Source organism: Apodemus sylvaticus, chromosome 1, assembly GCF_947179515.1.
Source record: "Apodemus sylvaticus chromosome 1, mApoSyl1.1, whole genome shotgun sequence".
NCBI lineage: Eukaryota > Metazoa > Chordata > Mammalia > Rodentia > Muridae > Apodemus > Apodemus sylvaticus.
Window position 1 is genome coordinate 209,504,582 of NC_067472.1, and position 72,089 is coordinate 209,576,670.

General features: G+C 40.2%; 3 protein-coding genes across 3 annotated transcripts; 2 read left to right on the forward strand and 1 right to left on the reverse strand.

Moving 5' to 3' along the window:
- The first annotated feature begins 6,136 nt into the window (after positions 1 to 6,136).
- LOC127684234 (vomeronasal type-1 receptor 4-like) lies at positions 6,137 to 7,105 on the forward strand. Its single transcript, XM_052181194.1, has one exon. It carries the CDS (start codon positions 6,191 to 6,193, stop codon positions 7,103 to 7,105), a length of 915 nt encoding a protein of 304 aa, XP_052037154.1. The 5' UTR covers positions 6,137 to 6,190.
- Positions 7,106 to 39,561: 32,456 nt separating this feature from the next.
- Positions 39,562 to 44,003, reverse strand: LOC127674179 (zinc finger and SCAN domain containing protein 4F-like). The gene is made up of 3 exons (XM_052170046.1): positions 43,608 to 44,003; positions 40,611 to 40,770; positions 39,562 to 40,529 (listed from the first exon to the last, which is right to left on the reverse strand). Exons 1-3 carry the CDS (start codon positions 44,001 to 44,003, stop codon positions 39,562 to 39,564), a joined length of 1,524 nt encoding a protein of 507 aa, XP_052026006.1.
- Positions 44,004 to 49,083: 5,080 nt separating this feature from the next.
- Positions 49,084 to 53,545, forward strand: LOC127674305 (zinc finger and SCAN domain containing protein 4F-like). The gene is made up of 3 exons (XM_052170097.1): positions 49,084 to 49,479; positions 52,337 to 52,496; positions 52,578 to 53,545. The coding sequence occupies exons 1-3, from the start codon at positions 49,084 to 49,086 to the stop codon at positions 53,543 to 53,545; spliced, it is 1,524 nt and encodes a 507-aa protein (XP_052026057.1).
- The last annotated feature ends 18,544 nt before the right edge of the window (positions 53,546 to 72,089 follow it).

Below are 72,089 nucleotides of genomic sequence, written 5' to 3' on the forward strand. Positions count from 1 at the left end.
AATCGAAGAAGACCTCAGAAGATGGAAAAATATTCCATGTTCTTGGATTGGCAGGATTAATATAGTAAACAATGGCCATCTTGCCAAAAGCAGTATACAGATTCAATGCAATATCCATCAAAATCCCAACTCAATTCTTTATAGAGTTAGAAAGAGCAGTTCTCCATGTCATCTGGAATAACAAAAAACCCAGGATAGCTAAAACTATTCTCCACAGTAAAAGAACTTCTGGGGAAATCAGTATCCCAGACCTCAAGCAATACTATAGAGCAATAGTGTTAAAAACTGCATGGTATTGGTAAAGTGACAGGCAGGCGGATCAATGGACTAGAATTGAAGACCCAGAAATGAAGCCACACAATTATGGTCACTTGATCTTTGACAAAGGAGCTGAAACCATCCAATGGAAAAAAGATAGCCTTTTCAACAAATGGTGCTGATTCATCTGGAGTTCAGCCGCAGGAGAATGCGAATCGATCCATTCTCATCTCCACTTACTAAGCTCAGTCTTTCTTAAAGCCAGTCTGCATCCCATTCAGACTGCTGTATGTCTGTACAGAAACATAATTTTGTTTACATTCTCTAAGTCACCTGAAGAACATGCAATCAACTCCGAGAAAGCCCTTCTTCAAAGAGAGTTTCATGTGGGAGACAGAGGTGCAGTCCTGATCTGATTTAACCCCAATGGTTTGTGACTGGTGTGGTGAAGATTTCAGTAAATAGTCATTGCTCCTTGGCTTTTTCATCAGCTTTGAAATCCTACGTACACTGCTCATGATGTTACTCTTTGAACTTTGGTGTCTATCCTTGAGATTCAGAATTAGAGTCCACATATTTTGAAATTTGTTGTTATATTTTTCTATATGGACATTTACTTTCTTCCTTTCTCCAGTGAACTATTATATAAGTGCTTTCCTGTCTTTTCATCAGCTCTTGCACAGTCTATTAAATCATCCATTACAATAAGAAGTAGAGCTGAAAGATTTGTAGGGGAATCAAAACAGGGCTTAATCCACTTTTTATTGGATATTTTATTTATTTACATTTCAAATGTTATCCTCATTCCTAATTTTCCCTCCAGAAGCCCCATATTCTATCCCCCCTCCTCCTGTTTTTATAAGGGTGTGTCTCCACCAACTCACCCACTCCCACCTCCTTGCCTACCCAGTCCCCTAAACTTGGGCATCGAGCCTTCACACGACCAAGGACCTCTTCTCCCATTGATGCCCCACAAGGCCATCTTCTGCTACATATACAGCTGGAGCCATGGATCCCTCCATGTGTACCCCTTGGTTGGTGGTTTAGACCCTGAGAGCTCTGGCTAGTTGACAATGTTGTTCTTCCTGTGGGGTTGCAAACCCCTTCAGCTACTTCAGTCCTTTTTCTAACTACTCCATTCAGGGCCCTGTGATCAGTTCAATGGTTGGCTGTGAACATCCACTTCTGTATTTGTCAGGCTCTGGCAGAGCCTCTCAGGAGACAACTATATCAGGCTCCTGTCAGCACAGGCTCCTTGGCATCCCCAATAGTGTCTGTGTTTTGTGACTGTATATGGGATGGATCCCTAGGGGAGGCAGTCTCTGGATGGCTTTTCCTTCAGTCTCTGCTCCACATTTTGTCTCCTTATTTGCACACATGAGAATTTTGTTAACCATTCTAAGAAGGATAACAGCATTGACTGGCCTGGGTATCTCTAACATTATCTTGCCTCTTTGGACCTGGGTTATCACTAGCCGCTTGGAGGCAGACAGTGCCTTCTTTGGTTAGGGGGACTTCCTATTTCCACTGTTGGGGCAGGTCCTCTGTGTCCCTGTTTAGAGCAATCCTCCTGTGTGTGTTCCTGGTTAGGGAAGACAGCCTGTGTTCCTGGTAAGGGTGAACTTTCTATGACACAAGCAGGCTTTGAGGTCCTCAGGCAGGACCTTCCCCATTTGCAGATGGAGATGAAGAATGGAATGACTGTGTCCCTCATTACAGAAGATCTCTTGTGTCACTGGTAATGGCATACCTTCTTGGACAGAGGCAGCCTGTGGGGTTGGGTCAGGGAGGAGGCCTGCCACTCTGGCCCATGTAAAGAAACAGATGAGCACAGGGGGGAAGTCCTGTGTCTGCTAGACTCAGTGTTATACTATTGTAATTTCTTCTACTTACCTAGTAATTTGCTTCTGGAAATTGCTACATTATAATTTTATTTTTCAGCAGTTAGGGAATGTTTTGTATTGAATATTGATGTTAGTAATTAAAATTGTATCATAACTGGTAGGATTACAGGTGAATTTCTATGAAGAAAACATGAATTTTAGAGAAAATTGAGATTTGGAATCAAAAGTTCAATGTGTTATAAGAAAATTGCGCATGCATACTGGGAATGTGTTTAATTTCTTTTGAATTCTCTTATTCTGTCTGTGAGATGTTTTTCTGATTCTGTTTCTATGTTTTACTAAAGAACTCTTAGATTGGTTTTACTAAAGAACTCTATAGCATCCTAGCTTCCTTGTTTTTTAGAAATAACATGCACACTCAAAGTTCTTTTTATATGAACAGTTAGGATTGTCTACTTGTTGAAATTCTACACAAGTGTTTGGCTTTCTATATTCCAGTGTTATAGTCACTGTTGAGAATTTCAGGAGCTATCATGTAGCTGCCTGATGCCAGGGATTAATGTTACTAACCTAAAATAACAACAGCAAAACTATGCCATATTATACGCTTATCTAATACAGTTCTAAATCTTCCTTACACACACAAATGAAGACCCATCATTGTGACCCTGTGTTTTATATCAGAAAGCTATGAGCACAAGTCAGTATACTGTTCAGTTGGCTGCCATCACTATAGCCCCAACACCTCAAAACATAGGAAGAACTTGTCACATATTACTCACAATGCTCTCATTTGTGAAAGTAAAAACCAAAGTCAAACTACAAATGTTTATGTTGTAAATAATTCTGAGTACATAGTTCACAAATGAGAAACACAACCCTCTTGTTCTGCAGGTGATCTCAAGAACGTTTCATGACAGATACGAAACATTTTGCCCATAAGCAAAGATACATCACCTTCTCCTCATATTCCTGTCAATCATTATTGTATGCTCCTTTAAATTTTTATTACGGAAGTCATTTATTTTTGAGGAAGGACATGTGCACCTAGGGCAGTATATTAGTGTGGAGCTAAGAAGATATGTTTGGGGAGCTGTTTTTCTCTTTTCACCATGTGGCACCCTTGTTGCTCTCTGGACATTGTACTTTGTAGAAAGCATATATTATATTATATAATATACATTTACAATATTATACTTTAAATTGTACTCTCTAAAGCAAAGAGGAATGTACATTTATGTCATGTCCTTCAAGCAAATATTCTGGAACAAAAAACAAGACAGGTTTAATCAAAATTTTCTATGCACAAATGACAGTATAGCCAACATATCACCAAGATATAAAGATTTCAAATTTTATTCTTCTAAAACATGATATACTGATCTAAAATTTATATAGAAAGAATAGGACTGTAGCACCATGACAGACTGCTCATCTTCTATACACAAAATCTGGGTTTAATCCACAGTCCTTCAAATATAAGAAAATTTCCATAGAAGAGACATAACACAAGAATTACCAGGGAAATTTAATTTTATTTTAAGTATAGGGTGTAAGTTGTAAGACTGCATTGACTACAAGAATTGTTATGTTCATTGGCAAAAATTTACCACAAAACAATAATATTGTCAGGAGAGGTTTTTAAAAATTGATTTACTATACATAATGTTGGATTTCATGACATTTTCAAAAAAATTAGTTTTGTTTATCTTCTAGGTTTCCTCTCAAACCCCTCAACATCATGCACTTTGGTATATCCTTTATAATGCTATTTGGTATATCCTTTTAAATGCTATTTTTGCTATATATACTATGTTTACTACCCCAGTCTTGGTTCCTCAATATCTCTTTTATCTCAATGTTTTGAACTCTTATGCTTTTATAGTCCATAATGACTTTTTGCCCACATACATTCATCTGGACATGTCCATGTTCTACAACCAACTTGAGTTGTTTTTCTTAACTTGTTACCTTGCCGAATTCTTTTCCAATCTTTCTTCTTACTGAATATTTGATGATTTTATTTTCAAATAAAGTTGACCAAAATTCCACTGTAAATTTCCATTGTCTGATGATGAATATCATTATTCATCATGTTGTCCATCAGGATGCACATCATGTCTTTACTATTGTGAAAAAAACCAGCAGCTGACATGGATGCACATGCCTGCTGTGATAGGATATAGAGTCCTTTGGTTATATGCCTCAAAATTTTATAGCTGTGTTATATAGTATTCTATTTTTAGTTTATCAAAGAATGTTTATATTCACTTCTCTAATGAATGTATTACTTTGCCCTTCCACCAATTTAGAATGATGATTACTTATCACTACAACATCTTCAGTACATGTTATTGTTTATTCTCTTGATGCTAATTGTTCTAAGGTCTTCAAAGTAGTTTCAACAAAACTGTAATTTTCATTTCACAGGAATGCTAAATATGTTAATTTCATATAAAAAGCATTTCCTGCACTTCTATGCTTCATCTTTAAAGAATTTCTGTCAGTTTCATTACTCTGCTTGTAAAATGTTTGTGAAGATATAATTTTATCTTTATTTTCCTTTATACACAGTAGCTATTAAGCTCCTGATTCAAGTTCAAAAGTCAAGGCTTTCTACAACCCTGTAGGGTTTCACCTCGCTGGCTTTTACTTTCCTTTAATGTGCAGAATGCTTTTCATTTCAAACAACTCTACTTCTAAATACTTTGTGCAATGTCTCTATTATAGAGTCTTGTTGTGTCTACCTACATCTGTGTATTAGCAATTTCCTCTTATGGTTGTAGCATTTCAGCATTTCAATGAGTTTACAATTTTAGGACAAAGTGAGGTGATATAATCACAATCCAGTTTTTATGCACACTGATATCAATTTTATGAAAAATTATTCAGGGTCAGAAATTTTGACTACAAAACATTAAAGTATAAAATTACTTTTTAAATTCTACCTGAGAACTGTTGAGTCTCAGTTGGGCAATTTGACAAAAACAAAGAGCATTTATTTATACTTTTTACTCAAATCCAGTCATTTCCTGCATGGTTTTGGATCCTTTCAGGACTGCAGATTCTTGTAACATGGCAATTGGAATTTGGTAATGATTTATCAGTTTACTGAAGAAAAACAATACTAGAATTGTTGGTAAAATATTTTATTTTCCAATAGAGTATGAACATGGATTCTTATCACATGGATATTTTTTGCACATTTTGATATCTGAACAGTTTATATGTAACTTATCTAAGTCATGAACCCATCTTTCATTTGTTTAATATTTTATGTTTTTTCAAATGTAGATTCAAATATTTTTATAGGATGGAGGTATAAGCCAGTTCTTTAAAGTGCATATTGCTAATAATTTCTATATTAGTTCTGTTTGAAGTTTCTATTTATCCTTGGCTTATCCCTGTCTGCATATCCAAAGTTGGCAGGTCCAAAAACTCTGGCCCCTGTTAGCACTTACACTCTCATGAAACGACCCCCATAATTAAAATCACATAATGAAAAACTATATAAATACTAAAATTAACTACACTTTATATGTCGTGAATATTTAACCACTTTTAAAATAAGATTTTCCAATATTATCTATTGTTTTTCTTAAGGAATTGTAAATTGTAATTCTTGTGAATTTTAGAATTAATGAGTCTTAAAATTTTTCCTTGAAAATTGACTCCAAATCAATCATATTTTTCAAAAGCAATAAAAACATTAATCATTCTTGGGGATTAACATAGAGTTATGTATTTTGTATACCCTAGAAATAACTCTCTAGTCCAGGTTACTCTCAAATTCATTTGTCTGTGTACTTCTATCTCTTGATGGCTATATTGAAGGTCATGCAGCACCTTGTCCAGTGAAAACATTATTCTTAAGAAAAGATATTCAAACTTTTCATACACACAGTAGAGAGTATTTACTCTAACAATGAACCAACCTTTGAATGTTCTTCAGTGGGAAAGCTATACAAATGGAATAAAGTAATAACTACATTCCTTTAGATAACATCGTGAAATAATACACATTGATATTATATTTCTAGGGACTCACAACCATACTAAATTTGTTTACTATTTTAATAGGAAATAAAATGTCTTCTGAAAACTTTGCAATGGGAATTTTTCTCTTCTCCCAGATTACTGTGGGAATGCTTGGAAATTCTTCAATACTAATTCATTATATCATTTTGATATCTACTGGGAAGTCCTTAATGCCCAAAGACCAGATTATAGGGCACTTGACTTTTGCCAACTGCTTGTCTGTCATCTCAAAAGCCATTCCACAGACACTGTCAAATTATGGGTTTAAAGATTTCCTGAATGATATTGGATGTAAATTAATAAACTATATTTACCGAATAACAAGGGGAATGTCCCTGTATGCCATGTGCCTACTGAGTTGCTTCCAAGCAATCACAATCAGCCCCAGCAACTCCAGGTGGATGATAATTAAACACAGAGCGACCAAGTACATTGGACCCTCCTGCTCAGTAGGCTGGCTTGTGAATCTCTTTCTAAACATCATGACGCCAGTAACAGTGTCAGGTCCCAGGTACAACAAAAATGTGACTAAATGGAAGATTAATGAATACTGCTCATGGTTTGTTTATGGAAATGTGGGAACTGCACTGTCTATGTTCATACTGTGCTTCTCTGATGGCCTGTGCCTGGGTCTCATGGCCTGCTCCAGTGTCTCCATGGTGAGTAGACTCTACAGACACAAGAGGCAAGTCCAGCATATCCATAGTTCTCAGCACCTCCTAAATGCCTCAGCTGAAAACAGAGCCACTCAATCTATCGTCATCCTGGTGTGCACTTTTGTCATCTCCTATCTCCTCTCCTCCATTATGGTTATGCTTATGGCCTACTCCAAATACCCAATGTTATTGCGAGTAACTGTATTTACATTTCTCGAAACCTGCTTTCCCATAGTTTGCCCCTTTGTTCTCATGAGCAATATCAAGCATAGTATTAGCCTGGTTTTTTTCTGCTTTTGTAGGAGATAGCTTCGTCTAAATACAATATGAGCCCTGGTCATCTGTCCTATCTTATACTTTCTCTTATTATGTTGTACAATGCTATGATTTCAGTTTAAAAATATCATCAGAAGTCAGTTATCAGTCATTAGAACTTCATTTTTATATAACTTACTATTCAATAGTGACAAAAATTTCTAATATATAAGATTACCATTTTAATATAAATTGTTATATGATATTAAGGAAAGTATAGTGAACATGGGATAATATAATTTGGAGTCTAGGAATTATCTGATGGCCCAGGAAAATATATCTTTGACTGACAGTGTGTGTGTGTGTGTAATGTCTAATATTCCTTCTATTTTATATGAATTGGTATAATCCTTTGATTTCTATCTGTATACCTCTTGTACATTCTATCCTCATCCTGGAGAGCTCAGAAGATGTTTTGTACCCATTAGAGCTGGAGTTACTGATGGTTTTGAGCAAACATTGGGTGATAAGAATAAAACACTGGAACTCTGGAAGAGCAGTCATTGCTGATACGTGCCAAGCCATCTGTCCAGAACTGAAATCTATCGATAATGTTTTAATATTTTAATGTTGTGCATGTGTATGTGATTAAGTGTGTATATGTCCACACTATACAGATCTGCCCACAGAGGCAAGAACAGTCCTTTGAATCCTGTGGAACTATAGCTATAGGCAGTGACATATCAGTCAATATGGTTGCTTAGAGCAGAACTCAGTTTATTTGCAAGATGACTGCATGCTTTCAAATACAGAGCCAGCTCCCAAGCTCCAAGATCTTGTTTATTGCTTCTAATATGTAGAAATTACAATGTTCCAAGTGTTAGCTCTGCTAGGAATACCTTATAGAAATGGGTATTCAAACAGAGAGAAGCTTAAGAAAATTAGTTGTTCTGGCAAAGGCAAGCAATCTTTTCTTTCATGTGAAATCATAGAACAATGAGAAACCAAAGTCAAATATGAATTACAGCTGAAAAGATCCATAGATCAAGAAAGGGAGATAGAGATGAGATGAAGAAGGGTTGCTAGGACACAAGCTCATATTTTGCATATATTTAAGTGTCACAATGCAATCCCTTAATATGAATAATTATCATATGCTTTAATATAGAAAGAAATCGAAACCTCTCACCACAGACCTGGGGCCCATTTGGTTCATTTTGCTTCCATGACTGTCTCTGTGCCTCTTCCTTCTCTCCTACATGCCACGTGCTGCAACTTGAACTCTTTAGGAAGTTCATCAAAATACTTCAATTGCGTGAAATTATGGTGTTTTCACAGATTCATTTTCTCAAGAACATATACTTCTGGCCTCCTGCTCATTCCTGAGGCGTTACATGAATAATGTGTTTTGTTTATACCAACTTTTCCTAGGAGAAATTTTCTTATTTCCTGCAAAGATTAAATGCGTCAAGTCTGCAGTTTCCTAGTGTGTGCACACCCCAATAACCCAAGTGCTTTTTATCAAGTAGTTAAAAGCTTCAACTTCTCCAAGTGGGAAGAAACATGTTAACAGATTGTGCTTGGTACAAAGACCTTCAAATTGAGACTTCAGTACCCTTCTTAAGACGCGTTGATATATTATTTTCTACATAACCAGGATATCACCAAACCCTAAGTACCATTCTCAGGTCAGTTTAGAGGATCTACATCTACAATTTTAATTTGATTGATTCAGGTACCTCAACTTTATTTTTATTTCCATCTGAAAATTTCACAAAACAGAACAATTTTCCATATTTGTGATAAAACTGAATCTTTTAAGTTTTCTGTGATTCAACTCTTTCTTCTAGTATAATGCATTATCTGTGAGCAATTTGTGCATATTACAGACATTATCACTTGGCTCCTAAACAACTGAAAATAGGATTTCACATTTTCTCGTTTCTCCTAGACAATAGGTTTCCTAATCTTATATCCGTATATGATTTGGATGTAAGCATTCTGTAGAGAAGGAAGGTTAGTAAATGCTATATTTAATCCTGGCTTACATTTTTCAGAGGAACACTTTGTTTTCTTCTTACACAATGCACCATTCTGATTATTGGGAAATGTGAAAGGTACTAGCTAATGAGATAATATTGCTAAATAGATAGGAACACTCTGGATGTTCAATCTCAATGAGGATTTTGCTGTGATGCTGTTTCTGCTAGGAAATGTATACTAAGTTCTGTGCAAAGTATGCTGTAAACAGATATCTATATAAACTTCCTAGGGCAACGCATTTTTCAGGAAAACATTCTGCCACTGTATTGTCCACACCCAGAAAACAGTAAGGCATGGGAATCTGAGTAAAGTTAGATGGGAAAGGGTTTTGTAGCTTTTGCAATTTTTCTATGAGCTTGAATTTTTCTCATAACATAAATTTTCAAAAATTCAACTATTAGCAGAAATGCAAAAACTTCTCACATTTTGTTCCATCAAAATATGGAAGTAATACTACAAATTTAGTGAAATCATTTTCAAAATGTAGAATTAGATAATTACTTATAAAACACATACATACACATATACACACACTAGCACACACACATGCACACACATGTGTATGTACACACACATATGTACACACATACACACACACTTCACATCATAGGAATAAGAAAAGCTTGATCTTAGGACATACTAGAAGCCACCTGTTAGATCTGATATTTATTTTCTTGTATCTTAGACAAAATACCTGACAAAGCCAATTCAAAGAATGTTTCTTTCACTCCAAAGTCTGAAGGTAAAGTCCATCATGGAAAGCTAGAAGCAGTGGGGGTGATGGGTTTGTGGTGATAGTTGCATGAGTTTTGTGTTCACAGTCATAAAGAAAAGACATGAATTGTAGTGTTAGGTTCTTTTGGGGGGACGCTTTTTTATAGATTCTATATCAGTCTACGAGATGGTATTACACATATTGAGAGCTGGTCTTCTGCCCTCAGAGGAACCTCTCTGAAACACCTTCACTGCCATGTAGACAATGAAAGGTGACTATCACAAGTCCATATTGTTAACTTGACATATGATTCTTAAATATAAAAATAATGTTTTAATAAAAGTCTATATTTTTTGAGTTAAAATGCACAGGATTCCCAACTTTAAAATGCATGATTAATCGTGAAGAGGTAAATACACATATGCTGTAATTGATGTAAATATCCCAACACAGAATCAACGAATATGAAGATGCACACACACACACACACACACACACACACACACACACACACACACACTTAAGTACAAATGTGCATATGTAAACCCTCAAATATTTATGCTCATGATATACTTTAATCATTTCAAAAAACTACTCTCCATTATATCACTGGGAAAATGGATGCAGGTGGAGTGTTGGGAGGGGATAACTAACACTATATATAATTGAAGAAAGGCATATGGCTGGTCTGTATATTTTTGTTTGTAGATGTATTTATTTGGGGTTATGTACAGAGTGTTACAATAATATTGCACACAATGCATAGGGCAGTTGTGAGAGGCATGCACTTGAGTGGTCCGAGTGTCTTGAGACCCTTCAAACAATGTAGACTGTTATCACTGAAGTTGGTTCAAAACCAGTAATATATAACAAGACCCTCTTGCCAAAGATACCATACACTTTTGAGATGGAGCATATGAAATTAAGTTCATATTGACCAATGTGTTTTCTCCCAGCTTGGTACACTCCATTGCATCTGAGATGCTTGAGTTTATTTGAGGAAGCCATAGTCTTACCCACCTGTGAACACTGTGAGCCACAACAAACACTGGCCTAGTAAGATACTGCCATTACTTCATTGGTAGCATAAGTTTTATTGGGGTGACTAGTCACTTTATAGTTGCATTTGGGGCTTGCTCTACAGCAATGGTTCTCAACCTGTAGATCCTGACTATTAGAAAACATATTTTGAGTATCTGTAAAAATTATCATTAGAAAAATTTCAGTCATGAAGTATCAACAAAAATAAATTTATGGTTTTGGGGGTCATAATAATAGAGTAAATGTGTCTTTTTCTCTGGTTGTGAGCTACAGATTGAGAATCACTGCATTCCAGGAAGCTTGGCACTGCTAATTGGACCAGGAATACATGGTAGAGGCCTTGCAGGCTCCATGAACACAATGAATTCCCTTATTATACTAAATGGACATAGTATCAAATTATCCTTTAAATTCATATATCCACAGCTTTAGGTTAATGCAACATTCAGAGCCCATCAGAGAAATTTCTGTGTGCTGTGAAGGTAGTTATCACATTGACCAAAATGCAAAGAATGAGTAGGTCTATAATTCCCTGTCACAAATGGAATGTCTATATCATTCTCCAAATTAAAGTTTCAGATAACATCATGGTAAATAGAATGGAAAAATTCAAAGGGCATTATGTGAAGGAGCACCACAAAGAGTAGTAGTAGTAGTAGTAGTACTAGTAGTAGTAGAAGTAGTAGTAGTAGTAGTAGAAGTAGTAGTAGTAGTAGTAGTAGTAGTAGTAGTAGTAGTAGTAGCAATATCACTGGTTCTGTCTGAAACACTGCACTCATAAAGTCACAATAGGTGGGGATTTTGCAGCCTGTTGGATCGCTGTGGTTTTGGGTATAAATGTTGCATCTTGGCCAGTTGACATCTTAACATGAAGGAGGTGTTTATGAAAAGCTCGCCCTAGGTGAGGAAGTTTTGACAATTTGAGGCTTCTGGGCAGGGAGAGGCAGTATTCACTAAGGGTAAAACAGTAGGTTGACCAAGCACCAGTAGATAAACTCACATGTCTATGTATATATGAATAGCAGAAATTGACATGATCAGTTTGTTATTATAAAAAAAAGAGTTTATGACGTTGGGAGAATTTGGTAATGTAAAGGCACATCTACAGGACTTCACAGGACAAGCAAAAAGGTCAACATGGTCAAATGCCTCTTTATGCAAATATTCTCAAATAGTTAATGAAGATACTATATTTTAAAAATAATCCAATAGATTTCCCAGCTCGCACTCCAGATCCTTTACTGGAGACCAGGGCCATTCAAGGCTCTTTCCTCTTCAACAACCTCCACCTGCACAGTCTCCTATGGTCTCCATATTCTGCCCTGCCACTTCACCAAAGCCCCAGCAAAGACATCCTACTAGAACTGAAGACATGTTTGTCAGCAAAACCTCAGGCCGCTCAGGCCAAACGACCAAGAGGATGCCAAACCAGGAGCAGAAACATACAAAAAGCATCCACCTAACAAACACAAACTAGAAAGAAATCAGCGCCTGTACTTATCATAACTTTACAGCCAGATGAGTAGACGCCAGCGTGATAAGAATCAACAAAGCCAGGGCAACATGGCTGATCTACTACTATCATTTATCATTAAGATCTCTCAAAACAGATGGACTCAACACCTCAATAAAAAGGTGCAATCTAAAGGAATTGATGCAAAAACAGGATACATTCTTCTGCTTCATACACAAATAAAAAAGAGACATTGCTTCAGAGTTGGGGGTTAAATAAAAGGTTTTTGAAGCAAATGGGCAAAAGTGTAAAGGGATGGAGCCATTCTATTTTGTAACAAAACGGAGCATGCAAGCCCAGTATAGAGAAAGAGACCAAGAAGACACTTGTTATACATCAAATGAAATCATAATGTCTCAATTATGAACATTTATGCCCCAAACAAATAGGCACTTACATTTGTAAAAGAATAATTATTAAATCTTAAATTGCGCATTGAACTCCACATAGTAACAGTGGGAGACTTCAACATCCCACCTTTACCAGTGCATAGCTCATCCACACAGAAATTAACACAGAAATATTGGTCCTGCTATACAGTATGGCTCAAATGGATAGATACGAGAATATAATTTCTTCTCAGGACCACCCAGAAAACTCTCCAAAAGTGACCTCATAAAGCAAGAGGCAAGGGATAGAAGAAAATTGAGTAGTCCCCTGTATGTTATTAGACCTAAAACAACAGAAAGCCTACAAACTTATGCAAAGTGAATGAACACTGGGTGAAAGGAGAAATAAAGAAATTCAGTCCTACTCAGCTATTAAAACCAATTACTTCATGAATTTCACAGGAAAATGGATGGAACTTGAAAATATCATCTTGAGTGAGGTAACCCAGTCACAAAAGAACACAAATGGTATGTACTCATTGATAGGTAGATATTAGTCAAAAAGAAGTTCGGAACACCCACGATACAACTCACCAATGATATGAAAGCCAAGAAAGATGATCACACCAAAGTGTGGATACTACCATCTTACTCAGAGTGAGGAAGAAAATAATCTCCGTGAAGTAGAGGGAGTGAGGGATCTGGGAGGAAGAGAGGAGGAGGAGAGAAAGGGGCAGGGGCAGTTCAAATATGGGAGGAAATTGGGGAGAAGAACAGAGGCTCAGAATTTGAAAGGAGGTATGTAGCAGTTGGGAACATGGAGTGGCCACTAGAAAGTACCAGGTACTCCAAATGTTCCCAGGACCCAACAGGGAGGAAAATAGCAGAAATACCCAACAAACAGGAGATAGAACCTGTAGAGACCATATACAGTAGATAGGCACAGGCCCTGTTTGCAGGGTGGGGCTACCCATCCACCTCAAAAATATTAATACAGAATTCCTCATGTCAAAAGGAAATGCAGGGACAAAGAGTGGATCAGAGCCTAAAGGAATGGCCATCCAGAGACTGCCCCATCTAGGGATCCATCCCTTCTGCAGACAGGAAACTCAGACATTACTGCTGATGCCCATAAGTGTTTACTGACAGGAACCTAGTATAGCTGTCCCCTAAGAGGCTCTGCCAGAGCCTGACCAGTACAGATGCAGATATACTCAGCCAACAGCAGATGAGCTGAGCAGAGAAGATATTAGGGCAATGGAGAAGTTAGGGCAAGGACTCTAGGAGCTGAGTAGGTTTGCAACCCCATAGGAAGAAGAACAATACCAACCAACCAGAACCTCAAAGCTCCCAGGGATTAAACCATCAACCCAAGTATGTACATGGGGCTGGGACATGGTTCCAGCTGGATATATAGCAGAGGATGGCCTTTTCAGGCATCACTGGGAGGGGAGCCCTTTGATCCTGTGGAGGCTTGATGACCCAGGGTAGGGAAATGCTAGGGTGCTGAGGCAGGAGTGGGTGAGTGGGTGGGGGAGCACCCTCATAGAGAAAGGGGGAGGGGGAAAATAGGGAGTTTGTGGAGGGGAAACTGGGAAGAGGGATAACATTTGAAATGTAAACAAATGACCAATAAAAAATGGAAAGAAAAATACCTTCTCTATTTCAAAGAAATTGATTGCAAAACAAACCCTGTCTTATGTGACACAATGGAAGTGGTGCAAGGAGGAAGGGTCCTAGCAACTACGAACTTTTATAACGAAATTAGAAGGATCTCATATTAGGGACTTAACAGCACACCTAGAAGCTCTACAACTGAAATAATGAAACACACACACACACACAAGAGGAAGAGAAGGCTGGAAATAATCCTTCCAATATGAAGGTATGAAATCAATAAAATAGAAACAAATAGAATAATATAAAGAATCAATGAAACAAAGATTTGGTTCTTTGAGAAAATTAACAAAATTGACAAACCCTTGTCCAAACTAAGTAAATGACAAACAGAATATTCAGAGTAACAAAACTAGAAGTGGAAAGAGAGACATGATAACAGACACTAAGAAAATCCAAAGAATCATTAAGTATTACTTCAAAAACATGTACTCCACGAAATTGGAAAATTTAAATGAGATGGACAATTTTCTAGCCAGATGCCACTTAAGAAAATTACACAAAGATCAGATAAACAATTAAAATAAACCTACCACTTTTAAAGAAATACTGCAGTCATGGTCACTCTGCTATTCAAACCACACAGTTTCAACAAAGAAATATGGTTATAGACTATATTTCCTCATGAACACTGATGCAAAAATACTCAATGAATTGCTCACAAATGAAACCCCAAAACAGGATAAAACAAAACAAAACAAACAAAACACCAAACACCATAATAGGGTTTGGTTCATTAGGGTTCACCTCAGAGATGCAGGAACAATTCAATGTAGGAAAATTTGCCCACATAGTCCACCATAGGAAAAAAACTGAAAAACAAATAAAAACACACACACACACACACACACACACACACACACACACACACACACACACACACACACAATCATCTCATTAGATGCAAAAAACTAAAAGAAAAAGCAAAAAAGCCTTTGACATAATCTAACACCACTTCATGATAAAACTCTTGATGAGATAGAGATACAAGGAACATACTTAAGCATATTAAAGATGATTAAAAGCAAGGTGAGAAGCAACATCAAATTAAATGGAGAGACATATATAAGGAATTTCACTGGAATGAGGAACAGACCAGGCTGTCCACTCCTTTCATACCTATTCAATACAGTTCTTGATATGTTAGTGCACTTAGAAAACTAAAATAGATCAAGGAGATACAAATTGAAAAAGAAAGAAAGAAAACCATCACTACTGGTAGATGACACAATACTACACATAAATGACTCCCAAGTTCTACCATAGAACTCCTACAGCAACTAAATGTCTTCAGTGAAGTGGCTGGACATAAAATTAATTCAACACAAAACAAAATAATACAGGTTTTGGACCTGAGGTTCGCTGTATTCTAAGATCCAGACTCAGGTTATTGAAATTCCAAGTCAAGTATTCTTATTCACTGAAATATCTTTTTTTTTTTTATTTGATATACATTACCAACTTAATGACACACCTGAAAGCCCTAGAACAAAAAGAAGCTATTTCACCCAGGAGGAGTAGAAGGCAGGAAATCATCAAACTCAGGGCCGAAATCAATCAAGTAGAAACAAAGAGAACCATACAAAAAATCAACAAAACTAGGAGCTGGTTCTTTGAGAAAATCAACAAGATAGATAAACCCTTAGCCAGACTGACCAAAGGGCACAGAGAAAGTATCCAAATTAACAAACTTAGAAATGAAAAGGGAGACATAACAACGGAAACTGAGGAAATCCAAAAAATCATCAGATCCTACTACAAGAGCCTGTACTCAACACAACTGGAGAATCTGGAGGAAATGGACAATTTCCTTGACAGATACCAAATACCAAAATTAAATCAGGACCAACTAGACCATCTAAACAGTCCCATAAAGCCTAAAGAAATAGAAGGAGTCATAGAAAGTCTTCCAACCAAAAAAATCACAGGACCAGATGGTTTCAGTGCAGAATTCTACCAGACCTTCAAAGAAGAGTTAACACCAATACTCTTCAAACTATTCCACAAAATAGAAACAGAAGGAACACTACCCAATTCCTTCTACGAAGCCACAATTACGCTGATACCAAAGCCACACAAAGATCCAACAAAGAAAGAGAACTTCAGACCAATTTCCCTTATGAACATCGATGCAAAAATACTCAACAAAATTCTTGCCAACCGAATCCAAGAACACATCAAAACGATCATCCACCATGATCAAGTAGGCTTTATCCCGGGAATGCAGGGTTGGTTCAATATACGGAAATCCATCAATACAATCCACTACATAAACAAACTCAAAGAACAAAACCACATGGTCATTTCATTGGATGCTGAAAAAGCATTTGACAAAATTCAGCATCCTTTCATGCTTAAAGTCTTGGAGAGAACAGGAATTCAAGGCCCATACCTAAACATAGTAAAAGCAATATACAGCAAACCGGTAGTCAGCATCAAACTAAACGGAGAGAAACTTGAAGCAATCCCACTGAAATCAGGGACCAGACAAGGCTGCCCCCTTTCTCCTTATCTTTTCAATATTGTACTTGAGGTACTAGCTCGGGCAATTCGACAACATAAGGAGGTCAAAGGGATACAAATTGGAAAGGAGGAAGTCAAACTATCATTATTTGCAGACGACATGATCGTCTACCTAAGTGACCCAAAGAACTCCACTAGAGAGCTCCTACAGCTGATAAACAACTTCAGCAAAGTGGCAGGTTACAAAATCAACTCAAGCAAATCAGTGGCCTTCCTATACTCAAAGGATAAGCAGGCTGAGAAAGAAATTAGGGAAATGACCCCCTTCACAATAGCCACAAACAGTATAAAGTATCTTGGGGTGACTCTTACCAAACATGCGAAAGATCTGTATGGCAAGAACTTCAAGACTCTGAAGAAGGAAATGGAAGAAGACCTCAAAAAATGGGAAAACCTCCCATGCTCATGGATCGGTAGAATCAATATAGTTAAAATGGCCATTTTGCCTAAAGCACTATACAGATTCAATGCAATACCCATCAAAATCCCAACTCAATTCTTCACAGAGTTAGAAAGAGCAATTATCAAATTCATCTGGAACAACAAAAAACCCAGGATAGCTAAAACTATTCTCAGCAACAAAAGAAAATCTGGGGGAATCAGTATCCCTGACCTCAAGCAATACTACAGAGCAATAGTGTTAAAAACTGCATGGTATTGGTACAGTGACAGGCAGGAGGATCAATGGAACAGGATTGAAGATCCAGAAATGAACCCACACACCTATGGCCACTTGATCCTCGACAAAGAGGCTGAAAACATCCAATGGAAAAAAGATAGCCTTTTCAACAAATGGTGCTGGTTCAACTGGAGGTCAGCATGCAGAAGAATGCGAATTGATCCATCCTTGTCTCCTTGTACTAAGCTCAAATCCAAATGGATCAAGGACCTCCACATAAAGCCAGACACTCTGAAGCTAATAGAAAAGAAACTGGGGAAGACCCTTGAGGACATCGGTACAGGGAGAAAGTTTCTGAAATATCTTTTTATCTCATATATGATTAAAATTCAAGAATGTAGCTCATGTGAGAGGACAGTGAGTTCCAACTTGGAAGAAACCAACACCAGAAGCTTACAGTCTTCCACAGAGGAGTCCCTGACACACTCCACCGTGTGGTTATTGGTTTTCTTCTTTCAACTTATTGGAATCCCCAGAGAGAATTCAGATCTTCATATTGGGAAGTAAGGCATGTTATGCTCTGAGTCAATCTACTGGCCACTTTGGATGTTTGAAATGTACTCCAAGTACTAGTAAGTAGGCATTAGTTGAAAAAGCCTGGTGATGCTGTGCAATGGAATGTTATTCATGGAGAGAGACCAAAAGGGCAATTGCCTTCCAAAAACTGATTCTACAATGACTGTAAAGAGGAAATGAAGTTAAATTGTGTATCCAGGCACACAGGAATAGAACCGGTATTCTGTTCAGATGAGGTAATAGACTTAGGCTTCTTGATGGATTCACTATCAGTTCACACTGACAGGTAAATGTCTACTAAACAGGCAGGGAAGGTTGTCCATGTAGAAATGCTTAATAAGAGAAGAGGGGTAAACCTGATGTCTGCTGGATGAATCCTTGAAACCTTCAAACCTTTCTTTTCTTTTTTTATTTATTCTGGGTTACCTCACTTAGGATGATATTTTCCAGTTCCAACCATTTGCCGAAGAACTTCATGAATTCATTGTTTTTAATTGCTGAGTAGTATTCCATTGTGTATATAAATCACATTCCTCCTTTGAGGGACATCTGGGTTCTTTCCAGCTTCTGGCTATTATAAATAGGGCTGCTATGAACATAGTGGAGCATGTGTCCTTATTGCATGCCGAAGAATCCTCTGGGTATGGTATGCACTCACTGATAAATGAATACTAGCCTAGAAGCTTGGGATACCCAAGACACAATGCAATATCAAATGATGCCCAAGAAGAAGGAAGGAGTGGCCCCTGGTCCTGGAAAAGCTCAGCGCAGCAGTCTCAAGATTACAAGAACAGGGAGGTGGGAAGGGGTTGATTGGGGAACAGGGAGAGGGAAGAGAGCTTATGGGACTTTCGGGGAGGGGGGTCCAGGAAAGGGGAAATCACTTGAAATATAAATAAAGAATATATAGCTATGCAGTATGCTGCCCTAGCTACCAGAAGAAGCTTGCTTCTGGACAAGTGCTTTTCAACCTGTATGCCATGGTTCCATGAGGGCCATACAGTAGATATTCTGCATATCAGTTATTTACACTTGATAACTAACAGGTGATGATTACAGTTATGAAGGAGCAATTAATATAATTTCATGGTTTGGTCAGCACAATATGAGGAACCATAGTAAATGGTCTAGCCTTAGGAATGTTGAAAAGCACTGATCCAGATTATCCTCATGTGTTTTAGGTTTTCACAGTTTTATGCAAGTACCTTGTCAAACTAGATGGATAATTGTTTCTTTTGTAAATTTTTTGTTGTGTTTTGTTTTTTTGTAGGGTATGAATGAATGTTTTGCCTGCACATATGTATATAATGTTTAATAGGTTGGTTATGTAGAATTACTACAACACAAGTCAACTGAATAAAACAAAGAATTGAATTTCCACGTCTTCTCCAATACTGGATAGAATATGGTTTAGCACTGAACCTTTGTCTCCTCAATGCTTCTTTCTGAAGTACATAGAATAATCCAGGAATTATGGAAAAAGTTCCTCACAAATATTCTTAATAGTTTTCTTTTTAAATTTATTTTCTATATTCTTTGTTTACATTCAAAATGATTTCCCTTTTCCCGGTTCCCCCTCCCCATAATTCCCTTAAGCCCTCTTCCCTCTGCCCATTCCCCAATCAACCCCCTCCCATTTCTCTGTCCTGGTACTCCCCTACAATGCTGCATCAAGCCTTTCCAGGACCAGGGCCCTCTCCTTCCTTCTTCTTGGGAATCATTTGATATGTTAATTGTGTCTTGAGTATTCAGAGCTTCGAAGCTAATTAATATCCACTTATCAGTGACTGCATTCCATGTATATTCTTTTGTGATTGGGTTACCGCACTTAGGATGATATTTTTTTCACTTCCATCCATATGCCTAAAAATTTCATGAATTCATTGTTTTTAATTGCTGAGTAGTATTCCATTGTGTAAATATACCACATTTTTTGTATCCATTCCTCCCTTGGGGACATCTGGATTTTTTCCAGCTTCTGGCTATTATAAATAAGGCTGCTATGAACATAGTGGAGCATGTGTCCTTATTACATGCTGGGGAATCCTCTAGGTATATGTCCAGGAGTGGTATAACAGGGTCCTCCGAAAGTGTCATGCCCAGTATTCTGAGGAACCACTAAACTGATTTCCAGAATGGTTGTACCATCTTACAATCCGACCAGCATTGGAGGAGTGTTCCTCTTTCCCCACATCCTTGCCAACACCTGCTGTCTCCTGAGTTTTTGATCTTAGCCATTCTGACTGGTGTGAGGTGAAATCTCAGGGTTATTTTGATTTGCATTTCCCTAATGACTAATGATGTTGAACATTTCTTAAGGTGCTTCTCACTCATTAGAAATTCTTCAGGTAAAAATTCTTTGTTTAGCTCTGTACCCCATTTTTAAATAGGGTTATTTGGTTCTCTGGAGTTTACCTTCTTGAGTTCTTTGTATATCTTGGATATAAGCCCTCTGTTGGATATAGGGTTGATGAAGATCTGTTCCCAATTTGTTGGTTGCTGTTTTGTCTTTTTGACAGTGTCCTTTGCCTTACAGAAACTTTATAATTTTATGAGATCCCATTTGTTAATTCTTGATCTTAGAGCGTAAGCTATTGGTGTTCTGTTCAGGAACTTTCCTTGGTGCCCATGTCCTCAAGGCTTTTCCCCAGTTTCTTTTCTATTTGTTTTAGTGTGTCTGGTTTTACATGGAGGTCCTTGATCCACTTGGGCTTGAGCTTAGTACAAGGAAATAAGAATGGATCAATTTGCATTCTTCTGCATGCTGACCTCCAGTTGAACCAGCACTATGTGTTGAAAAGGCTATCTTTTTTTCCACTGGATGTTTTCCGCTCCTTTGTCAAAGGTCAAGTGATCATAGGTGTGTGAGTTCATTTCTGGGTCTTCAATTCTATTCCATTGGTCCACTTGTCTGTTACTGTGCCAATACCATGCAGTTTTTAACACTGTTGTTCTGTAGTACTGGTTGAAGTCCAGGATACTGATTCCCCCAGAAATTCCTTTACTATTGAGAATAGTTTTAGCTCTCCTGGATTTTTTGTTATTCCAGATGAATTTGAGAAATGCTCTTCCTAAATCTATGAAGAACTGAGTTGGGATTTTGATGGGGATTGCATTGAATCTGTATATTGCTTTTGGTAAGGTGGCTATTTTTACTATATTAATCCTGCCAATCTATGAGCATGGAAGATTTTTCCATTTTCTGAGGTCTTCTTCAATTTCCTTCTTCAGAGACCTAAAGTTCTTTTCATACAGATCTTTCACTTGTTTGGTTAGAGTCACACCAAGATACTTTATATTGTTTCTGACTATTGTGAAAGGTGTCATTTCTCTAATTTCTTTCTCAGCCTGCTTATCCTTTGAGTATAGGAAGGCTACTCACTTGCGTGAGTTGATTTTAAAACCAGCCTCTTTGTTGAAGTTGTTTATCAGCTGTAAAAATAGAAACAGAAGGAATACTACCCAACTTGTTCTATGAAGCCACAATTACAATGATACCAAACCACACAATGATCCAGCAAAGAAAGAGAATTTCAGACCAATTTCCCCAATGAATATAGATACAAAAATACTCAATAAAATTCTTGCCAATCAAATCCAAGAACACATCAAAACAATCATTCGCCATGATCAAGTATGCTTCATCCCAGGGATGCAGGGATGGTTCAATATAAGTAAATCCATCAATGCAATCCATTACATAAACAAACTAAAAAAAAACACATGGTGATTTCATTAGATGTTGAAAAAGCTTTTGACAAAATTCAGCATCCTTTTATGCTAAAAGTCTTGGAAAGAACAGGAATTCAAGGCCCATACCTAAACATAGGAAAAAGTAAGATACAGTAAACCGGTAGCCAACATTAAACTAAATGGAGAGAAGCTTGAAGCAATCCCACTAAAATCAGGGACTAGACAAGGCTGCCCCCTCTCTCCATAGCTTTTCAGCATAGTACTTGAGCTAGAGCAATTATACAATATAAGGAGGTCAAAGGGATACAAATTGGAAAGGAAGAAGTCAAACTATCACTATTTGTAGGTGATATGGTAGTAGACTTAAGTGACCCAAAAAACTCCAAGTTGATCCATTCTTATCTCCTTGTTCTAAGTTCAAGTCCAAGTGGATCAAGGACCTCCACAGAAAACCTGACACACTGAAACTAATAGAAAAGAAACTGGGGAAGAGCCTTGAGCACATGGGCACAGGGGAAATTTTCCTGAACAGAACACCAATAGTTTAAGCTCTAAGATCAAGAACTGACAAATGGGACCTCATAAAATTAAGTTTCTGTAAGGCAAAGGACACTGTCAACAGGACAAAATGGCAACCAACAAATTGGGAAAAGATCTTTACCAACTCTATATCCAATAGAGGGCTAATATCCAATATATACAAAGAACTGAAGAAGTTAGACCCCAGAGAACCAAATAACCCTATTAAAAATGGAGTACAGAGCTAAACAAAGAATTTTCACCTGAGGAATATTGAATGGCTGAGAAGCACCTAAAGAAATGTTCAATATTCTTAATCATCAGGGAAATGCAAATCAAAACAATCTTGAGATTTTACCTTACACCAGTCAGAATGGTTAAGATCAAAAACTCAGGAGATAACAGATGCTGGCAAGGATGTGGAGAAAGAGGAACACTCCTCCACTGTTGGTGGGAATGCAAGCTGGTACAATCACTCTGGAAATCAGTCTGGTAGTTCCTCAGAAAACTAGGCATAATCCTACCTACCAAAGGACCCTGTTATACCACTCCTGAGCATATACCCAGAGGATTCTCCAGCATGTAATAAGGACACATGCTCCACTATTTTCACAGAAGCCTTTTTTTATAGCAGCCAACAGCTGGAAATAACCCAGATGTTTCTCAGTGGAGGAATGGATACAGAAAATGTGGTATATTTACATAATGGAATACTACTCAACTACTAAAAATAACTCATGAAATTCTTAGGCAAATGGATTGAACTGGAAAATATCATCCTGAGTGAGGTATCCCAATCACAAAAGGACACAGTGCTTACTGATAAGTGGATATTAGCCCAAAAGCTTGGAATACTCAAGACACATTTCATATATTAAATGATGACCATGAAGGAGAAAAAACAAAGTATGGATACTCTGGTCATTCTTAGAAGGAGGAACTAAATACCCACAGAAGGAGATACAGAGACAAAGGGTAGAGCAGAGTCTGAGGGAAGGACCATCCAGAGACTGCCCCACCTAGGAATCCATCCCATATACAGTTACAAACCCCAGACACTATTATTGATGCCTACAAGTACTTGCTGACCCGTGCCAAATATAGCTGTCATCTGGGAGACTCTGCTAGTGCATGACAAATACAGAGGGGGACACTCTCAGCCAGCCATGGAACTGAGCACAGGGTCTCCAATGGGGGAGCTAAAGAGAGGAACCAAGGCCTGAAGGGGTTTGCAGAGCCATCACAGGAACAATATGAGCCACCCAGTACTCCCAGAGCTCCCAGGAACAAAACCATCAAGCAAAGAGTACACATGGAGTTTACCATGGCTCCAGATGCATAGACAGCAGAAGATGGCCTTGTTAGACACCAAAGGGAAGAGTGGCCCTTGGTCCTGGAAAGGCTCGATGCTGCAGTGTAGAGGAATACCAGGACAGGGAAGCAAATGAGGGTGGATTGAGGAACAGGGGAGATGGTTATGCGATTTTAGGGGGTGGGGGTACCAGAAAAGGGGACATTTGAAATGTAAATAAAGAATATATCTAATAATAAAAAATAACTTCTTGCCAAACATGACTGATTTTGTTGTGTTTTTTGCTTTGTTTTACTTTTCTTATAGAAACCCTTTTCACTGTTATGTTTTTCTTTGCAGCATATGAGAATGATTTGTTTGAAGGTTTGTATGTTGTTAATGGGTTTTTCTTTAGATTTAGCCAAGAAAACACATTTAGCAACAAATCTTGAATGTCCAGGTCATCTCCAACACTGGCTAGGATACTGCTTAGCATTGAGTCTTTGTGTCATGTATGCTTCTTCAAGAAAAACACTGTGCACTCCGACAACACACAGAAAAAGGGTTCTTCCAACTCTTCCCAATTGCTTTCTTGAATATATCTGTGTAATTTCTTCTTGTTTATACTTCAAGATAATATTATGCAAAAGTGTTTGGAAAATAATTTTCAATATTGCAGGTAGCTTATGGATACACAGTTGTTATAAAAATAATAATTAGTCTGTTTGGAAAGAGGCTAGGATATAATAAATTTTAAGTTGGAAACACATATCTGATCATAATCACAAGACAAAGTAAACCATTCCCTATATAATTTCGGGTGTACAACATTAGATTATCTTTTCTTTCATATCAAGAGAGTGGAAACAACATACTTTAGAAAAAGATAAAGTAGGGCACTTAGATCTGTTTCTAGTTTTTTTAAGTGAGATTTCAAAATTGGTCATGTGTAATGGGTTCACACCCTGCTATATGAAGGCTTCTTCCTACTAGGATAGACTGCTTTCTTCCTTGTAGAGTCTGCTTCTTTCTATAGAAAATATCCTCATGTAATATGGAGTCTGCTTTCTACTATATGACAGCAATACAATGAATGTGGGAGCTGCTTCCTTCTAGATAAAGTGTCCCCCTTTTTTAGGAAAGGTGCAAGTATAATTCATTAGGAAGCAAGAGCTTCCTTTTGATAGTTTCCATTTTCAGGTTGTAATATCTTTTTCTGTTGCTTTTCTTTTGCCACTTACCTTCATTATACAAATCCTATGTTCAGAACTAGACATTTAAGGACTTCTTAAGATAATTTAACTAATTAAATAACACAAGTCTGTCTAAAGAAAATTTAACAGTACATATAATTTTTTTCCTAATAAAAGGAAATGAACATGTACACTTATTGTTTTTATAATTGTGCAGAAGAATCCATGTGGAGTGTTCTTCAAGGAAGATTTTTTTCAATGGTAAGCACAACAGAGTATTAGCCACACTCATCATAAGCTCCATGAATGGATATCACTGGAAGAAAACATTTCTTTAATTTCAGCACCTCAATATTGCCAGGATCCTGAATATAATTGCTGATGAAACTCAAAAGGAGGAAGTTGTCTAGTGGTGAGTTAGCCATCTTTTAATAAATATTTACTTTTATGTGAATACATTTTTTTGTCCATATATATGTATATGTGCCACATGTGAGACTAATGTCCATGGATGTCAGGAAAAGGTTTAGGAACCAAATCGGTTGTTTGCTGTGCTGCAAGTGCCTCCTGGGAACTTCTCTGCAAAAGCAACAATTGCTCATGTCTCCTGATCTAACTCAACAATCACAGAATAGTTATTTAGGGAAAAGTATTTTTTATTCTTTGACAAAAATCCTACATGATAGCTCACACTAGAAGGATTTTTCCAGTCACTAACAATATAAGTTCTTCAATGCACATGCAGTGGAGTTCTCTATAGCATGAAGCCAACAAAGAATGGCACACACAGCATAGATGAATCATTTCAAAACCTTGCTCTGGAGCACGGAAGACATGCAGAGTGACTATGTTTCTACTCTCCCATACTCCGTAACACTTGGAAATTTTTGAGTGAAATGTGGGCATGCCATAACAAGATATGGTTAAGGAGAACACCTTCTTTTAGATATAAAAAGAAAACATCCGGGGGTGGGGGGAATAGCAAAAGAAGACCCGAAGACTGTGGGAAGAAGACCAAGGGAATCAAGACGACATTGTCTCATGAGAAGAACCGAGAGGAGGAACCTGAGAAGAAATAAGAGGGCAACAGCCGATGAATAAAGTTTATGACAAATTATTTTAAAATGTCGAATTACTTTATAAAAGTTTATAAATATTTTATAACATGAAATGACAAATTTTATAGGAAAGAGAAGTTGGAGGGAAAGTAAAACTCAGTATATGCAGAGGTTTAAAACTAGATGACAGGCATAGTGCAGAGAGGAGGAGGTGGTATGTGTAATGCTGTAACACTCTACTCTCAACAGTGGTCAAATCACGGAAACAGAAACTAAACAGAGATACAGTGAAACTAACAAAAGTTATGGACCAAATGGATCTAACAGATATTTATCGGATATTCCATCCTCAAGCAAAAGAATATACCTTCTCAGCACCTCATGGTACCTTCTCCAAAATTAACCATGTAACTGGTCACAAAACAGGCCTAACAGATACAGAAATATTGAAAATATTCCATGCACCTTATCAGATCACCATGGCCTAAGGCTGGTCTTAAGCTCAAACAAAAACAATTGAAAACACACATACATGTGGACTTGGAACAATGGTCTTCTCAACAATAGCTTGGTCAAGGAAGAAACAAAGAAAGAAATTAAACACTTTTTAGAATTTAATGAAAATGAAGACACATCATACCAAAACTTATGGGACACAATGAAAGTAGTGCTAAGAGAAAAACTCATACCTCAGATTGCCTCCAAAAAGGGAATGGAGAGACCTTACACTAACAGCTTGACAGCGCACTTGAAGGCTCTAGAACAAAAGGAAGCAAATACCCCCAAGAGGAGTAGAGGGCAGGAAATAATCAAACCTAGATCAGAAATCAACCAAGCAGAAGCAAAAAGAGCTATACAAAGAATCAACAAAACAAGGAGCTGGTTCTTTGAGAAAAATAAAGATAGATAAACCCTTAGACAGACTAACCAGAGGGCACGGAGACAGTATCCAAATTAATAAAATCAGAAATGAAAAGGGAGACAAAACAACAGGAACTGGAAATTCAAAAAAAATCATCAGATCCTACTACAAGAGTTTATACTCAACAAAGTTTGAAAATCTGGACGAAATGGACAACTTTCTAGATACATACCATGTGCCAGTGTTAAAAAAGGATTGGATAAACCATCTAAACAGTCCCATATGCCCTCAGGAAATGGAGGCAGTCAAGAATAGTCTCCCATCAAAAAAAAAAAAAAAAAAAGAAAGCCCAGGACCAGATGGGTTTAGTGGGGAATTCTATCAGATCTTCAAAGAAGAGTAAATACTGATACTCTTCAAACTTTTCCACAAAATAGAAACTCAAGGAACACTACCCAACTCATTCTATGAAGCCACAATAACGCTTATACCGAAACCAAACAAAAACCAAACAAGGAAGGAGAACTTTAGACCAATCTCCCTCATGAACATAAATGCAAAAATACTGAACAAAATCCTGGCTAACCGAATCCAAGAATGCATCAAAACTATAATTCACCACGATCAGGTAGGCTTCATCCCAGGGATGCAGATGGTTCAATATATGAAAATCCGTCAATGTAATTCACTACATAAACAAACTAAAGAAAAAAAAAACACATGGTTAATTCATTAGATGCTGAAAAGGCTTTTAACATATTCCAGCATCCCTTCATGATAAAAGTCTTGGAGAGATCAGGAATCCAAGGCCCATACCTAAACATAGTGAAAGCAATATACTGCAAACTAGTAGCAAACATCAAACTAAATGGAGAGAAACTTGAAGCAATCCCACTAAAATTGGGGACCAGACAAGGCTGTTGACTCTCTCCCTATCTATTCAATATAGTACTTGAAGTTCTAGCTAGAGGAATCAGGCAGCAAAAGGAAGTAAAAGGTATACAAATTCGAAAAGAAGAAGTCAAAATATTACTATTTGCAGATGATATCCTTAAGTGACCCCAAGACTTCCACCAGAGAACTCCTAAAGCTGATAAACAACTTCAGCAAAGTGGCTGGATATAAACTTAACTCAAACAAATCAGTGGCCTTCCTCTATTCAAAGTATAAACAAGATGAGAAAGAAATTATTTCTGTTGCCCATACACTCATAGGTTTGTGAGGCCACCTCTGGGATTTTGGTTGATGTACTAGAGGGCACATTCTTATGGAAAACTGATTCTCCTTGCCTGAAAGTTAGGAACTGTCCATAGCTACTCTGTTAGTATTGGGGTGTCACGAACCCCTTTCTCAGGCAAGGAAATTGCTTGTCCTATCTAGTATTGTGCCTGTCTTATGCAGTCAAACACAGCAGCTGAGAATTCATGACTGCGGTGGTCCTGTCATAGCCAGTAGGTACTGTTTGCCTCTAATTATCCACAACATCTGACTCATACGTTCTTTCCATGCTATTGTCCATGATGTTATCTGAACCTTCAGTGATGGGTATGATATAGAGATCTAATTTTTGACTGGGCATGACCGAGTCACTCATTCTCTGTACTTTAGTCATTGTGATAACCATGTTCACAGCACACAGACGCTTCAATGATGATATCTGAGTGTTGCACTAATTTATGGCTATGGATATAAGAATTTAGAGGGTAGTTTAACAATGTGTCCATTTAGGGAAAGAATGGAGTTTGTTGAGTCCATGGGGCCTGGGAGTTCCCCTAGCATGGTTTCTGGTCTAATTTGGAGCATCAGGCTTCCTAAAGAAAAGTGGTTTTCATCCTGTGTGTCACAACTATCAGAAAACTCTTATTTTTGGCTATCTTAGCATTTCTCGACCATAAACTAACTTTCACTGCTACCTCAAAACAGTAATTTTGCTACTGTGTGGTGTCATAATTCTTAATACCATTAGAAAGAAGTGTTGATAGTATAAATGATACTTATCTGTTTATATCCAATAGCATCCAGGAAATCTTTAAATCCAAAAGCTGGCAGTGTCTGTCGAATGCCTTTTGGGATGATAGACAAGAAGTTGCCAAAAGCCAAGTGCTCTATAATTAGGTCTTTGGGCATTAAGGGCTTTCCAGTGTATATCAAAATGTCATAATAAAATATTGTTGAGGAATTGTCAAGCATTCTGCTATCTGGAAGATGAGGAAAATTACCATTGCAAAGCATGCAGAAGTCATTTTCCTTTCAATTAAAAGGTAAATAAATTTATTGTGGTCAAGAAACACTGGAAATACATTGAGTCCATTACTTCATATAGTTAGCTTAAATAAAATGATCATCACTTTTTCTTTATGTGAGTAGGGATTCTCTATTATTTCAAAAATAGTAGATATGTTTACTAAAATGTAATGTTTTCCATGGATGTGCTGTTGGACCCCTTTCATTCTGCAACTCAAGAGACAGAGGAAGACAGAGCTATGAATTTGAGGTTAATCTTGTCTGCAGACATTTCCAGAACAGTCATTGCTACATACAGAGAATGATGTTCTCAAAAAGCATAAAAGGAAACAAGGAAGATTAATGTATTTGTTACTTTTGACTAAACACATTAATTTGGGGTAAATTTTTTAAGTAAAGTATTTTAAGAATATGGCATTATCTCTGAAGTTTAAATGAAACAATTAATATTCATCATAAAAACATAAAATATTTGATAATAGTATCCACAAAGAGTGATTAAATATTCAGAATATTTAAAACATATTTCAATTTAAGCTTTATCTTGTTTTTAATGATGTGTGTTTGGCTGTTGTATGTGAGTATGAGTGCCAGCAGAGCCCAGAGGCTTATGATCTCCTACACCCAGATCTGGACATGGTTGTGAGCTGCTCATTGGAGCTAGGAACCCAGCACAGAGGTAAAGAATAGCAGTATGCACTCTTAACCACTGACTCCCCTCTCTACCATAAAGAAAATATTTAAAACTTAATCTGAAGAAAACAAAAACATAAAATAAGTGAGAAATGGGTTCATGACCGGTATAAGTTTTTAAACTATGCAGGAATGTCCAAAATGTGTGAAAAATGAGACCCAATGTCACCAATAGTTATGGAAATGCAGTGATGAGATGCTAATCAGAATAGCAAAGACAGATCATTACACACCTTATAAACAGGTGTTTAAAAATACCTATTACACAAATAAAAGCAAGAGCTTAAGGGGCTGAACATATAGAGAAATAAGAATCCTAACACAGACTTCATTGAAAGTAAAATGTTGTAGAATCTCTACAATTTACTATTGGTTTTGCTTTAACAAAATTGAAAAATAATTACGAAGTTCCAATGTAGTATTACTGCATCTCGCACACATTGAGACATCAGATCTTGTTATTTATAATAGCAAATGCTGGGCAAAGATCTGGGGATATGAGAAGATATTGTGACACACATGGAATTATCAGTATTGAGGATAAACAAGGCGTCTGGTTTTCCCTGGTTTTCTGAGTCTCAGTAGTTCTCATGAAGAATTTGCAAAGATGAAATCATTCCTCTCTTGAATGTTTGGAGTGATTAGGTTGTCAGACCTTCTGATTCTGAATATATTTGTGTAAAATGTTTATTCAACTGAAGACAAAATGTTTGCGTTTATAATTCTACACCTTGCACAGGAATTAATGTTAAATTATTCAAAAGCTGAAATGCTAAAACTCTCATAGGAAAATGCTAACAATACAAGATGTAGGTAGAGGCAACAATATGAATAGCACAGAAAAGGCACCAAGAATTAAGGAGAACAGAATTAAAAGATTTCTGCACCTTAAAAGAAAATACCAGCCAGTGGACATGTAACTTACAGAATGGGAGAAAAATCATTGGCTTTTGTACAAGCAAGGTGAAGACAACTGTTTCATACAGAACATAGAAGAACTAGAAAAGGACGTCAGAAAGAGCTTCTAGTGAATGCCTTCGAAGCAGTTCAAAAACAGGAAAAAGCGTGTTCCCTGAAGACCATGAGTACAAGTGATCCAGCTGGAGTACAGGTCAAAAATTGGCATCGTAACCTACTACCTCTGCTGAGCTCTTCTCAAGTGACACAGACGGTATAAGGTTCACAGTCAAGCACAAGACAAATGCTAAGCAAGACACTGTGCCTCCCTCACCTCTGTCACAGACCGGGTGTGAAACTAACTACCTATCCCCAAAACAAATACAAAAAGAAAAAATCCTGATGGGAAATGTGATTGTTCCCCCATAAATTGGACGTGGGTTTATAAACATCGTCCTGAAGATTATACCTTTTATGCAATAATTTGTTGACATGTACAGAGTTGTATTCGAATTTAAACCAATAAAACTGAACACAAAAACCATAAAATGGAATCATTAAGAGGCCAACAAAATACATCCTCAGGACACTTGGAAGACACTTGGGAGGGTCTTTGCAGTTGAGTAAGAGTGATCTTAATTTAATGATATTGTCCTATTTTTACAAGAGTTCTCTGTTTATAACAGATTGTGCCTTGTCTCATCTGCAGCTGATGAATAATGGATCTGATTATAAGAAGGCCTAGAGACCAGCAGTCACATCTGTAGCCGCCAGCCAGCCGCTCCAGTCAAACCCAGCACCTGGGAAGGGAAGATGGGGATAGACTGGAAGGCAGCAAAAAAGAGACAGACCAGGACAACCCAATTGCTGATCGAGGTCCAAAGTTTAATGGGTGACTGAGAATTTAAGGTTTGGAAGCAAGAGCCTTCCCTGCAATGTTCCGAGGGTCCGCTCAGTGGACACTGGCTCCACTGCTAGGTGGGTGTCGGCTCCACTGAGCCACCCTGCTCAGCAGGGTCCTGCTAAATTCTGGAAACTGTAGATCCAGAAGAACAAGGAGCAAGCAAGTGCTCCGCCCCAGGTGGGGGAGGCTTGTGGCTGAGGTCTGGAAATTCCCACTCAGAAGGCTGAGCCGGGAGGGCACACATGCCCTTGGGCCTTGTGCATGCATGACCTTAGACCATTTGGATCTGTTTTAGGCTTAAATCAAAGTGCTTTGATCAAATGCATAATCTGCCATATCTTACGTATTTATTGTAGTGATTTGTATTAATAGAATCACAAGTGCAGATAAGTTATTTATCATCTGTTTAACTAAACTTCCTTGGTTTAGCTTACAGTTCTTTAAAAGTTCTTAATTAAAACATTGAAAAATGCAATTGACAGACCCTTGTATAGCTTACAAAGTTATTTTTGAAAGTCTTACATTACTAAAATTATTCCAAGTAACAGTGGATTGTGAATTAAGAAAGACAAACCATATTATTCTTTGACACACTTAAGACTGAGAGTAACTAATAATGCTCGTGTTTATGATTTAAAGACTTTTCAGGCAAAATCCAACTTAAATTTTCCCTTTTCCTGCCAATTTCCCAGTGTCCACTCTTAATTGCTAGTAATTTTTTTTTACCTTAAAGATGAAGTTATTCACAACTTTTAAGCATATGAGAGTAGAAACATCGTCAGACAGCTTTAGTTGACATTGTCTCCACACCTCCAGTTATCAGGAATACATTTTTTACTGCCTTGCTTGCACTGCATTAAATATTCATCAGTTTCTTGAAGGGGGGCCATGTTTTTACAAGTATTTTCATGTAACTATTGCAGTTGTGGTCAAGAAAAGGAAAATTTTCTGCTTGAAACTGTGTTGATTTAAGTGATGTGTGATCTGTCACCATCTTCAGGCACTGTGTGATTCCCTAGGAAACTTGCAGGCTTCTCTGTAACGGTAAATAGTGCATGCTTGGCCATGCGAACTATAAATCACAGCTAGCAGTGTGATTTCTGGTGGCATGAGGAATGAAAAGGTTTAAAAGCTATGACCAATGGACTGATCTAGCCATTAAATACTGTATGTCTGTCTGTAGTCTGAGCTACTGGCCTCAGTGATCAGTATTAGGGTATGCATTCAATAACCATCCCTGTTGGACTAAGACTGGCGTTTGTGTGGCTTGGGGGCAACTCTTGGTGTCCTAGTAAGCTTACAAACTAAGGATGTGAGCCTGACTTTGTGGTTTCACCTCCCCAGCGCTTCTTCAAGCACACTTATTCTTTTTGCATACTTGTCTGTTTTGTTATGTCCTTTAGACGCAGCTCTATAGCCCTGGCTTTCTTCAACTTCCTAAGTCAACTTCATAGTCACAGAGATTAATCTGCTCCTGTATTCTGAGTGCTGAAATTAAAGTTAACATTGGTTAAGTTTAATTAAAAGTTACTTTGTTTTTTTAAATTTCACGGGTTTAAAATGCTTCTGCTAAATTTATAGCAATACTTCAGTATTTTCTATAGATCAAAATGAGACATGTTACTATTTTTGATAATTGTTGAATTTTTAAAAATGTGTGAGATTATTTCAAGATGGTTGAAACATTGCAAAAAGTGAATAAAAATTTTTCTCATTCAACTTTATTCAGACTAGATGAACCGCTGTTCTGGGTGTGGGGATATTCTGAAGGCAAAATGCCTGCTTTTCTAATGCTACAAAAAAAGAGCTTACAATGTAAGCTCTATGCTACAAAAAAAGAGCTTACAATGTAATCTCCTCCCCAAACCAGCATTACACCATATACACCCAGTTGAATTGTCAAATCCAGATTATTCTATCCATGCAGCAACATTATCTCATCTCTTGACACCTTTCACACTTTCCCAATAATCACAATGCTACCTTTTGTGGCAAAAGAAAATAAAGTATTCTGGTGAAATTCTAAGCAGGGAATATATGTAGCATTTCACAACCTTCCTTGTTTACATTCAAATTGTATTTCCTGGCCAATAGATTCCATAACAAGATAATATAAACTACTGCCCAGAAGATATACAAAATCAGAAGAAAATCTTGCTTTGGAGCTGGTCACCAAATAATAATTTGTGTAACATGCAGAGAAAGCTCACAGATAATTCAGTAGACAAGAGGCTAAGAACTAAATCAGAGATTTAAAACAGTGTTCGGGTTTATACAAAGAAAAATAATAAAAACTGCCCCTTTTTGTGAAATGGAAAATGAAAGTAAAACTAAAAATGAGATATCTGAATGAAACAACCTTAAAAGTGTGGGTACAGTTCATGTATACACTTGAGCCCAGTTCTCCTGGCTTAGTAGCTAGTTTACAGTTTAAGTAGCTAAGCTTATTCTCAGTTTAGAAAACAGCCTGTGGAGTTAGCTTGGAGGCAGGGGTGGATGTGGAGTGGCCTGCTCAGAAAGGCTGGCCAGGGGCGGGTGGGAGGCAAATCTCTGAGTTGAAGGCCAGGCTGGTCTACAGAGTGAGTTCTAGGACCAAACCCAAAAAACAAAGGAAAAACAAAAGGAGGTATTAAGGAGTATTCCAGGCTACTTGCTGTGTACACCAAGAAAATTCACAGTTGAATTTTGAGATTAGCTTTGTTATTAGCACTTTCAGCTGGGAGCCAGCAGATCAGGTGGGTGTCAGCGAGCAGGGAGGAGGTGAGGGGGCGGGAGGGAGGCAGCGAGAGGGCCAGAGGGAGGCGGCGACAGGGCTGGCGGGGGCGCTGAGCGGGTGGGCGGGGGCGGCGAGAGGGTGGGCGGGAGGCGGGGAGCGGGCGGGCGGGGGCGGCGACAGGGCGGGTGGGAGGCAGCAACAGGGCAGGCTGGTGGTGGCTGTGAGCGAGCTGTTGGGCAGGAGGAGGCGAGCAGGCGGGCGGGAGGAGGGGAGGAGGCAGGCGGGGGCGAGCGGGCGGGCGGGCGGGAGGAGGTGAGATTAGCGTTGTTATTAGCACTTTCAGCTGGGAGCCAGCAGATCGGGTGGGTGTCAGCGAGCAGGGAGGAGGTGAGGGGGCGGGAGGGAGGTGGCGAGAGAGCGGGAGGGAGGCGGCGACAGGGTGGGCGGGGGTGGCGAGAGGGTGGGCGGGGGCGGTGAGCAGGCGGGCGGGGGCGGCGAGAGGGTGGGCGGGAGGCGGGGAGCGGGCGGGCGGGGGCGGCGACAGGGCGGGTGGGAGGCGGCGACAGGGCGGGCGGGGTGGTGTCTACGAGCGGGCGGGCGGGAGGAGGCGAGCAGGAGGGCGGGAGGAGGGGAGCAGGCCAGGCAGGCGGGGGCGAGCGGGCGGGCGGGAGGAGGTGAGAGGTCGGGCAGGAGGCGGCGACCTGGTGGGCGGGTGGCAGCGAGCAGGCAGGCTGGAGGAGTAGAGCAGCCAGCAGGAGGAGAGTGGGCGGGCGGTAGGAGGGGAGCGGGCGGGCAGGAGGAGGCTAGCAGGCGGGCGGGGGCGGTGAGCGGGCGGGCGGGAGGCGGCGACAGGGCGGGCAGGGGCGGCGACAGGGCGGGCAGGAGGCGGCGACAGGGCGGGCAGGAGGCGGCGACAGGGCGGGCGGGTGGTGGCAAGCGGGCAGGCGGGAGGAGGGGAGCAGGCAGGCGGGGGCGAGCTGGAGTTGGTGAGAGGTCGGGCAGGAGGTTTTCTTTCAAACCCCAGTGCTGTCCCTGTCTTTTCTCCCACTGCTTCCTGTTCCTTTAGCCCCTCCCCTCTTCTTCCTTCCTGGATCTCTCTAATTATCTTGCTGTCATAAGACCTGCTGTCAGCCCACTCTGTGAGTCCCGTGATCAGGGGTTCAGGAAAGGAGGTTTGGGTTAACGTGGCCATAAATGTATTCTGCCAAGGAAAATGTTCTTACTTTGACACAAGAAAATACTGAGTGATGGTCTCTGAGGAAGGGCTTGGCTCCTAAGGATTAGAATGTACACCAAGCACTTCCTGAGCAGCCTGCTGAGCCCGGTGGTCTGACTGTGGGCATGCACCGCGGGAGGCTGGCTTTTCTCCTGTCTCTAGTTTGGGTGCTGAGTGGGGGCTGGCACCTTACTGTCACAGGTTCCTAGGAATTAAGGGGATACTCAGCAACTCCTGGGGAAGGCTGGGAGTAACTTACCAGGAAGCTGATTTATCTGTCTAAAGGGTGGTGTGGGCATCACCCCCCTCTTGTTTGATCTGCCTAGGATTTCCTCTTGGAGCTGTTGTGCAGATAGAGGTGACATTGGTAAGATACCAAACAGATTTCTCATGTGTTCTATGGGTTTCAATTTCAATATAAAACAAAACAGTATGTCAGTGCCTCTTAAGAACAGCATTAAAGTCGGAACAGGAGCACTCCTTCGTGTGGTTTCCTCTCACCGTGGAGGTGATGCAGCTCTGTTCAACGGGAAGTACTTGTGTTATGAGGATGCGCGCACTCCAGGGGACCAGATGATCACATGCAAAACCGAGTTTTTTCTTCGCATAAACAAAAATTTTTCTAGAAAAAGTTATTATAAATTAAGTATGTTAGTAATGTAACTCCTCCGGAGAAAGGAAGAAGCCAAAGATGTATTTTCTTGAAGAGATATATACAAGAAGCACAATTTCACACAATTAAAATATTTTGATGCACCTTCTAGAAAGTGGATGTTACCGGACTCATGAAGATCGACATCGGAGTAAAATTAACCAAGTGGGCCTTAGGGCTGTGGTGGCAGGTTTTAGTTACTTTTTAACTTAGAGTATATTAACTGTACATACTGAGGGGTTACAACATGGTGTTTTCACATGTGTGAAGTATGTGCCTGTGTCACATTCATCTCCGCAGTGTTTCATCCATGTTCCTGTCTGCCACTCTCTGGAGCTTCTCCTCATCTCAGAAATTCCTATTTTATTCCAATTCACATCATAGAAAAGGTAACATTGGCCTTTCTGGGGCTAATTTTCTTAAGGTAACCTCCATTTCCGTAACTTTGAGACAGTTTTCAAACCAATGGTGATATGTGGAGGATTGTAGTGTGTACATGTGAGAAAAACAGCTTGGAGCTGGCTCAGAGGTTAAAGGAATATAGCCATCACCTAGAAGATCCAGGATTTATTTTCAGCATTCAATAGCTGCTCAAAACTATGAGTAATTTCACTCGTAAGGGGTCCAACGCCATCTTCTGATATTTTCAGGTATTTTATGCATAGGGTATAGATATTCATGCAGGAAAAATACCCATACATATAAAATAAAACTGAAGGTGTGGACACACACACACACACACACACACACATTCCTGAGCCATCATGTCTTCTTTCTGCCTTTTAATTTTTCATCTTCATTTACATATTGTTTAATTTCATGTAAAATGTTTGTATAAATTTGAATAAATCTATTATTTCTATAGATGAATTTATTTGAAAATTTGCACATTATTGAATAGTAAAGTCTGTAAGGAAGATGCTACGATCAAATGACTAGTGAGCACTCCACACTGAAGAAGTCAGTTACTGGAAGCTTAGTGCTTCCATACGATTTACTGTCTTAGCATCCTATGACAGATAAAAAGATTCCGCATAGGTAGAAGTAAAAGGGAGAACAGGGCTCATGCCCCACTTGAAGGTAGCGTTATCGTTTACTACAACAGGGTAAAACAGGCTGAAACTTAACTTTCTATTGCTAATGACACCAAAGGGACAAAATGTGAGAAAGCATATTTCTAGAAATATAAATACGCCTAACTTTCTTTAGCACTGGATATTTGGAGTAGGTTGTAAAGATGAGGATGACAGAAGAGAACGAGTAAGAGAAGACATAAGTGGGACCAATGGACGGCAGGGTAAGAATAATCTGAGTGGCTCGGTGGTCAGAGGAGACCTTCAGAAAGCGCTGAGCACCGTGGATATGCTTGTCTCTTGCGTCTGTAGAGGACACGCACCATGGAGACCCTTGAGTGGAACACGAGTCCCAGACACAGGGCATCAGAGGCACAGGAAGAACATTTCGGGTGCAACTGATACGCTGCCAGAAGCAACAGTGAGCAGGACCCACAGCTCATCCTGTCAGCCACACGTGTGCTGTACCCAGGGCCTGACACTCTTGCTGGAGTCGAGATGTTTAGAAGCACGTGCACACGTCACCTCCATGAGGAAGCACGTGCACACGTCACCTCCGTGACTATGTGGGACCAGTGGATGTAAGTTCTGGACTTAAGCTTCAGTTGCCTGGAGTTGCTGGGGCTGATTACGACTCCTTGGAAGCTGCTCCGTCTATACATGGCGTGTACCGGTATCGCCCTTGTTCTTCAGCATCAATTTATAGCCAGTATCATCCAGGAAATTCTTTTTTTTTTAATCCTTTTTTTTATTGGATGTATTCTTTATTTACATATCAAATGATTTGCTCTTTTCTTGGTCCCCACTCCCTGCAATTCCCATAAGCCCTCTTCTCTCCCCCTGTTCCCCCATCCACCCCTTCCCACTTCCCTGTTCTGGTATTGCTCTATACTGCTGCACTGAGACTTTCCAAAACCAGGGGCCACTCCTCTGTTCTTTTTGGACATCATGTAATATGTGGATTATTTCTTGGGTATTCCAAGTTTCTAGGTTAATATCCACTATCAGTGAGTGCATACCATGATTGATCTTTTGAGACTGGGTTACCTCACTTAGTATGATGTTCTCCAGCTCCCTGTCTGTGGAATGCCTCTTGAGATGATAGACAAGCAACTGGCAAAAGTAATTTGCTTTACAATCAGATCTTTGGGTATTAAATGCTTCCCAGTAAATATGAAGAACATAGACAATAGTACTGGGGAGTTGCCAAGCATTCCCATTGAAATCTGGGGGCCGGGGGGTGGGGAGAAGGGGGAGGGAGATTCCCCATCGCCAAGTTTGGAGTAGCCATTTCTATTCCTATTAAAAAGTTTAATAGGGTCAACAGACCATAGAAATGCATTATGAGTGTGTATTATTTCATGAAGTTAGTTTAAATAAAAGTCATTACTCCATTCTATTTATAGAGCTCTCAGTGAAGAAACGTCTAAAATTTTGTTCTTTATGGAATTAGATTTTCTCTATTATTTAAATGGAAAGTAATAGATGTTTCCTAAAGATATTTTCACTAGATGCCATGTCATAAGCCTTAATCCTAGCACCCAAGAGGCAGAGCCAGAGACAGACAGACCAATGAATTTGAGGCGAACCTGGATTACCAAGTCATTTATAGAAAAGCTAGGCTACATGCAAAGAAACCCTGTCTTATGTCTCTAGATATAGAAAATACTTACAACTAAATTTGAAAAACAACCTAAAATATAAAACAAATGAGGAATGGATTCACACTTGGATAAATTTCCTATAAACAACTCAGAAATGTCCAAACTTTATGCAAAATTAAACACATCCTCCAAAATTAAGGAAATACAATGGGGGATGCAGGTCAAACTGGCGAGGCGAGGTAACATTCTGTGTAGATCAGGTAATAGTCAAAACAAACTAAGACAAAAGCAGGAGATCTGATGTATCCATAGACACATAAAACAGGAAGTACAAATATATACACTCAAGCACAAACACATAAAATAAAAATTTTTGAAAGGCAGATCTAGAGGCAGACACATTTGTCAGATTTCAGCTTCCTAACAACTGTGGAGGCCAAAGACAAAAGGATTTGTATGCTCTTTGGGGTCACCTTACCTGGAGAACAAATTGTTAAAAAAGACTGTCTCAAATAAGGTAGAAAGTAAGACACAATAGCCCCACACGCTGGCACCCATCCACACACAGGACACACAAAAGCACAAGAAACAACGCACAGTAGAAACAGAACCATCAACATTTATTTACTACTGGAAAATCAGATAACAGTCACTTAAAAAAGGCACTTGAAAAAATTTGGTGAACAAACTGACAAAAACTTCATGTTTACCCTCACATGCCAGTGGCATGGGACAGCACATGGAAGGAATAATCTGAATGTTAAATGAAACAGGTTAACTGGCTAACTCCCTAACAGGCTTCTAATGTGCAGATGAGACCCTGAGGCTGAATCCCTGCTCACCCGGATGTGTGAGCGCTTCATTCTGATTTGTGGAACTTCCTGAGGTGACGGTGGTATGTGGATGACTGGCGGAAGCTGCTATCACACAGGGAGCAGGAGTATGGCTTCTCTCCTGTGTGGATCCTCTCATGAGCCTGCAGGTTGGTCTTGTATCGGAAGGCCCTTCCACAGGCATCGCATGTGAAAGGCTTCCCTGCCTTGTGTATGACCTCATGAACTCGAAGTTCCGAGACTTGGTGAAAGCCTGTCTGGCACACCTTACAGAAAAATGGCCTCTCCTTCTTGTGTGTTTTCTGGTGGATGGAGAGGTTGCAGGGATATTTGAAGGTTCTGGGACATTCCTCGCATTTGTATGGTTTGGGGTCTCTCTGGAGTCTCTCTTGGTTACCCTTAAAGGTGGAATTTGCCTCATGATTCTGGAAAAGAGGGACAGACTTAGGGGTAGACGGCTCTGGCCTGCAGAGGAAGCCTGGGACCTCCATAGGGACAACTCCAGGAGAAGCTGCCCACAGAGACCTGTCTAGGGACCTGCGGGTACTGCACACTGCTATTCTTAAATCCTGAGGCTCTCTGTAAGAAACACCTTCCACATCAGGTACAGAGTACTGCTCTCCCTGGATAATGAAAATGGAATCTCCCTCACTTGTGAGACGAATAACCCCGCCACTCACATCAGTAGCGTTGTGGCTGTCTCCAGTCTCCTCAGACTGCTCGGTGAGGGAGAGAAACACTGGCTGTACCTCCATAAGGACCTCTTCAGAAGAAGGTGCCCTCAGGGACACTTCCTGGGACCTGGAAGTATCTTGAGTTACTCTTCTGGAAACCTGTGGGACTCCATAAGAAACATCCCTGTCTTCGAGCTCCGGATATTGCACTCTCTGGAAGGTGCAAAGGGAATCCCTCGCAGTTCCAACACTATTAACACCGTCACTTCCAACACTAGTGTTCCAAGGGGGTTGGCAGCCATCGTCTGTGTTTTCATGTCCTGCGACAAATAAGACAATTGATAAAACTGTACACAAGTAGAGAATCACACGGCAGCCCTCTTCTGTCTAGCCTGACTCACCTGCTGCCAAGAACACATCTTTGGGGATCTCCAAGAGTGCCCTTGCGTTCTCTTGTGCGGGAGTTGTTGCTACCTTCTGTTGCTCCAAATGTGCGATGACTTCTTTTAAGGGCATGTTCTCAGAAAAGAGGGCTTCCTGCCCGTGCATGGCTACATGGACCTGTAAACAAAGCCAGTGACCACCGTGAGCCTCTGCTGTAGTCTCTAGCCTCTGGGTAGTGAAGGAGCAGCGCTACTCCATCTTAAGGTTAGGAACCTTATTAGAATCATTGCAGTTTTGTTTTTTTTTGTAAAACTTGAATTTGATGATATCTTGGCCCATTTTCTGAAATTTGACAAGTTCTGAAGCTTATACTCTTACTATGAGCTGTATGAGCTGACCTCCACCCTGACAAGTTTTGAAATGTTCAGACAAATTCCTATATAAACAACCCCCCACCTCCCCTTATGCCATCAGTTTTTAGAGCGATATAAACCCCACTGTCTGTTGGTTCACTGAGATTTTCTCAAAGCCAACCTGTGAGAAACAACCTTGTCTGACATAAAACAGGGCTTGCTTAATTCATGCAAAAGTTTGTGTGATTGTCTTTACCCTCATACTGTCATGAACTTAACTACAGGTACATGTAACTTTCAGTCTGAAATCCTCGGGATCTCTATGCACACTCTGTAGTAGATACCACGTTGGTGTCTTGGCCTCAGACAGACAAGTGGCTCCTTCTCAAAGACCACTTAAGAGAGATGGCCCTGTGTGAGAGAGAATATCAGTGTGGGGGACAGTCTCCACTGGCATTCCTTCAGTGGGTCAAGGGCAGGTAACTGTTATATTCATTTAGCGTCCCAAGGGTCTCCATGTTAACTGCGCAGTGGATTCCCCTGTAACGTCCTAGCCTCAGACAGGCAACGGTTAGTCCTGTCCTGGAACTCTGTGATGCTCCATAGTCATTCTGAAGTAGCCGAGGCTTTCCCACCTCCAGCCATTGGTCCTTAAGTGGCCGCTCCCTATCAGTCACTTCACTGTTCTGTGTGAGTGGGCTTTCTTTTAACACTTATATGTTTTTTTGTCCCGCCCATGACACTGTTGCCCTAAACAATAATCCTTGACCAAAGATGTCCTTATCAAGAAAGCTTTAATTTGGGAAAGGGGGAGGTTTTATTTATTTATTTATTATTGAACACGTAAACAAAAATCACACCTGTCTGAATCAAGTCCTACACCTACACTGTCTGACTAGGACATGCTCTGCCTCCGCTCTGAGGAACAAGACTGTATATTATGACAGCAGTTTGCTTGGAGTTTAGATTCAACCATGAAATTCTTAATATAAAACAAAGCCCAAGTGTGGACAAGGAATAAAACCAACTGCAAGGAGAACTCAAACAGTGGGGAGGGGAAGGTCTCCATACCTATGAAAGGGATCATGTTTTAGACCCAAGTTCTTGGCCAGCCTGGGCTACACTACGAAACCATACTTCAAATGGGAAAACAAAAACAAAAACCTAGAAACAAAATGAAACCAAAACTAAAATACATAAAACCTAAAGAAGTGATTTGCATAGCAATGACATCATACAATGTGTGAGGTTTCATTTCTAATGTATGTGTGTGTGTGTGTTTGTGTGTGTGTATATATACACACACACATTAGATACACATATATATGTGTATATATACATATATTCACACACACATATATATATATTTGTTGCTCCCATTGACTACTAGCCCTAGACAAGTATCCTTGATCACAGATGTTCCTAACAAGAAAACTTTAATTTGGAACCCCCTGGATCTCAAAATTAAAATTGAAAATTTTCTCCACCTTGGCAATTTTTATCACTGACTGAGAAATACACAAATCCAGCCACTAGAAGAAGATTCAATGTATTTACATTCACATTACGTCTTTCAAGGTTTGAAAATTTGAACTGAAGCACCAGTATTCATTAAGGCATTTCTTATGACACTGACACTGTTGTGAATGGATGTGACAGTGCTAGGTCAACATCAGAGTCCTTGCTCAGCTGCTGTGCACCTCAGTTTTCTGGATAGGACATCTAACTGGCGAGCATTAGCCAATCTGGAAAGCAAGGTAGTCACTTGACTACCCAGAGTCTGCCTTGTACCTACAGGGACTGAGAGACCAAATCTTCTGGGTTCAGACTCTAGCTTAGAGAGGCTAACCTAAGGTTGTACTCAAGTTAACAAACAGGCTGGTAACTAGCAGCAGTTTCCAGGCTACCCCAAAATAATACCTGCATCTAGCACCAGTTTCCAGGTTATTCCCCAACAATTTTGCCACCCCAGGCTACAAGTCCGGCCCTGACACTTCACTTCCTAATGTCTATCAATCAGGAGAAAAACAGAAGTGATGTTTATGGTTTAGGTCTCAGTACCAGCCAACGATGTTAAAGGCCATAATGGCCCCCCATTCAGATGTATACCAGACTAGAGACCCCTTTCTTGCCTCTATAAATGCTTGCCTAAAATTAGGCTCAGAGCTCCAACTTCCTGCTGTGTCTCGAAGTCAAGGTTGAATAAAAAGACTAATGCCGTTGCATTACATATAGCTCTCAGTGTGCTTTTGAGGTTCGCAAACTTTTCATGGTACAACAGGATCAGAGAGTAGTGCTGAGAGTCAAGAGATAAGATGTGAGCTAAGATTCCAACACATTTCTCACAATTAGAATATGACTGAGCCATCCTCCAGGCAGAAGGCATTTCCTCTAAAACCCTTAAATTCTTGTCCAAATGTCAACGCCACAGTCTCTCTGAAACAATGTAACTATACCATTTAATTAGAACCATCAATCATTTGGTGGTAACCTTTCTGATTTATTCATGCTAATTTAGAGTACTGCAAATTCCAACATGTAATGATTTGTAAGGTGGAACAATCTCCCTAGTAACAAAATCTGCAACTTCCTAGAACTTTTTCCCATTATAAGTGACTGCATTTCCTCCCCACATAACCATTTCTGACCCCAGGAACTCACCATGACAGGAGGCTTCAAGTACTCATCAGTCAGACCCTCCATGAATCTCCTCATGTTTCTGCCACTGGATTTCCACTTCTCTGTCAAAGCAAACTTGTCCTTGCAGTGCCCAGTGAGGAGAAACTGCTCCAAGACCAGTTGAGAGATCATCTGCTCCTTGCTCTGCTTCTCTGGCTGCAACCAGGAGGTGAACATCGCCCAGAGTGTTTGCAGCTCCTGCTTTGCCAGGGAGCCATGGTTGTTTGGAGAAACACTGACCTGAGAACTTGCTGAGTGAGAGATGTCTTCTCCCCACTGCATAGCAGAAGCCTGGGTTGAAATAAACTCTGCGTAGTCTAATTCAAAGTCATTTGATGATGATGTGGACCTAAAGGTTTCTCTGAACTGTGAAGCCATTGTAATGAGAATCCTCAGAAAAATTCAACTATGGCAATTTGGCGTTTGTCTTCTTACTTGAGGCCTGGTTCAACAATTGGTGAATCTGTAAAAGCTATAAAGAAAAAAGAAGAGACAAGTGAAGTAAAAGATCAGCTGAGCTTTCTCGATTTCTGTCACAGTGGGTTTACTAGCTACCTGACAATTGCCTTACTACATCAGAAAAAAAATCAAACAAAATACTGGAGAGATACCTGCCCTACTGATTAATCACAGTTGGAATCCTATGTCAGACTCAGCTCTGTGTCTCTAGTACAATGCTTGATGCTTCCCGTGGGCAGAACACATCTTATCACACATAGTATGTCACTGTGATCAAAGGGGACAGTGCACTCTGGAAGGGAGTGTCAAGACTGGCATTTATCTCAGACTTCTGAGCCTGGGCTCTCACATGTGGCTCGTCCTAAAATTGTTAAATTGTCATCATTTCTGGAGAATTTTGGACCCCAGATGCTTCAGGGAACAAGGCCAAACCCTTGCAAGTGGAATGACACAGTACCAGAGACCTTCTTGAATTTGTCTCTGAATCACAAAGAAAAGGCAGAGGCTGAACAGGGCTCATCTTTGTAAGCAGAGATAGGCTTGTATTTCATTTGTCAGAAATATATGATGGTTGTCAGACATGATGTGACATGTGACTACTATGGTCTGAGAGGAATGAAAATGTTGTGGCCAAAAAAAATGACAATTTGTTCTTTTCTGTTTGTTCCAGTGTGTGTGTGTGTGTGTGTGTGTGTGTGTGTGTGTGTGTGTGTGTGTGAGTGAGTGTGTGTGTGTGTTTACTTGTTTTTTCAAAAGGGTTTCTGCTCACAAACTCACTAAGCAGTTGAAAGTGACCTTGTACTCCAATCTTGTGGTTTTCACCTCCCCAGTGCTGAGGGTTCCCTCACAAGAATCATTTTTTTTTTAGTTTTTGGTTTTGGTTTTCTGAGTAAGTGTCTCTCTACTGCTAGCTGCCCTGGAACTCCCATTGTGGACCAGGGAGACAGAGAGAGCTGCCTCCTTCTGTCTCTTGCATGCTGGATTTAAAGGGTATGCCTTCACTACTGGCTTTCTCCGAGCATTCTAATAGCCTGAATTGTGCATCCTGAAATTCAAGAGTTGAGGAATTAATCCTGTGTAGCCTCATTTCAGAGTGGTAAACCTCTGTAAAAAGTCGGAATTCTAAATACCATCAGCCCAAAGAAAAATAGCAGTTCAGGCATGAAAAATTCTGAAATCTAAAATCCCTCAGACTACAATACTTAAAAAAATATGAATGTTGAAACCACAAGCTGCAATTTTCACGAAAGAAGAAAAAAATGTCACCTCTTTGGGTTAAAACCCAAATTCCAGGAATCAGCCCCAAGGTATACCAATGTTTGAATTCAATGTAAAAATTAACATTTGGTGGAACTGATAATTCCTGCTGATCAAATTCTAGATTTTAATAAGTTAAAGCAACCTTAATCAGAAGAAGCATCCATATGAAAATACTTGTTTTCATGAGAATAAAAAAAAAATATATCACATGCCCAGGGGAGAACCTCTACCCTCTCAGAGAAGAGATGCAGGTGGAAGGGGGGTCTGTGGGGGGAGATACAAAATGGCGAGCATCAATCAGGATGTAAATTGATTAACTGATTGATTGATTGATTAAATGGGAGAAAAAGAACGGTGCCACTGAGTGTAACTATTTAGTTCCTGCTGACTTTTTGTTTCTATTAGTGCTTAGAATTGATTTTCACCTACCAGAAGCAACATGAAATCATGACACTAGTGAGATAGGAATTGAAAAAAAATAACATTTGTGTACATAGACTTCTAACCCTTGAGAAAAGGAGTCTTTCAGTCAAATCTCTTTTATCCTAAGCTTTCTTTGAATTTGATATGCAGTAAAAGACAACCTTGAGTTTCTGATCCTTGGGTCTCCACCTCCCCAATGTTGGGATTGCAGATGAGAGGCACCCGGGGATGACACAGTGTGATATGAAACCCAGGGATTTTGGAATGTTAGGCAAATACCTTTCCAAAGGACCTACAGCCTCAGAACTCTGTCAGAATTTTTTCAAAGAGCAGAATGATGTAAAATTCCAATGTGAATTCATCAGCTCCGCAGAGCCATGCTCTAAGGTAAAATGCTATCCGCCCAGCAGGGAGGTGTACAAAACCAGTTAATCCCATCCAAATTGGCCAGGATCATGGACCTGTCTGGGCTACCCAGGTCTGTATTACCCATTTGCATGGTGGATTTTCTATTAATTTTTCTTGCACTTTCCTTAAATTCTTACGGTCATAGTTTTGTTGATCAATTTAGCACAAAGGGTATTTCATTTTTAAAGTTAACGAACAAACCAACAAATAAAAACACGATCCACAGATTAAGGCACCGTTTTTACCAAACTGAAAGTGCTCACTTGGGAATCAAGGTTTTTCTGTCTGATGTTTACTGGTCAAACATTTACGGATAAGGACACAACACACTCAGCCTAGGACACAACACACTCAGCCTAGGAGGTCGGCGTGGGGTTGGAGGGCAGGAGCACCACAGAATCAGTTGCTAAAACCAACACACAGTGCAGAGCCAGAGGGATTCCGAGAATCCCCGCTTCTCTTCCACCATTAGCAATGACCATTAAGCCGGAGAAGACTCAGCAAAGGACCACTGACACACGACGCCTCCCGTCTACGAACTGTGACCGAACACGTGTGCCGAAAGCTGTTGGCACACGACCTGTCTGCACAAGCAAATACCCAGGGCGCCAAGACCAAGGGAATCCGCATAAAACCCCACAGGGATGGCGGAAGGTCATCCCAGAGCTGCACAAGCTCAGGTCCACTGGGCTCTGGACTTCTCTGGTGCACTCCTGCACCCAGGGTGGGCTGTGCGGAGATTCAAGGAGTGGCATCACGGCGAACCTCCCCACTGGACCACCCTCAGCCCTTTGCCTACTTTGGGTTGGTACAAACCTTCCAGAAACCCCGGGTCCTAGCGAGAGGCGCTGCTGCAGCTGCAGAGTTGCAGGTGTGCGAGAGAAAGCCTTTTAGGCGGTTTCCAGAAACTTCGGGGTCTTGGTGAGCAGGGGCCACGGTGACGTATGAGGGTTGTAGCTGCCTGTTGCTTTTCCTGACTGGTTTGGATGCCGCAGCCCTCCACGCCTCCTTTGGCTCCATACAAGGGGTCCTGATGGTCTGGATTCTAGACAGGCAGGTGAAATGGTCACTCTTGTGTCTTGTGCAGCTGCAGGCCCACGCACCCACGCTTCTGGGCCGTGCTTAATCGTTTGTTTCCATTTTAGTGTACAAGTGTTGTCTGTTGTGGGTAACACACTAAATTGTCCAGCACACGCACACATGCACACACATACACACACAGACCATACACACACGCATACCACACACCACACACACACACACACACACACACACACACACACACACACACACACAAAGGCATGTGAGCAATAAATGCGTGCTCCCCAATTACAACACGAGCACTGCTCCCCCCGACTTGTAACACATGCGGGCACATCCATACAGGCATATTTACGTGCGCTTACTCACCAGTGCGCATGCGTGTATGTTTACACACGCACACGCACGTGCTTGCACACGCACGTGCACGCAAGCACGCACGTGCACGTAAGCACGCACGTGCACGCAAGCACGCACGTGCACGTACGCAAGCATGCCGCGCGTGCGCACACACAAACCACAAAACCACATCCACTCACAGGCACATGGGAAGAACCACTGACTAAATTCAACACTCCCTGGCTCTCAGCTCAAGTGTTTTTTAATCCCATGAAAACAACTTTTTTCATAAGGATGCTTCTTTTGACCACTGTTTCTATGACTTATTAAAATCCAGAGTTTCATCAACAGGAAAGGATATCAATGCAGCCAAATCATGAGACTTTTTCCCCTGAATTCATTGGTATATCTTGTGGCTGATTCCCAGAATTTGGATTTTTTTTTCTCTCTTTTTTCCCATTTCTTCTTTTTTCTTTTTTTCGGGACAGGGTTTCTCTGTGTAGCCCTGGCTGTCCTAGAACTCACTATGTAGACCAGGCTGGCCTTGAACTCAGAAATCTGCCTGCCTCTGCCTCCCAAGTGCTGGGATTAAAGGCGTGTGCCACCACCGCCTGGCAAATTTGGATTCCTTAATTCTATCAGGCAACTTTTTTTCTCTCCCGGGAAAACTACAATGTGTGATTTCAGCATTCAGATTTTTCAGTATTATAGTTTCAGGGACTTTAGATAAAAGCTTTTCTTATTTTTGTTTTTTCATCACTGTACTTCCAGCCTTCTCCTCTGGGCAGACGACATTTAGGGCTCTGACTTTTGTGAAGAAGTTCAGAACTCTTTTGAAATAAGGCCATAGTCTAAGGTCTTTGAGATTAATCTCTCAACTCCTGAATTTCAGGACACACAATTCAACTTAGCAATCAGAATGCTTGGAGAGATTGGCCCCGGCCTTTGATTCCAGCATAGAGGAGACAGAAACAGGCAGATGTCTGTGAGTCCCACACCATCCTGGTCTACATGGGAAAACTCAAGGACAGCCAGCTTTAGTGAAATACGTGCTCAGAAAAACAAAACTAAAAGAAAATGATTCTTGTGAGGGAACCCTCAGCACTGGGGAGGTGAAAACCACAAGATTGGAGTACAAGGTCACTTTCAACTGCTTAGTGAAACCCTTTTGCAAAAACAAGTAAACACACACACACATACACACACACACACACACACACACACACACACACACTGGAACAAACACGGAGCTGAGTCTGACATAGGATTCCAACTGTGATTAATCAGTAGGGCAGGTATCTCTCCAATATTTTGTTTGATTTTTTTTCTGATGTAGTAAGGCGATTGTCAGGTAACTAGTAAACCCACTGTGACAGAAATCGAGAAAGCTCAGCTGATCTTTTACTTCACTTGTCTCTTCTTTTTTCTTTATAGCTTTTACAGATTCACCAATTGTTGAACCAGGCCTCAAGTACGAAGACAAACGCCAAATTGCCGTAGTTGAATTTTTCTGAGGATTCTCATCACAATGGCTTCACAGTTCAGAGAAACCTTTAGGTCCACATCATCATCAAATGACTTTGAATTAGACTATGCAGAGTTTATTTCAACCCAGGCTTCTGCTATGCAGTGGGGAGAAGACATCTCTCACTCAGCAAGTTCTCAGGTCAGTGTTTCTCCAAACAACCATGGCTCCCTGGCAAAGCAGGAGCTGCAAACACTCTGGGCGATGTTCACCTCCTGGTTGCAGCCAGAGAAGCAGAGCAAGGAGCAGATGATCTCTCAGCTGGTCTTGGAGCAGTTTCTCCTCACTGGGCACTGCAAGGACAAGTTTGCTTTGACAGAGAAGTGGAAATCCAGTGGCAGAAACATGAGGAGATTCATGGAGGGGCTGACTGATGAGTACTTGAAGCCTCCTGTCAAGGTGAGTTCCTGGGGTAAGAAATGGTTGTGTGGGGAGGAAATGCAGTCACTTATAATGGGAAAAAGTTCTAGGAAGTTGCAGATTTTGTTACTAGGGAGATTGTTCCACCTTACAAATCATTACATGTTGGAATTTGCAGTACTCTAAATTAGCATGAATAAATCAGAAAGGTTACCACCAAATGGTTGATGGTTCTAATTAAATGGTATAGTTACATTGTTTCAGAGAGACTGTGGCGTTGACATTTGGACAAGAATTTAAGGGTTTTAGAGGAAATGCCTTCTGTCTGGAGGATGGCTCAGTCATATTCTAATTGTGAGAACTGTGTTGGAATCTTAGCTCACATCTCTTGACTCTCAGCACTACTCTCTGATCCTGTTGTACCATGAAAAGTTTGTGAACCTCAAAAGCACACTGAGAGCTATATGTAATGCAACTGCATTAGAGTCTTTTTATTCAAACTTGACTTCGAGACACAGCAGGAAGTTGGAGCTCTGAGCCTAATTTTAAGCAAGCATTTATAGGGGCAAGAAAGGGGTCTCTAGTCTGGTATACATCCGACTGGGGGGCCATTATGGCCTTTAACATCGTTGGCTGGTACTGAGACCTAAACCATAAACATCACTTCTGTTTTTCTCCTGATTGATAGACATTAGGAAGTGAAGTGTCAGGGCCGGACTTGTAGCCTGGGTGGGAAAATTGTTGGGGAATAACCTGGAAACTGGTGCTAGATGCAGGTATTATTTTGGGGTAGCCTGGAAACCGCTGCTAGTTACCAGCCTGTTTGTTAACTTGAGTACAACCTTAGGTTAGCCTCTCTAAGCTAGAGTCTGAACCCAGAAGATTTGGTCTCTCAGTCCCTGTACGTACAAGGCAAACTCTGGGTAGTCCAGTGACTACCTTGCTTTCCAGATTGGCTAATGCTCGCCAGTTAGATGTCCTATCCAGAAAACTGAGGTGCACAGCAGCTGAGCAAGGACTCTGATGTTGATCTAGCGCTGTCACATCCATTCACAACAGTGTCAGTGTCATAAGAAATGCCTTAATGAATACTGGTGCTTCAGTTCAAATTTTCAAACCTTGAAAGACGTAATGTGAATGTAAATACACTGAATCTTCTTCTAGTGGCTGGATTTGTGTATTTCTCAGTCAGTGATAAAAATTGCCAAGGTGGAGAAAATTTTCAATTTTAATTTTGAGATCCAGGGGGTTCCAAATTAAAGTTTTCTTGTTAAGAACATCTGTGATCAAGGATACTTGTCTAGGGCTAGTAGTCAATGGGAGCGACAAATATATATATATGTGTGTGTGAATATATATGTATATATACACATATATATGTGTATCTAATGTGTGTGTGTATATATACACACACACAAACACACACACAGACATACATTAGAAATGAAACCTCACACGTTGTATGATGTCATTGCTATGCAAATCACTTCTTTAGGTTTTATGTATTTCAGTTTTGGTTTCATTTTGTTTCTAGGTTTTTGTTTTTGTTTTCCCATTTGAAGTATGGTTTCGTAGTGTAGCCCAGGCTGGCCAAGAACTTGGGTCTAAAACATGATCCCTTTCATAGGTATGGGGACCTTCCCCTCCCCACTGTTTGAGTTCTCCTTGCAGTTGGTTTTATTCCTTGTCCACACTTGGGCTTTGTTTTATATTAAAATTTTCATGGTTGAATCTAAACTCCAAACAAACTGCTGTCATAATATACAGTCTTGTTCCTCAGAGCGGAGGCAGAGCATGTCCTAGTCAGACAATGTAGGTGTAGGACTTGATTCAGACAGGTGTGATTTTTGTTTAAGGGTTCAATAATAAATAAATAAATAAATAAATAAATAAATAAATAAATAAAACCTCCCCCTTTCCCAAATTAAAGCTTTCTTGATAAGGACATCTTTGGTCAAGGATTATTGTTTAGGGCAACAGTGTCATGGGCGGGACAAAAACCATATAAGTGTTAAAAGAAAGCCCACTCACACAGAAAAGTGAAGTGACTGATAGGGAGCGGCCACTTAAGGACCAATGGCTGGAGGTGGGAAAGCCTCGGCTACTTCAGAATGACTATGGAGCATCACAGAGTTCCAGGACAGGACTAACCGTTGCCTGTCTGAGGCTAGGACGTTACAGGGGCATCCACTGCGCAGTTAACATGGAGACCCTTGGGACGCTAAATGAAAATAACAGTTACCTGCCCTTGACCCACTGAAGGAATGCCAGTGGAGACTGTCCCCCACACTGATATTCTCTCTCACACAGGGCCATCTCTCTTAAGTGGCCTTTGAGAAGGAGCCACTTGTCTGTCTGAGGCCAAGACACCAACGTGGTATCTACTACAGAGTGTGCATAGAGATCCCGAGGATTCCAGACTGAAAGTTACATGTACCTGTAGTTAAGTTCATGACAGTATGAGGGTAAAGACAATCACACAAATTTTTGCATGAATTAAGCAAGCCCTGTTTTATATCAGACAAGGTTGTTTCTCACAGGTTGGCTTTGAGAAAATCGCAGTGAACCAACAGACAGTGGGGTTTATATCACTCTAAAAACTGATGGCGTAAGGGGAGGTGGGGGGTTGTTTATATAGGAATTGGTCTGAACATTTCAAAACTTGTCAGGGTGGAGGTCAGCTCATACAGCTCATAGTAAGAGTATAGGCTTCAGAACTTGTCAAATTTCAGAAAACGGGCCAAGATATCATCAAATTCAAGTTTTACAAAAAAACCAAAACTGCAATGATTCTAATAAGGTTCCTAACCTTAAGATGGAGTAGCGCTGCTCCTTCACTACCCAGAGGCTAGAGACTACAGCAGAGGCTCACGGTGGTCACTGGCTTTGTTTACAGGTCCATGTAGCCATGCACGGGCAGGAAGCCCTCTTTTCTGAGAACATGCCCTTAAAAGAAGTCATTGCACATTTGGAGCAACAGAAGGTAGCAACAACTCCCGCACAAGAGAACGCAAGGGCACTCTTGGAGATCCCCAAAGATGTGTTCTTGGCAGCAGGTGAGTCAGGCTGGACAGAAGAGGGCTGCCGTGTGATTCTTTACTTGTGTACAGTTTTATCAATTGTCTTATTTGTCACAGGACATGAAAACACAGACGATGGCTGCCAACCCCCTTGGAACACTAGTGTTGGAAATGACGGTGTTAATAGTGCTGGAACTGTGAGGGATTCCCTTTGCACCTTCCAGAGAGTGCAATATCCGGAGCTCGAAGACAGGGATGTTTCTTATGGAGTCCCACAGGTTTCCAGAAGAGTAACTCAAGATACTTCCAGGTCCCAGGAAGTGTCCCTGAGGGCACCTTCTTCTGAAGAGGTCCTTATGGAGGTACAGCCAGTGTTTCTCTCCCTCACCGAGCAGTCTGAGGAGACTGGAGACAGCCACAACGCTACTGATGTGAGTGGCGGGGTTATTCGTCTCACAAGTGAGGGAGATTCCATTTTCATTATCCAGGGAGAGCAGTACTCTGTACCTGATGTGCAAGGTGTTTCTTACAGAGAGCCTCAGGATTTAAGAATAGCAGTGTGCAGTACCCGCAGGTCCCTAGACAGGTCTCTGTGGGCAGCTTCTCCTGGAGTTGTCCCTATGGAGGTCCCAGGCTTCCTCTGCAGGCCAGAGCAGTCTACCCCTAAGTCTGTCCCTCTTTTCCAGAATCATGAGGCAAATTCCACCTTTAAGGGTAACCAAGAGAGACTCCAGAGAGACCCCAAACCATACAAATGCGAGGAATGTCCCAGAACCTTCAAATATCCCTGCAACCTCTCCATCCACCAGAAAACACACAAGAAGGAGAGGCCATTTTTCTGTAAGGTGTGCCAGACAGGCTTTCACCAAGTCTCGGAACTTCGAGTTCATGAGGTCATACACAAGGCAGGGAAGCCTTTCACATGCGATGCCTGTGGAAGGGCCTTCCGATACAAGACCAACCTGCAGGCTCATGAGAGGATCCACACAGGAGAGAAGCCATACTCCTGCTCCCTGTGTGATAGCAGCTTCCGCCAGTCATCCACATACCACCGTCACCTCAGGAAGTTCCACAAATCAGAATGAAGCGCTCACACCTCCGGGTGAGCAGGGATTCAGCCTCAGGGTCTCATCTGCACATTAGAAGCCTGTTAGGGAGTTAGCCAGTTAAGCTGTTTCATTTAACATTCAGATTATTCCTTCCATGTGCTGTCCCATGCCACTGGCATGTGAGGGTAAACATGAAGTTTTTGTCAGTTTGTTCACCAAATTTTTTCAAGTGCCTTTTTTAAGTGACTGTTATCTGATTTTCCAGTAGTAAATAAATGTTGATGGTTCTGTTTCTACTGTGCGTTGTTTCTTGTGCTTTTGTGTGTCCTGTGTGTGGATGGGTGCCAGTGTGTGGGGCTATTGTGTCTTACTTTCTACCTTATTTGAGACAGTCTTTTTTAACAATTTGTTCTCCAGGTAAGGTGACCCCAAAGAGCATACAAATCCTTTTGTCTTTGGCCTCCACAGTTTTTAGGAAGCTGAAATCTGACAAATGTGTCTGCCTCTAGATCTGCCTTTCAAAAATTTTTATTTTATGTGTTTGTGCTTGAGTGTATATATTTGCACTTCCTGTTTTATGTGTCTATGGATACATCAGATCTCCTGCTTTTGTCTTAGTTTGTTTTGACTATTACCTGATCTACACAGAATGTTACCTCGCCTCGCCAGTTTGACCTGCATCCCCCATTGTATTTCCTTAATTTTGGAGGATGTGTTTAATTTTGCATAAAGTTTGGACATTTCTGAGTTGTTTATAGGAAATTTATCCAAGTGTGAATCCATTCCTCATTTGTTTTATATTTTAGGTTGTTTTTCAAATTTAGTTGTAAGTATTTTCTATATCTAGAGACATAAGACAGGGTTTCTTTGCATGTAGCCTAGCTTTTCTATAAATGACTTGGTAATCCAGGTTCGCCTCAAATTCATTGGTCTGTCTGTCTCTGCCTCTGCCTCTTGGGTGCTAGGATTAAGGCTTATGACATGGCATCTAGTGAAAATATCTTTAGGAAACATCTATTACTTTCCATTTAAATAATAGAGAAAATCTAATTCCATAAAGAACAAAATTTTAGACGTTTCTTCACTGAGAGCTCTATAAATAGAATGAAGTAATGACTTTTATTTAAACTAACTTCATGAAATAATACACACTCATAATGCATTTCTATGGTCTGTTGACCCTATTAAACTTTTTAATAGGAATAGAAATGGCTACTCCAAACTTGGCGATGGGGAATCTCCCTCCCCCTCCTCCCCACCCCCCGGCCCCCAGATTTCAATGGGAATGCTTGGCAACTCCCCAGTACTATTGTCTATGTTCTTCATATTTACTGGGAAGCATTTAATACCCAAAGATCTGATTGTAAAGCAAATTACTTTTGCCAGTTGCTTGTCTATCATCTCAAGAGGCATTCCACAGACAGGGAGCTGGAGAACATCATACTAAGTGAGGTAACCCAGTCTCAAAAGATCAATCATGGTATGCACTCACTGATAGTGGATATTAACCTAGAAACTTGGAATACCCAAGAAATAATCCACATATTACATGATGTCCAAAAAGAACAGAGGAGTGGCCCCTGGTTTTAGAAAGTCTCAGTGCAGCAGTATAGAGCAATACCAGAACAGGGAAGTGGGAAAGGGTGGATGGGGGAACAGGGGGAGAGAAGAGGGCTTATGGGAATTGCAGGGAGTGGGGACCCAGAAAAGGGCATATCATTTGATATGTAAATAAAGAATACATCCAATAAAAAAAAAGGATAAAAAAAAAATTTCCTGGATGATACTGGCTAAAAATTGATGCTGAAGAACAAGGGCGATACCGGTGCACGCCATGTATAGACGGAGCAGCTTCCAAGGAGTCGTAATCAGCCCCAGCAACTCCAGGCAACTGAAGCTTAAGTCCAGAACTTACATCCACTGGTCCCACGTAGTCACGGAGGTGATGTGTGCATGTGCTTCCTCATGGAGGTGACGTGTGCACGTGCTTCCTCACAGAGGTGATGTGTGCACTTGCTTCCTCACGGAGGTGACATGTGCACGTGCTTCCTCACGGAGGTGACGTGTGCACGTGCTTCCTCATGGAGGTGACGTGTGCACGTGCTTCCTCATGGAGGTGACGTGTGCACGTGCTTCTAAACATCTCGACTCCAGCAAGAGTGTCAGGCCCTGGGTACAGCACACGTGTGGCAGACAGGATGAGCTGTGGGTCCTGCTCACTGTTGCTTCTGGCAGCGTATCAGTTGCACCCGAAATGTTCTTCCTGTGCCTCTGATGCCCTGTGTCTGGGACTCGTGTTCCACTCAAGGGTCTCCATGGTGCGTGTCCTCTACAGACGCAGGAGACAAGCATATCCACGGTGCTCAGCGCTTTCTGAAGGTCTCCTCTGACCACCGAGCCACTCAGATTATTCTTACCCTGCCGTCCATTGGTCCCACTTATGTCTTCTCTTACTCGTTCTCTTCTGTCATCCTCATCTTTACAACCTACTCCAAATATCCAGTGCTAAAGAAAGTTAGGCGTATTTATATTTCTAGAAATATGCTTTCTCACATTTTGTCCCTTTGGTGTCATTAGCAATAGGAAGTTAAGTTTCAGCCTGTTTTACCCTGTTGTAGTAAACGATAACGCTACCTTCAAATGGGGCATGAGCCCTGTTCTCCCTTTTACTTCTAACTATGCGGAATCTTTTTATCTGTCATAGGATGCTAAGACAGTAAATCGTATGGAAGCACTAAGCTTCCAGTAACTGACTTCTTCAGTGTGGAGTGCTCACTAGTCATTTGATCGTAGCATCTTCCTTACAGACTTTACTATTCAATAATGTGCAAATTTTCAAATAAATTCATCTATAGAAATAATAGATTTATTCAAATTTATACAAACATTTTACATGAAATTAAACAATATGTAAATGAAGATGAAAAATTAAAAGGCAGAAAGAAGACATGATGGCTCAGGAATGTGTGTGTGTGTGTGTGTCTGTACACACCTTCAGTTTTATTTTATATGTATGGGTATTTTTCCTGCATGAATATCTATACCCTATGCATAAAATACCTAAAAATATCAGAAGATGGCGTTGGACCCCTTACGAGTGAAATTACTCATAGTTTTGAGCAGCTATTGAATGCTGAAAATAAACCCTGGATCTTCTAGGTGATGGCTATATTCCTTTAACCTCTGAGCCAGCTCCAAGCTGTTTTTCTCACATGTAGACACTACAATCCTCCACATATCACCATTGGTTTGAAAACTGTCTCAAAGTTATGGAAATGGAGGGTACCTTAAGAAAATTAGCCCCAGAAAGGCCAATGTTACCTTTTCTATGATGTGAATTGGAATAAAATAGGAATTTCGGAGATGAGGAGAAGCTCCAGAGAGCGGCAGACGGGAACATGGATGAAACACTGCGGAGATGAATGTGACACAGGCACATACTGCACACATGTGAAAACACCATGTTGTAACCCCTCAGTATGTACAGTTAATATACTCTAAGTTAAAAAGTAACTAAAACCTGCCACCACAGCCCTAAGGCCCACTTGGTTAATTTTACTCCGATGTCGATCTTCATGAGTCTAGTAACATCCACTTTCTAGAAGGTGCATCAAAATATTTTAATTGTGTGAAATTATGCTTCTTGTATATATCTCTTCAAGAAAATACATCTTTGGCTTCTTCCTTTCTCCGGAGGAGTTACATTACTAACATACTTAATTTATAATAACTTTTTCTAGAAAAATTTTTGTTTATGCGAAGAAAAAACTCGGTTTTGCATGTGATCATCTGGTCCCCTGGAGTGCGCGCATCCTCATAACACAAGTACTTCCCGTTGAACAGAGCTGCATCACCTCCACGGTGAGAGGAAACCACACGAAGGAGCGCTCCGTTGCGACTTTAATGCTGTTCTTAAGAGGCACTGACATACTGTTTTGTTTTATATTAAAATTGAAACCCATAGAACACATGAGAAATCTGTTTGGTATCTTACCAATGTCACCTCTATCTGCACAACAGCTCCAAGAGGAAATCCTAGGCAGATCAAACAAGAGGGTGGTGATGCCCACACCACCCTTTAGACAGATAAATCAGCTTCCTGGTAAGTTACTCCCAGCCTTCCCCAGGAGTTGCTGAGTATCCCCTTAGGTCCTAGGAACCTGTGACAGTACAGTGCCAGCCCCCACTCAGCACCCAAACTAGAGACAGGAGAAAAGCCAGCCTCCCGCGGTGCACGCCCACAGTCAGACCACCAGGCTCAGCAGGCTGCTCAGGAAGTGCTTGGTGTACATTCTAATCCTTAGGAGCCAAGCCCTTCCTCAGAGCCCATCACTCAGTATTTTCTTGTGTCAAAGTAAGAACATTTTCCTTGGCAGAATACATTTATGGCCACGTTAACCCAAACCTCCTTTCCTGAACCCCTGATCACGGGACTCACAGAGTGGGCTGACAGCAGGTCTTATGACAGCAAGATAATTAGAGAGATCCAGGAAGGAAGGGGAGGGGAGGGGCTAAAGGAACAGGAAGCAGTGGGAGAAAAGACAGGGACAGCACAGGGGTTTGAAAGAAAACCTCCTGCCAGACCTCTCACCAATTCCAGCTCGCCCCCGCCTGCTGCTCCCCTCCTCCCGCCCGCCTGCTACTTTCCTCCCGCCTGCCCGCTCGCCACCACCTGCCCGCCCTGTCGCTGCCTCCTTCCCGCCCTGTCGCCGCCCCCGCCCGCCCTATCGCCGTCTCCTGCCCGCCCTGTCGCCGCCCCCGCCCGCCCTGTCGCCGCCTCCCGCCCACCCACTCACCGCCCCTGCCCGCCTGCTCGCCTCCTCCTGCCTGCCTGCTCCCCTCCTACCGCCCGCCCACTCGCCTCCTCCCGCCCGCTCTACTCCTCCAGCCTGCCCACTCGCTGCCACCCGCCCGCCAGGTCGCTGCCTCCTGCCCGACCTCTCACCTTCTCCCGCCCGCCCGCCCGCTTGCTCCCGCCTGCCTGCTCGCCTCCTCCCGCCTGCCCGCTCGCTTGCTGCCACCACCCGCCTGCCCTGTTGCCGCCCCCGCCCGCCCGCTCCCTGCCTCCCGCCCACCCTCTCGCCGCCCCCGCCCGCCCTGTCGCTGCCCCTGCCCACCCGCTCACCGCCCCCGCCCACCCTCTCTCCACCCCCGCCCGCCCTGTCGCCGCCTCCCTCCCGCCCTGTCGCTGCCTCCCTCCCGCCCCCTCACCTCCTCCCTGCTCGCTGACACCCACCCGATCTGCTGGCTCCCAGCTGAAAGTGCTAATAACAAAGCTAATCTCAAAATTCAACTGTGAATTTTCTTGGTGTACACAGCAAGTAGCCTGGAATACTCCTTAATACCTCCTTTTGTTTTGGCTTTGTTTTTTGGATTTGGTCCTAGAACTCACTCTGTAGACCAGGCTGGCCTTTAACTCAGAGATCTGCCTCCCACCCATCCCTGGCCAGCCTTTCCGAGCAGGCCACTCCACATCCACCCCTGCCTCCAAGCTAACTCCACAGGCTGTTTTCTAAACTGAGACTAAGCTTAGCTACTTAAACTGTAAACTGGCTACTAAGCCAGGAGCACTAGGCTCAAGTGTATACATGAACTGTACCCACACTTTTAAGGTTGTTTCATTCAGATATCTCATTTTTAGTTTTACTTTCATTTTCCATTTCACAAAAAAGGGGCAGGTTTTTTTTTTTTATTAGATATCATTTATTTACATTTCAAATGATTTCCCCTTTTCTAGCCCCCCCACTCCCCGAAAGTCCCGTAAGCCCCCTTCTCTTCCCCTGTCCTCTCACCCACCCCTTCCCACTTCCCCGTTCTGGTTTTGCTGAATACTGTTTCACTGAGTATTTCCAGAACCAGGGGCCACTCCTCCTTTCTTCTTGTACCTCATTTGATGTGTGGATTATGTTTTGGGTATTCCAGTTTTCTAGGTTAATATCCACTTATTAGTGAGTGCATACCATGATTCACCTTTTGAGTCTGGGTTACCTCACTTAGTATGATGTTTTCTAGCTCCATCCATTTGCCTAAAAATTTCATGAATTCATTGTTTCTAATGGCTGAATAGTACTCCATTGTGTAGATATACCACATTTTTTGCATCCACTCTTCTGTTGAGGGATGCCTGGGTTCTTTCCAGCATCTGGCAATTATAAATAGGGCTGCTATGAACATAGTAGAACATGTATCCTTATTACATGGTAATCTTTGCAAATTCTTCATGAGAACTACTGAAACTCAGAAAAGCAGGGAAAACCAGACACCTTGTTTATCCTCAATACTGATAATTCCATGTGTGTCATAGTATCCTCTCATATCCCCAGATCTTTGCCCAGCATTTGCTATTATAAATAACAAGATCTGATGTCTCAATGTGTGGGAGATGCAGTAATACTACATTGGAACTTGGTAATTATTTTTCAATTTTGTTAAAGCAAAACCAATAGTAAATTGTAGAGATTCTACAACATTTTACTTTCAATGAAGTCTGTGTTAGGATTCTTATTTCTCTATATGTTCAGCCCCTTAACCTCTTGCTTTTATTTGTGTAATAGGTATTTTTAAACACCTGTTTATAAGGTGTGTAATTATCTGTCTTTGCTATTCTGATTAGCATCTCATCACTGCATTTCCATAACTATTGCTGACATTGGGTCTCGTTTTTCACACATTTTGGACATTCCTGAATAGTTTAAAAACTTATACAGGTCATGAACCCATTTCTCACTTATTTTATGTTTTTGTTTTCTTCAGATTAAGTTTTAAATATTTTCTTTATGGTAGAGAGGGGAGTCAGTGGTTAAGAGTGCATACTGCTATTCTTTGCCTCTGTGCTGGGTTCCTAGCTCCAATGAGCAGCTCACAACCATGTCCAGATCTGGGTGTAGGAGATCATAAGCCTCTGGCCTCTGCTGGCACTCATACTCACATACAACAGCCAAACACACATCATTAAAAACAAGATAAAGCTTAAATTGAAATATGTTTTAAATATTCTGAATATTTAATCACTCTTTGTGGATACTATTATCAAATATTTTATGTTTTTATGATGAATATTAATTGTTTCATTTAAACTTCAGAGATAATGCCATATTCTTAAAATACTTTACTTAAAAAATTTACCCCAAATTAATGTGTTTAGTCAAAAGTAACGAATACATTAATCTTCTTTGTTTCCTTTTATGCTTTTTGGGAACATTATTCTCTGTATGTTGCAATGACTGTTCTGGAAATGTCTGCAGACAAGATTAACCTCAAATTCATAGCTCTGTCTTCCTCTGTCTCTTGAGTTGCAGAATGAAAGGGGTCCAACACCACATCCATGGAAAACATTACATTTTAGTCAACATATCTACTATTTTTGAAATAATAGAGAATCTCTACTCACATAAAGAAAAAGTGATGATCATTTTATTTAAGCTAACTATATGAAGTAATGGACTCAATGTATTTCCAGTGTTTCTTGACCACAATAAATTTATTTATCTTTTAATTGAAAGGAAAATGACTTCTGTATGCTTTGCAATGGTAATTTTCCTCATCTTCCAGATAACAGAATGCTTGACAATTCCTCAACAATATTTTATTATGACATTTAGAGATACACTGGAAAGCCTTAATGCCCAAAGACCTAGTTATAGAGCACTTGGCTTTTGGCAACTTCTTGTCTATCGTCCCAAAAGGCATTCGACAGACACTGCCAGCTTTTGGATTTAAAGATTTCCTGGATGCTATTGGATAAAACAGATAATTATCATTTATACTATCAACACTTCTTTCTAATGGTATTAAGAATTATGACACCACACAGTAGCAAAATTACTGTTTTGAGGTAGCAATGAAAGTTAGTTTATGGTCGAGAAATGCTAAGATAGCCAAAAATAAGAGTTTTCTGATAGTTGTGACACACAGGATGAAAACCACTTTTCTTTAGGAAGCCTGATGCTCCAAATTAGACCAGAAACCATGCTAGGGAAACTCCCAGGCCCCATAGACTCAACAAACTCCATTCTTTCCCTAAATGGACACATTGTTAAACTTCCCTCTAAATTCTTATATCCATAGCCATAAATTAGTGCAACACTCAGATATCATCATTGAAGCTTCTGTGTGCTGTGAACATGGTTATCACAATGACTAAAGTGCAGAGAATGAGTGACTCGGTCATGCCCAGTCAAAAATTAGATCTCTATATCATACCCATCACTGAAGGTTCAGATAACATCATGGACAATAGCATGGAAAGAACGTATGAGTCAGATGTTGTGGATAATTAGAGGCAAACAGTACCTACTGGCTATGACAGGACCACCGCAGTCATGAATTCTCAGCTGCTGTGTTTGACTGCATAAGACAGGCACAATACTAGATAGGACAAGCAATTTCCTTGCCTGAAAAAGGGGCTCATGACACCCCAATACTAACAGAGTAGCTATGGACAGTTCCTAACTTTCAGGCAAGGAGAATCAGTTTTCCATAAGAATGTGCCCTCTAGTACATCAACCAAAATCCCAGAGGTGGCCTCACAAACCTATGAGTGTATGGGCAACAGAAATAATTTCTTTCTCATCTTGTTTATACTTTGAATAGAGGAAGGCCACTGATTTGTTTGAGTTAAGTTTATATCCAGCCAGTTTGCTGAAGTTGTTTATCAGCTTTAGGAGTTCTCTGGTGGAAGTCTTAGGGTCACTTAAGTATACTATCATATCATCTGCAAATAGTAATATTTTGACTTCTTCTTTTCCAATTTGTATACCTTTTACTTCCTTTTGCTGCCTGATTCCTCTAGCTAGAACTTCAAGTACTATATTGAATAGATAGGGAGAGAGTCAACAGCCTTGTCTGGTCCCCAATTTTAGTGGGATTGCTTCAAGTTTCTCTCCATTTAGTTTGATGTTTGCTACTAGTTTGCAGTATATTGCTTTCACTATGTTTAGGTATGGGCCTTGGATTCCTGATCTCTCCAAGACTTTTATCATGAAGGGATGCTGGATTTTGTCAAAAGCCTTTTCAGCATCTAATGAATTAACCATGTGTTTTTTTTTTTCTTTAGTTTGTTTATGTAGTGAATTACATTGACGGATTTTCATATATTGAACCATCTGCATCCCTGGGATGAAGCCTACCTGATCGTGGTGAATTATAGTTTTGATGCATTCTTGGATTCGGTTAGCCAGGATTTTGTTCAGTATTTTTGCATTTATGTTCATGAGGGAGATTGGTCTAAAGTTCTCCTTCCTTGTTTGGTTTTTGTTTGGTTTCGGTATAAGCGTTATTGTGGCTTCATAGATGAGTTGGGTAGTGTTCCTTGAGTTTCTATTTTGTGGAAAAGTTTGAAGAGTATCAGTATTTACTCTTCTTTGAAGATCTGATAGAATTCCCCACTAAACCCATCTGGTCCTGGGCTTTCTTTCTTTCTTTTTTTTTTTTTTTTTTTTTTGACAGGAGACTATTCTTGACTGCCTCCATTTCCTCAGGGCATATGGGACTGTTTAGATGGTTTATCTGATCCTTTTTTAACACTGGCACATGGTATGTATCTAGAAAGTTGTCCATTTCATCCAGATTTTCAAACTTTGTTGAGTATAAACTCTTGTAGTAGGATCTGATGATTTTTTTTGAATTTCCAGTTCCTGTTGTTTTGTCTCCCTTTTCATTTCTGATTTTATTAATTTGGATACTGTCTCCGTGCGCTCTGGTTAGTCTAGCTAAGGGTTTATCTATCTTTATTTTTCTCAAAGAACCAGCTCCTTGTTTTGTTGATTCTTTGTATAGCTCTTTTTGCTTCTGCTTGGTTGATTTCTGATCTAGGTTTGATTATTTCCTGCCCTCTACTCCTCTTGGGGGTATTTGCTTCCTTTTGTTCTAGAGCCTTCAAGTGCGCTGTCAAGCTGTTAGTGTAAGGTCTCTCCATTCCCTTTTTGGAGGCAATCTGAGGTATGAGTTTTTCTCTTAGCACTGCTTTCATTGTGTCCCATAAGTTTTGGTATGATGTGTCTTCATTTTCATTAAATTCTAAAAAGTGTTTAATTTCTTTCTTTGTTTCTTCCTTGACCAAGCTATTGTTGAGAAGACCATTGTTCCAAGTCCACACGTATGTGTGTTTTCAATTGTTTTTGTTTGAACTTAAGACCAGCCTTAGGCCATGGTGATCTGATAAGGTGCATGGAATATTTTCAATATTTCTGTATCTGTTAGGCCTGTTTTGTGACCAGTTACATGGTTAATTTTGGAGAAGGTACCGTGAGGTGCTGAGAAGGTATATTCTTTTGCTTGAGGATGGAATATCCGATAAATATCTGTTAGATCCATTTGGTCCATACTAGTTTCACTGTATCTCTGTTTAGTTTCTGTTTCCGTGATTTGACCACTGTTGAGAGTAGAGTGTTACAGCATTACACATACCACCTCCTCCTCTCTGCACTATGCCTGCCATCTAGTTTTAAACCTCTGCATATACTGAGTTTTACTTTCCCTCCAACTTCTCTTTCCTATAAATTTTGTCATTTCATGTTATAAAATATTTATAAACTTTTATAAAGTAATTCGACATTTTAAAATAATTTGTCATAAACTTTATTCATCGGCTGTTGCCCTCTTATTTCTTCTCAGGTTCCTCCTCTCAGTTCTTCTCATGAGACAGTGTCGTCTTGATTCCCTTGGTCTTCTTCCCACTGTCTTCAGGTCTTCTTTTGCTATTCCCCGCCCCCCCCCACATGTTTTCTTTTTGTATCTAAAATAAAGCGTTCTCCTTAACCATATCTTGTTATGGAATGCCCACATTTCACTCAAAAATTTCCAAGTGTTACGGAGTATGGGAGAGTAGAAACATAGTCACTCTGCATGTCTTCCGTGCTCCAGAGCAAGGTTTTGAAATGATTCATCTATGCTGTGTGTGCCATTCTTTGTTGGCTTCATGCTATAGAGAACTCCACTGCATGTGCCTTGAAGAACTTATATTGTTAGTGACTGGAAAAATCCTTCTAGTGTGAGCTATCATGTAGGATTTTTGTCAATGAATAAAAAATACTTTTCCCTAAATAACTATTCTGTGATTGTTGAGTTAGATCAGGAGACATGAGCAATTGTTGCTTTTGCAGAGAAGTTCCCAGGAGGCACTTGCAGCACAGCAAACAACCGATTTGGTTCCTAAACCTTTTCCTGACATCCATGGACATTAGTCTCACATGTGGCACATATACATATATATGGACAAAAAATGTATTCACATAAAAGTAAATATTTATTAAAAGATGGCTAACTCACCACTAGACAACTTCCTCCTTTTGAGTTTCATCAGCAATTATATTCAGGATCCTGGCAATATTGAGGTGCTGAAATTAAAGAAATGTTTTCTTCCAGTGATATCCATTCATGGAGCTTATGATGAGTATGGCTAATACTCTGTTGTGCTTACCATTGAAAAAAATCTTCCTTGAAGAACACTCCACATGGATTCTTCTGCACAATTATAAAAACAATAAGCGTACATGTTCATTTCCATTTATTAGGAAAAAAATTATATGTACTGTTAAATTTTCTTTAGACAGACTTGTGTTATTTAATTAGTTAAATTATCTTAAGAAGTCCTTAAATGTCTAGTTCTGAACATAGGATTTGTATAATGAAGGTAAGTGGCAAAAGAAAAGCAACAGAAAAAGATATTACAGCCTGAAAATGGAAACTATCAAAAGGAAGCTCTTGCTTCCTAATGAATTATACTTGCACCTTTCCTAAAAAAGGGGGACACTTTATCTAGAAGGAAGCAGCTCCCACATTCATTGTATTGCTGTCATATAGTAGAAAGCAGACTCCATATTACATGAGGATATTTTCTATAGAAAGAAGCAGACTCTACAAGGAAGAAAGCAGTCTATCCTAGTAGGAAGAAGCCTTCACATAGCAGGGTGTGAACCCATTACACATGACCAATTTTGAAATCTCACTTAAAAAAACTAGAAACAGATCTAAGTGCCCTACTTTATCTTTTTCTAAAGTATGTTGTTTCCACTCTCTTGATATGAAAGAAAAGATACTCTAATGTTGTACACCCGAAATTATATAGGGAATGGTTTACTTTGTCTTGTGATTATGATCAGATATGTGTTTCCAACTTAAAATTTATTATATCCTAGCCTCTTTCCAAACAGACTAATTATTATTTTTATAACAACTGTGTATCCATAAGCTACCTGCAATATTGAAAATTATTTTCCAAACACTTTTGCATAATATTATCTTGAAGTATAAACAAGAAGAAATTACACAGATATATTCAAGAAAGCAATTGGGAAGAGTTGGAAGAACCCTTTTTCTGTCTGTTGTCGGAGTGCACAGTGTTTTTCTTGAAGAAGCATACATGACACAAAGGCTCAATGCTAAGCAGTATCCTAGTCAGTGTTGGAGATGACCTGGACATTCAAGACTTTGTTGCTAAATGTGTTTTCTTGGCTAAATCTAAAGAAAAACCCATTAACAACATACAAACCTTCAAACAAATCATTCTTATATGCTTCAAAGAAAAACATAACAGTGAAAAGGGTTTCTATAAGAAAAGTAAAACAAAGCAAAAAACACAACAAAATCAGTCATGTTTGGCAAGAAGTTATTTTTTATTATTAGATATGTTCTTTATTTACATTTCAAATGTCCCCTTTTCTGGTACCCCCACCCCCTAAAATCGCATAACCATCTCCCCTGTTCCTCAATCCACCCTCATTTGCTTCCCTGTCCTGGTATTCCTCTACACTGCAGCATCAAGCCTTTCCAGGACCAAGGGCCACTCCTCCCTTTGGTGTCTAACAAGGCCATCTTCTGCTGTCTATGCATCTGGAGCCATGGTTAACTCCATGTATACTCTTTGCTTGATGGTTTTGTTCCTGGGAGCTCTGGGGGTACTGGGTGGCTCATATTGTTCCTGTCATGGCTCTGCAAACCCCTTCAGGTCTTGGTTCCTCTCTTTAGCTCCCCCATTGGGGACCCCCTGCTCAGTTCCATGGCTGGCTGAGAGTGTCCCCCTCTGTATTTGTCATGCACTAGCAGAGTCTCCCAGATGACAGCTATATTTGGCACGGGTCAGCAAGTACTTGTAGGCATCAATAATAGTGTCTGGGGTTTGTAACTGTATATGGGATGGATTCCTAGGTGGGGCAGTCTCTGGATGGTCCTTCCCTCAGACTCTGCTCTACCCTTAGTCTCTGTATCTCCTTCTGTGGGTATTTAGTTCCTCCTTCTAAGAATGACCAGAGTATCCATGCTTTGTTTTTTCTCCTTCATGGGCATCATTTAATATGTGAAATGTGTCTTGAGTATTCCAAGCTTTTGGGCTAATATCCACTTATCAGTAAGCACTGTGTCCTTTTGTGATTGGGATACCTCACTCAGGATGATATTTTCCAGTTCAATCCATTTGCCTAAGAATTTCATGAGTTATTTTTAGTAGTTGAGTAGTATTCCATTATGTAAATATACCACATTTTCTGTATCCATTCCTCCACTGAGAAACATCTGGGTTATTTTCAGCTTTTGGCTGCTATAAAAAAGGCTTCTGTGAAAATAGTGGAGCATGTGTCCTTATTACATGCTGGAGAATCCTCTGGGTATATGCTCAGGAGTGGTATAACAGGGTCCATTGGTAGGTAGGATTATGCCTAGCTTTCTGAGGAACTACCAGACTGATTTCCAGAGTGATTGTACCAGCTTGCATTCCCACCAACAGTGAAGGAGTGTTCCTCTTTCTCCACATCCTTGCCAGCATCTGTTATCTCCTGAGTTTTTGATCTTAACCATTCTGACTGGTGTAAGGTAAAATCTCAAGATTGTTTTGATTTGCATTTCCCTGATGATTAAGGATATTGAACATTTCTTTAGGTGCTTCTCAGCCATTCAATATTCCTCAGGTGAAAATTCTTTGTTTAGCTCTGTACTCCATTTTTAATAGGGTTATTTGGTTCTCTGGGGTCTAACTTCTTCAGTTCTTTGTATATATTGGATATTAGCCCTCTATTGCATATAGAGTTGGTAAAGATCTTTTCCCAATTTGTTGGTTGCCATTTTGTCCTGTTGACAGTGTCCTTTGCCTTACAGAAACTTAATTTTATGAGGTCCCATTTGTCAGTTCTTGATCTTAGAGCTTAAACTATTGGTGTTCTGTTCAGGAAAATTTCCCCTGCGCCCATGTGCTCAAGGCTCTTCCCCAGTTTCGTTTCTATTAGTTTCAGTGTGTCAGGTTTTCTGTGGAGGTCCTTGATCCACTTGGACTTGAACTTAGAACAAGGAGATAAGAATGGATCAACTTGGAGTTTTTTGGGTCACTTAAGTCTACTACCATATCACCTACAAATAGTGATAGTTTGACTTCTTCCTTTCCAATTTGTATCCCTTTGACCTCCTTATATTGTATAATTGCTCTAGCTCAAGCCTTTTTAACACATAGTGCTGGTTCAACTGGAGGTCAGCATGCAGAAGAATGCAAATTGATCCATTCTTATTTCCTTGTACTAAACTCAAGCCCAAGTGGATCAAGGACCTCCATGTAAAACCAGACACACTAAAACAAATAGAAAAGAAACTGGGGAAAAGCCTTGAGGACATGGGCACCAAGGAAAGTTCCTGAACAGAGAACACCAATAGCTTACACTCTAAGATCAAGAATTAACAAATGGGATCTCATAAAATTATAAAGTTTCTGTAAGGCAAAGGACACTGTCAAAAAGACAAAACAGCAACCAACAAATTGGGAACAGATCTTCATCAACCCTATATCCAACAGAGGGCTTATATCCAAGATATACAAAGAACTCAAGAAGGTAAACTCCAGAGAACCAAATAACCCTATTTAAAAATGGGGTACAGAGCTAAACAAAGAATTTTTACCTGAAGAATTTCACCATCATTAGTCATTAGGGAAATGCAAATCAAAATAACCCTGAGATTTCACCTCACACCAGTCAGAATGGCTAAGATCAAAAACTCAGGAGACAGCAGGTGTTGGCAAGGATGTGGGGAAAGAGGAACACTCCTCCACTGCTGGTCGGATTGTAAGATGGTACAACCACTCTGGAAATCAGTTTAGTGGTTCCTCAGAATACTGGGCATGACACTTTCGGAGGACCCTGTTATACCACTCCTGGGCATATACCTAGAGGATTCCCCAGCATGTAATAAGGACACATGCTCCACTATGTTCATAGCAGCCTTATTTATAATAGCCAGAAGCTGGAAAAAATCCAGATGTCCCCAAGGGAGGAATGGATACAAAAAATGTGGTATATTTACACAATGGAATACTACTCAGCAATTAAAAACAATGAATTCATGAAATTTTTAGGCATATGGATGGAAATGAAAAAAATATCATCCTAAGTGTGGTAACCCAATCACAAAAGAATATACATGGAATGCAGTCACTGATAAGTGGATATTAATTAGCTTCGAAGCTCTGAATACTCAAGACACAATTAACATATCAAATGATTCCCAAGAAGAAGGAAGGAGAGGGCCCTGGTCCTGGAAAGGCTTGATGCAGCATTGTAGGGGAGTACCAGGACAGAGAAATGGGAGGGGGTTGATTGGGGAATGGGCAGAGGGAAGAGGGCTTAAGGGACTTATGGGGAGGGGGAACCGGGAAAGGGGAAATCATTTTGAATGTAAACAAAGAATATAGAAAATAAATTTAAAAAGAAAACTATTAAGAATATTTGTGAGGAACTTTTTCCATAATTCCTGGATTATTCTATGTACTTCAGAAAGAAGCATTGAGGAGACAAAGGTTCAGTGCTAAACCATATTCTATCCAGTATTGGAGAAGACGTGGAAATTCAATTCTTTGTTTTATTCAGTTGACTTGTGTTGTAGTAATTCTACATAACCAACCTATTAAACATTATATACATATGTGCAGGCAAAACATTCATTCATACCCTACAAAAAAACAAAACACAACAAAAAATTTACAAAAGAAACAATTATCCATCTAGTTTGACAAGGTACTTGCATAAAACTGTGAAAACCTAAAACACATGAGGATAATCTGGATCAGTGCTTTTCAACATTCCTAAGGCTAGACCATTTACTATGGTTCCTCATATTGTGCTGACCAAACCATGAAATTATATTAATTGCTTCTTCATAACTGTAATCATCACCTGTTAGTTATCAAGTGTAAATAACTGATATGCAGAATATCTACTGTATGGCCCTCATGGAACCATGGCACACAGGTTGAAAAGCACTTGTCCAGAAGCAAGCTTCTTCTGGTAGCTAGGGCAGCATACTGCATAGCTATATATTCTTTATTTATATTTCAAGTGATTTCCCCTTTCCTGGATCCCCCTCCCCGAAAGTCCCATAAGCTCTCTTCCCTCTCCCTGTTCCCCAATAAACCCCTTCCCACCTCCCTGTTCTTGTAATCTTGAGACTGCTGCGCTGAGCTTTTCCAGGACCAGAGGCCACTCCTTCCTTCTTCTTGGGCATCATTTGATATTGCATTGTGTCTTGGGTATCCCAAGCTTCTAGGCTAGTATTCATTTATCAGTGAGTGCATACCATACCCAGAGGATTCTTCAGCATGCAATAAGGACACATGCTCCACTATGTTCATAGCAGCCCTATTTATAATAGCCAGAAGCTGGAAAGAACCCAGATGTCCCTCAAAGGAGGAATGTGGTTTATATACACAATGGAATACTACTCAGCAATTAAAAACAATGAATTCATGAAGTTCTTCGGCAAATGGTTGGAACTGGAAAATATCATCCTAAGTGAGGTAACCCAGAATAAATAAAAAAAGAAAAGAAAGGTTTGAAGGTTTCAAGGAGTCATCCAGCAGACATCAGGTTTACCCCTCTTCTCTTATTAAGCCTTTCTACATGGACAACCTTCCCTGCCTGTTTAGTAGACATTTACCTGTCAGTGTGAACTGATAGTGAATCCATCAAGAAGCCTAAGTCTATTACCTCCATCTGGACAGAATACCGGTTCTATACCTATGTGCCAGGATACACAATTTAACTTCATTTCCTCTTTACAGTCATTGTAGAATCAGTTTTTGGAAGGCAATTGCCCTTTTGGTCTCTCTCCATGAATAACATTCCATTTCACAGCATCACCAGACTTTTTCAACTAATGCCTACTTACTAGTACTTGGAGTACATTTCAAACATCCAAAGTGGCCAGTAGATTGATTCAGAGCATAAACATGCCTTACTTTCCAATATGAAGATCTGAATTCTCTCTGGGGATTCCAATAAGTTGAAAGAAGAAAACCAATAACCACACAGTGGAGTGTGTCAGGGACTCCTCTGTGGAAGACTGTAAGCTTCTGGTGTTGGTTTCTTCCAAGTTGGAACTCACTGTCCTCTCACATGAGCTACATTCTTGAATTTTAATCATATATGAGATAAAAAGATATTTCAGTGAATAAGAATACTTGACTTGGAATTTCAATAACCTGAGTCTGGATCTTAGAATACAGCGAACCTCAGGTCCAAAACCTGTATTATTTTGTTTTGTGTTGAATTAATTTTATGTCCAGCCACTTCACTGAAGACATTTAGTTGCTGTAGGAGTTCTATGGTAGAACTTGGGAGTCATTTATGTGTAGTATTGTGTCATCTACCAGTAGTGATGGTTTTCTTTCTTTCTTTTTCAATTTGTATCTCCTTGATCTATTTTAGTTTTCTAAGTGCACTAACATATCAAGAACTGTATTGAATAGGTATGGAAGGAGTGGACAGCCTGGTCTGTTCCTCATTCCAGTGAAATTCCTTATATATGTCTCTCCATTTAATTTGATGTTGCTTCTCACCTTGCTTTTAATCATCTTTAATATGCTTAAGTATGTTACTTGTATCGCTATCTCATTAAGAGTTTTATCATGAAGTGGTGTTAGATTATGTCAAAGGCTTTTTTGCTTTTTCTTTTAGTTTTTTGCATCTAATGAGATGATTGTGTGTGTGTGTGTGTGTGTGTGTGTGTGTGTGTGTGTGTGTATTTGTTTTTCAGTTTTTTTCCTATGGTGGACTATGTGGGCAAATTTTCCTACATTGAATTGTTCCTGCATCTCTGAGGTGAACCCTAATGAACCAAACCCTAATATGGTGTTTGGTGTTTTGTTTGTTTTGTTTTATCCTGTTTTGGGGTTTCATTTGTGAGCAGTTCATTGAGTATTTTTGCATCAGTGTTCATGAGGAAATATAGTCTATAACCATATTTCTTTGTTGAAACTGCGTGGTTTGAATAGCAGAGTGACCATGACTGCAGTATTTCTTTAAAAGTGGTAGGTCAAAAAAAAAAGTGGTAGGTCTATTTTAATTGTTATCTGATCTTTGTGTAATTTTCTTAAGTGGCATCTGGCTAGAAAATTGTCCATCTCATTTAAAATTTCCAATTTTGTGGAGTACATGTTTTTGAAGTAATACTTAATGATTCTTTGGATTTCCTTAGTGTCTGTTATCATGTCTCTCTTTCTACTTCTAGTTTTGTTACTCTGAATATTCTCTTTGTCATTTACTTAGTTTGGACAAGGGCTTGTCAATCTTGTTAATTTTCTCAAAGAACCAAATCTTTGTTTCATTGA

Bases quoted from the DNA above. Each gene is read 5' to 3' on its own strand.
- LOC127684234 (XM_052181194.1), top strand. From the start codon at position 6,191: ATGTCTTCTGAAAACTTTGCAATGGGAATTTTTCTCTTCTCCCAGATT.
- LOC127674179 (XM_052170046.1), bottom strand. From the start codon at position 44,003: ATGGCTTCACAGTTCAGAGAAACCTTTAGGTCCACATCATCATCAAAT. The intron at 40,771-43,607 runs GTGAGTTCCTGG...CTTTGTTTACAG, and splicing joins ACTTGAAGCCTCCTGTCATG to GTCCATGTAGCCATGCACGG. The intron at 40,530-40,610 runs GTGAGTCAGGCT...TATTTGTCGCAG, and splicing joins AGATGTGTTCTTGGCAGCAG to GACATGAAAACACAGACGAT.
- LOC127674305 (XM_052170097.1), top strand. From the start codon at position 49,084: ATGGCTTCACAGTTCAGAGAAACCTTTAGGTCCACATCATCATCAAAT. The intron at 49,480-52,336 runs GTGAGTTCCTGG...CTTTGTTTACAG, and splicing joins ACTTGAAGCCTCCTGTCAAG to GTCCATGTAGCCATGCACGG. The intron at 52,497-52,577 runs GTGAGTCAGGCT...TATTTGTCACAG, and splicing joins AGATGTGTTCTTGGCAGCAG to GACATGAAAACACAGACGAT.